This window comes from Mauremys mutica, chromosome 8 (genome assembly GCF_020497125.1).
Source record: "Mauremys mutica isolate MM-2020 ecotype Southern chromosome 8, ASM2049712v1, whole genome shotgun sequence".
Lineage (NCBI taxonomy): Eukaryota > Metazoa > Chordata > Testudines > Geoemydidae > Mauremys > Mauremys mutica.
In genome coordinates this window covers 93,274,854-93,341,446 of record NC_059079.1, presented here as the reverse complement: position 1 = coordinate 93,341,446, position 66,593 = coordinate 93,274,854, and the positions used below count along the sequence as shown (strand labels likewise).

General features: G+C 40.8%; 2 protein-coding genes across 15 annotated transcripts; one reads left to right on the top strand and one right to left on the bottom strand.

The window, feature by feature from the left end:
- The first annotated feature begins 5,901 nt into the window (after positions 1-5,901).
- On the top strand, positions 5,902-56,220 carry TCERG1 (transcription elongation regulator 1). Of its 14 annotated transcripts, none has more exons than XM_045027191.1 (24): positions 5,902-6,027; positions 8,184-8,409; positions 12,566-12,718; positions 13,010-13,141; positions 13,178-13,313; positions 15,442-15,684; positions 21,305-21,367; positions 22,525-22,761; positions 25,691-25,806; positions 26,709-26,738; positions 28,898-28,986; positions 34,014-34,174; positions 35,907-35,973; positions 37,104-37,239; positions 38,492-38,581; positions 39,819-39,937; positions 42,138-42,288; positions 46,989-47,153; positions 48,439-48,621; positions 49,754-49,933; positions 53,345-53,428; positions 53,701-53,801; positions 54,747-54,836; positions 55,032-56,220. In XM_045027191.1, the coding sequence occupies exons 1-24, from the start codon at positions 5,936-5,938 to the stop codon at positions 55,231-55,233; spliced, it is 3,246 nt and encodes a 1,081-aa protein (XP_044883126.1). In that variant the 5' UTR covers positions 5,902-5,935; the 3' UTR covers positions 55,234-56,220. The 14 variants fall into 14 exon arrangements, with proteins under 14 accessions (XP_044883126.1, XP_044883123.1, XP_044883124.1 ...); XM_045027188.1 differs by having other exon boundaries at positions 13,172-13,313; XM_045027189.1 differs by having other exon boundaries at positions 13,010-13,150; positions 13,181-13,313.
- A 3,052-nt stretch (positions 56,221-59,272) lies between these two features.
- Positions 59,273-61,636, bottom strand: GPR151 (G protein-coupled receptor 151). Its single transcript, XM_045028351.1, has one exon. It carries the CDS (start codon positions 61,412-61,414, stop codon positions 60,194-60,196), a length of 1,221 nt encoding a protein of 406 aa, XP_044884286.1. The 5' UTR covers positions 61,415-61,636; the 3' UTR covers positions 59,273-60,193.
- Positions 61,637-66,593: the final 4,957 nt, after the last annotated feature.

The window sequence follows — 66,593 nt, the reverse complement described above, 5'->3', positions numbered from 1 at the left end:
GCCAGAATTGGTTTCAATCAGAAAAGAGAAAGTAAACCATGTGACCTACGTCCGATCAAATCAGCTCGAACATCAAGTATCAAATACTCTCATTGAACCTCTTTTTCTAGAAGGATGATTCTTTGCCAATACTAAGCAAAAAATAATTCTGAGTGATGCACACACATTCCGGAAAATTGGGATCTCTTTTTAGACCATTAGTGAACAGAAAAATGATTCTCTCACTCTAATTTCCTTTCCCATTCCACAGATGAAAAAACTGAAGCAGAGAGAGTTGAGGATAGTTTTCCAAAGTCATACCATCAAGCAATGGCACAGCTGGGAACAGAGCCCAGACGTTTTGCTAGGACAGCTTGAAAGACTTAGAAGCCAGTGCCCGCTCAAAATCAAGGTGAGTTTCAGTGTCTTTTCACCAATAGCAGCCCTGGTTTGGGAAAAAATCCAGACTAGGCTGCCAGCCACAGCCATTCTCACAGGCACCTCCACCTCGGTCCCCTTCCGCCCCTCGTTCCATTTTATCTTGGGCACCATCATTCTGTGACTAGTTAACCCTCTCAGGTTTCAACTGGGAGTTCAAGGGTGCCAGCTAGCTGCTCTCCACTCCAGCGGGATTTTCAAGGGTGGAGCTGTTTGGGCCACTGCCTATAATTCATACAGGGTCTTCAGGGAATGGACGAACAATGAGATGACCCACTTAACAGCCAAAGAGAAAAATACTTTTACTCCAGATCCCCAGCAATTGGCCCAACTGAGCCAGTGATATAGATAATCCCATAATCCCTACCAAGCACAAGGGGAATTTCTTGAATACGTAGCCCTACCATGCACACCTATGGTGAGCCTGCTGCCACTTCAGCAGAGTGGGAAGGAGACAGCAGGTGCAACAGTTACCTTGTTCCAGTGCCATACTATCATGAAGGCATAGAGTGCCCCCTTAAGAATGGCTTGGAGAAGCAGTAACTCAGACCATATGATCCTTTCTTCCCCTGCAAAGAAGCAGCCATCTAGCACCCCCTGAAGACTCAGCATATGGTAGAAACGGTTATTGGGCCCCAGGAGGATGGCACAGAATAGGAGAGGCTCATCCCAAAGACAACGTGTGCTGGAGTAGAAAAGAGAAAACACTGGGGAAGGGGGCTTTCATGGAGGACTGCTCAAGAGCACCTGCACGGTTTGTACAGCACTAGTCCTGTTCCCTGCTTTACCACCAGATCTCACTCAGTAAGGCTGTTGTTCCATTGAAAGAATCTGGTGACATAAGAGCCTCTGCCCCAGGATGGAATGTTGCATCTTTGTTATTAAATGTTTTCCTTTGAGAAGTTGCCAGTTTAATCCATAGTTGTGTAAAGTCCATTAATTACTGCCTACCATGGCAATACCAACACCCAGCTACCAACAAAACCAACGATAATACTGTACGTCAATCAGAACCAGACTTTGCATATGATTGAGCCAATGATGATATCATCTGGATCTGAGTGTAGATTTCAAACCAACTCAAAGGTCAGAGCTGTTTGGATGAGCTGGATTTGGGATCAGGCACCTCTTTAGTATACTGATTTTTGTTCTATGGGAATTTTAAGAGAACATATCATAAGAACATAACACCTGATCTGGGCCATGTTTGTCAGTCAATACATACATATCTTGTACTTTCATATTTGTAATTAGTTTTCTAGCATCTGTGGTTGTCCAGAAAACCGTCTGAACCAGATGTGATGCCGTGCTGTCTGCCTGGGGGTATGGTAATAATGTAGGGACAGGCTGGAAAATATCTTTAATGGAAGGTCTTAATATTAATGGGCATCATGACGTGCACCTCACATGGGAATTGTGCGGCTTAATTAATTGAAAAGCTCTTTGGGAACTACAGATGAAGGGTGCCACATAAGTGAACCTATTTTAAGAACATGTTTATTATTCCTAACATGCATATAATAAATAAATACAATTAACCATAACCAGGAATCTGTGAAGTTTTGCTGCAGCTGAATGGAGTGAAATTTGATAGCTTTTCACACAGCTGTTCAAGGGGATCTCCTAGTGACTGAAAGGAGAATTACAAAAAAAAGTTTGTATGGAACCTTGTACATCCCTGTAACAAGACATCTTTGACTTCTGTAATCTGCATGAAAAAGAAAAACAAATAGGCCAGAATTGAAGGAGTCTAGTCTCAGAGCTCTCCCTTCCCCAAGGAATCTGCCCCCTCTATCACATTATTTCTTTAGAGCATCTCTCAGTTGTGGTTGCCATTGCAGCTTGTTTCTGATTGCAAAGAAAGGAAACAGGAAGTTTGGTGCAGTATGGAAAGGAAAATACAAACTTTTCCCCTACCAAAACTCAGCTGGTAAACAGCAAATGATGCGTTAATCCCCACATCCCAGAATTTTGGGGTAGTTGGAATGTAGGCTCTTTGGAACAGGGACCACCTGATTGTTCGGTGTTTGTACAGCACCTAGCACAATGGGATTCTTGACTGGGGCTCCCAGTTGCTATGGTGATACAAATAATAAGCCCCATCTTTGCAGCTCAGGTCAGCTCTAATTAAACATTTGTTTTACACGTTAAATGTATTGAAAGCTTTGAAAAACCTAATCTAAAAATCTCCTTGAAGGCTATTCTGAAAATCTTTGGGAAATAGTAATGGGGTTTTGGACTCTCTGTTCCCAAAATTGCAGGGAGCTAGTTGCCTGGAGAAGAAGGAGCAATGGGGTAGTGGAATTTTGATCTGAGGGAAGATGGGAGAAAAATGTTTCTTATAAATCAGCTTTTGCAGCAAAATATAGTAGACAACTGGAAGAGAGTTTGGTTCCATGTCAATCATCTCATACTCCAACTATGGGATCTCCAGTCATTTACAGAGCCATGAATTGGATCCTTTAGTACAGTCACTTGCTATGTATTCAAACTTGAGCTCATGCCCAATGCAAATACAGGATGGATGTTGTGACGTTTCACTCCATATTCTTTATGAAAATATGCTTACGATATGAATATGACATAACTGAGATATACTTTATGCAAGATGGCTCATGTGAGATATCATTGGGAAGGTTATGATTTATTGACTGTGATTATCCAATTTGTATGACTGTATCATTTCTGTATCTGCAGTTAGGAATATTAACTATGTATCTGTATTTCAAATGTAAAAAGCAACAAAGAGTCCTGTGGCACCTTATAGACTAACAGACATATTGGAGCATAAGCTTTCGTGGGTGAATACCCACTTCATCGGATGCATCCCACGAAAGCTTATTTCTTTAGTGAAACAAGCTTAGTTTGTGTGTTTGGTTTTATTTGTTTAGTAATCTACTTTGTTCTGTTTGTTCTGTACCCCTTTAACCACTTAAAATCTGCCTTTTATAGTTAATAAAATGTGTTTTGTTTCTTATTAAACTCAGTTTCTGTAATTTCTAACTGGGGGGAGGCAAGAAGTTGTGCATACCTTCCTACACCTTGAAGGAGGAGGCAGATTTCATAATATACCTTTGGGTCCGCACTCCAAGGGAGGTGGACACCTGAGTGCTGGGGCAAGTCCCTTAAGACGAGCCTTCCCAGAACTGATCTCTTGTTCCGTTCTGCAGCAAGACAGGTAAAAAGGGTCCCAGGCTGACATAATAGGTGGGCTCAGTGGTATCGCAGTACATCAGATGGCATCCTAAGGGGTCCAACCCATCACAGGGTGGTTGTGGGTGGTATTTGCAATGGCACATAATTTTTAATTTCCCATAGGCAACATTTCTTGTCAGCTGTCAGGGTTATTGTGTTCTTAGTAAGACCTATTATTAACTAGCTAGTTCTAGCTAGCATTTTACTGATCTGACTGTGTGTAGCTGAAGGCAATACATCCAGTTCATGTATAAATTTCAAATTGTTAGCTACACTCTTAGGAGAAAAGGCTGGGGATGTAACTGGAAAAGATGAGGCACAGGTAACTACAGTTCTCTTCTGCCTGTGTCTGGGATGCACATTAAAGATCCCATAGCACTTGCAGGGAGATAACCCCACTATTTTGGCAAACATTTCCTTTCTCAGCAGTAGGTTCTAATACTCAAAGCTGTAAACAGGGTATTACTTATGTGCATAACATATGCTGGTTGTCCCCCACACACTTATACTACCAGAAAACTATAGGAAGAGTTTTGAGATACCTCAGCTAACCCAATGGTGCACAGATAATTAAGGTCTAACCAAACATAGGGGATACACATGCTTCTGAAGCGAGGGCCTTAATTAATAAAGACTGTTTGTTTAAAAGAAGTGGTACTTTCTCATTCACTTGGATAGATAAGCCTGCATTTCAATATATTTATAATTTTTACTTGCTAGCTATACTTAGTGAATTGAGATGAGAATTTATACCTATAGGGCAATTTTTTAAAACGTGGATAGCATGGGTCATGGATCATGGATATCAAAACTGGTTTTGGACACAAAAATAAGTTGCAGTTACTCCACTTGTATGTACAGTTACCCATCTGTCATACAATGTAATTTTACAGAAACAATGTTTAGCCTTAGTTTGAAATTTACTGTGCAGATACTCTTCTCACATACACTGTGCTGGATGCTCTCCTATATATTCCATCTCTTTCACACACACACAAAATCAATTTCTGTATTTATTGTTGCTAGGCAGGTGGAGTTATTTTATCTTGATTTTATTTTTCAAGCACTCCAAACTGTACTTGCCAAAAGGCAGCTGGCCCCAAAGAGTGTGCAAATGAAATTAAACGTGACATGGTCAGTGGTGTTGGAACAATTCTTATAGTGGGGTGCTGAAAGCTATTGAACAAAAATGTAAATTCTGTATCTGATGGAAACCACTTCAAGGCAGGGGGTGCTGCTGCTGCACCCCCAATACTGCTAGTTCCTGGACATGGCAGTGTAGGAAGGGGAGAATGGAAGTGCCAATAAGGTTATGTCCCAAGCATACGTGGGGGTTTAAAGGTGGGATGGGGCTGTTACTTGTCCTCCCCCTCGCTTCTCAGGGCACTGCAGCAGAAGCATTGTGCCTCAACTACAGGAAATCTAGTCATACGAAATCAACTAAAAATATCCCTGTCCTTCTGCCATCCTCAGACAGGGAGGTGGTTGCCATAGGAGCCGGGGACACTCACTAAGTATGTGGGCGCTTTGCTTAGCCCAGCCAGGGGCCCCCCTCCAGCAGAGTGACCCCTGCTGTCAAGTGCTGCCAGCCCGTCACAGGCCAGCCCCAGCCCCTTGACCTCCCCGGGCAGCCAGCGGGCTGCTCTCCTTGCTGGGGCACCGGGAGGCAATGAGCAGGCGCAGCCACCCAGCCCGCCTCCGCCTCCGTCTCCGCCACCTGCCCGGCGTGGCCCTGCCAGTAACTCACGCGTCCAACCTGTAAATCAGACAATATGCTAATACGGCTCGCTGATTGGCTGGCAGTGTGCTAACTCTGTTCCCTGATTTGCTAGAATATCTTAACTTTGTTTCCTGCTTCGTTGGCACGCTCGCCACGGCCAGCGGGTCTCCGATTGGTTGGAGTTGGAGCCTATCACCTTTTATGATTGGTTGCATGCTACGTAATTTTATTTTTTGATTGGCCAGCACATAGCTCATTCTGATCGTTGATTGGCTAGTATCCTACTCGCCCTATCTTTGAATTGGTTGTATTTTTCTTTCCGTTTTTATGATTGGCTGACATCTTATTTGAGGTCAGTTCCGGTCTCCCCTCGGGTCACAGCTCACGTGACATGGGTCGCCTGGGCCACTAAGGGGAGCGGGACGGCTTCTCGCAGCCAATCACAGCTTGTCTTACTTCCCCCGTTCAAAGTCGGCGGGCGCGATGGCCAATGCTGGTTAGGTCCTGCCCATACGTCTAGTGAGCGACGGTCCTGGCAGCCAATGACGTGGGGCGCGGCCTGGCGGCGGAGGTGGCGGCTTCGGCGGGGCTGGTGAGGCGGCGATGGCGGACCGAGGAGGCGGCGGCGGCGCTGGGGCTGGCGGCGGCGAGGGAGACGCGGGGGCGGCGGCGGAGCGGTACAATAACGAGCTCAGGTAGCGCAGCCCGGCGGGGCTCCCGGGGCAGGGAAGAGCGGGGTTTCCCACGCCCCGCGCTGCGGCCTGGCCCTCGGGCCTCCCCCACCGACCCCCGCGGCCGCAGGCTCCTCCCCCAGGGCCTTGTGGTCCCGCGCACCCAGCCTTCCCTCCCGCTGGTTCCGCAGCGTCTCCCGCTTCTCCCCCACGGCGCGCCGGGCAATTCCCCGCGAGCCCTGGGTCCGGCAGCGCCTTCCCTCTCTGCCCCCCCTCCCCCCGGGCCCGCCAGCCCTCCGTGCCCGCCGCCCCGCCCGCGGATCCTCCCCTCCCGCCCCCTCCGGGCTTCCCCCCTTTGGTTCTGCGCCGCGCGGAGCCGGGCCCGGCGGCTCGTTTGAGCCCCCTGCAGCGCGCTGCCTGTAGGCTGAGCACACACCGCCGGCTCTGTGTCCCCTGGAGAGACGCACGGTGTCCGGGGCCTCCGGGGGCCAGTGCAGCGGGGGCTGTCCTGTTCGATTGTTCTCTGACTCGTGCTCTCCTTCCACGCGTCCCGAACGGCAGAGTTGCCCCCGTGTTAGTCATTGCATGAAAGCTAGAACGAAAGCTTTCCGCCCTTTGGGGGAGGAGTGGTGTCTTTGGGGGCGAAGGGGGGTGCATAACATCCAACACGCTGGTGAAATAAAAGTAACGCTCTCTGATGCCCGGTGCAACAGACAGGAACTAATGCCCACATGAGTGATAAAATAGCTTTCCTGGCCTTACTTAATTGGAACATGAAAACCTGCCATACATTCAGACCAAAGGTCCATCTAGCCCAGTATCCTGTCTTTTGACAGGGGCCAATGCCAGGTGCTTCAGAGGGAATGAACAGAACAAGTAATCATCAAATGATCCATCCCCTGTTGCCCATTCCCAGCTTCTGGCAAACAGAGGCTAGGGAAACAACATGGCTCCTGGGACCACATCACCTGGTGTTATGGCGATAGGTGTTCTAAAAACTATAGTTCTGTCTTAACAGTACAATTCATGGTCTTGCTGATAAAGCCCTGTGCAGTTTGGGACCTTGCTCTCTGACTGTCATTTGCCTTGTTTCTGTCTCATCACCGTTAAGATTAGCTGGGATGCTGTTATGTCAGTTCCTAGGATGATGTTTTCCAGGCCTGACAGAAGAGTCTTCTCAGTAAAGAGTGCCCCTATATTTAGAATTTGCTCCCTTTGGTGCTCCATCACTGTTAGAGGTTGGTGATCTTTGGGCCGTCATTCAAAGCACATTAATTTTGTTTTGCTCTTGGGCATTTCAGGGTTGGTAGCAATGGTCAGTTATGTACCACATAGTGGGTGGCCCCTACAATTTCCTTTTTTAAAACCTATGTAAAACAGCACCTGGTTTCTAAAACTGTAGGTGCTATATGAAACTTAAATCAGTAGACGTCTCTATAATCTGAGTGCTGAGTTGCATGTGTTTTGCCGTTCACCACCTTATAACCTTTGTTTTTTTCAATTTTGAGTCATCATGCCAACATTGGTATTGCACTGGCACTAAATGGTGGGCAAAATTGTTTTCCTGAGAGCATCAGAAGAGCGTTTGTTGGTTGCAAAGGTGAACGTTTTTTTCTATATATACACTTATTAAGCTGCCTGTGTAGTGGGCTGGGTGGCACATTGGGTTTAGTATATTAGCCTTTCATCATTGCAGATCAGAGTTCAAATCCTCCATTAGGTCATAAGTGAAAAGGATGCAGATGGTCTCATCCAAGTCCCTGGTGGACACTCATTCACATTAAGAAATAACTAAAAACCTTGGCACAATCGGCAGCCATTGCTCGAGAGGCCTAAGATGTGACTATAGATAGACACGGTGATTCAGGTCATGTTTGAAGTGTTTTGGCAGAGCTGTGTGAGGGAAGCTTGCACAGTGGCTGTCCGTACTAAGATGGTTCAATCTAAAGGTCACTCATTTTCATGAGTGAAAAAAATCACATTCAGACTTCTAATAAATTTAAATTGTGAGGGGGAGAAAAACCTATTAAAGTACTTGTACTTCTAATTTTATCTATTGAAACTTGACAAAATTTGTCAAGTTCTTCTGCTTTTACTAGTTTCACTTTTTGTAACACAAATTAATCTATTCTGCAACTAATCAGCAAACACAAATAGTTTTCTTCTGGCTTTACACACAGAATGGCTCAGCAGCAAGCACTGAGATTTCGTGGCCCAGCACCCCCACCAAACGCTGTCATGAGGGGTCCACCACCTCTCATGCGCCCACCTCCACCTTTCGGCATGATGAGAGGTCCACCTCCACCACCTCGTCCCCCCTTTGGACGTCCTCCATTTGATCCTAATATGCCTCCAATGCCACCTCCAGGAGGGATTCCTCCACCAATGGGGCCTCCACATCTACAGGTAAAGAGTGTATCGGTTTGGTTTTCTGTTTTTTATGTGGATGGATGTGGTAAGAAGTCAGCAGCATTCAGAAGTGATTACAGCAGGAAAAGAAAAAAGTAAATGTTAAAAAGGGATAAGATCAAAACCCAATTAGTTTTATCACACTGCATGTTCAAAAAATATCTATAATAGAAGATCCTTCACATGGTTCCTAAAGGCAAACATAATGGAATCATGTGCACAGTTAAGATGAGTTCAGTGACAAAAAACTCCAGTAGTGCAGAGGTAAAATTCTCTGGTAGTGCCTTGTGTCCTTCCAGATCATCAAGTTCAACTACACTCTAACATTTGAAAACCAGGTAATGAAGAGTAGAACTAACACACCTTTAAACCTCAGAAAACCATGAAAGTTAAGATACATGCCACCCCTTCAATATAACTGCTCCTTGGAGCTGGCCTTAGCCAGTTGAAATGGTTTAGTAAGGCGGTGCTATAATAAAACATGAAGAATAAAAAGAAGACTGTCCCATTGTGTTGTGATCAACAGTTTTTAATTCCAACATTTATCTGCATGCACTCCGGCTGCATTCCTTGAGTTAGATGTGGTTGTATTGAATGGTGGATTGATTAGTTGGAGCAGTTTGGAAGAGTTGTTACTGTAATATGAAAAGAGGTGCAAGGTGTGAGGGATCAAGCAAGCCTAATTTCAACATTGGTTCTGTAGAGGTGTGTCAGTAGTGGTGCACAGTGGTCTTGTCATGTGGATTGTCACCAGTCTAGAGAAAGGATTGTAATATTTAGCAAATTTGGGTTGCTTGCTTTGCAGTGGGCTCAGTCTGTGTAGTTAGCTCCTGTTTGCTATGCCTGACTTAAACCAGAGTTTTGTCTTAGCAAAGAGGTGTACTTGTCCTACAGTGCTTGTAGGTGCAGTTCCCTGAGTGTTCTGCAGCATCTCCAAGGATAGAATGCTTATATGTGTGTTATGGGTGTGTTGCGGTATTGCTCGGAGAGAATGGAATTAAGATTGTGCTGTGGTGATGGCATATACCTTAACTGTATATTTCCTGGTGTTTAGGAGAGTGAGCCTGGCACCTTTTCCCACTGCTGGAGGTAGCATGGGGAAGGTGGGAAGTTCTGGATTCTCAGGCTGGTGGAGGAGTCATGGGAAGGAATTGTAGGTGTATTTGTAAGGGATGGAGGAGGATTGTGCACAGATGATGCCACTTTTTTTCCCTCCAAGCATGTCACTGGAGGGGAAGGTGCCCAGCTGCCCACCATTTATGGTAATGTTCTGTTCGTGCTTCTGAGCTGCCAGAGAGCAAAGGTTTCAGAGGATGATCCCTTATTTGTTGAGGAATTCTAGAAAAAATACTATTTTTGAACCCCCCCCCTTTTTTTTTATCAAAGCTTTAAGTCATCCAACTGGGTTTTCAAAAACATCGTGTTTGATCTCTTACACAAATAAGGGTTGGTATCTAGGGTGTTCTGGCCACTCAGTAACTGTGCCAGAGCACAGCCCTGAGGGGCAGAGCCTTCATCCCACTCCCTCCCAACCCCCCATGGCACTACTCTGATTTATACACACATATTCCATATTCCCTTGCTCTCCACCAAAAAAGTTATAAGAATCAGAAGAAGTTATGATCAGCTCATGCTAGTGGAGCTGTGTATCAAGAACCCTTGACCAGATGACACAGGATATGCTTTCCTTTGATCACATTAAGTTCCATTGTTCAAGAAAGGGTGAAGGCCGAGTCATGATTACGTTACCCTAACCACTTACTGTCTTTCATCTTCACTCTCTTATTTTTAAGTTCTTGCCATTATTTTTAAAGTAAAAGCACAGTTTACATGTAGATTTCACAGCATTTTTAAAATATCACTTTTAAACCAGAAATTTGGACCTTGGGGTGGAATGTTCTAAAGAGCCCTGCAAAATGCAGGCAGAGAGCAAGGAACTTGCACAAAATGCATTTCCTGAAAACTGTCTAGGGTAGGCCTTAAACTCTCAGTGCCTGGGTGCAGCTAAGGTCCAGTGATGACAGCATGTTCTCTTGAGCTACCTGTTCACTCTCACAGCAGGCTGCCTGCAGACCTGTTTTTACAGAGTCCCATGTCTGGCAACATATATATGTTTAAATGCATCCATGATGCTTGTGCCAAACTAGAGTTACAAACGTTGCCCTCAATAACTTTTTCAGTATTACTTCCTTAAAGGGCTGGGGAGGGGGCACATGCTAAGATAAATCCTGAGTGACTAAGATCAGTTTGAGATGGATCAGAGCCATAGTTTGAGTCCAAGTTTGCACAAAAAAAGTAGACAAACCAGATGATTTTGTAAAATGCTGTGTTTTAGGGGGTCTGTATTTTGGGGAGCCCCTGGCTCAAATGACCCCAAATTTGAACTGCTTACACTGTCTAGCACAAGAAATTTCAAAACAATCAGAATATACATATGTTTTTTAGAATACTTAGAATAGTCAACCTTTAAACAGAAATGCTCAGTCTTACCAACAGGAGAGTTGTTGCTTTGCTATTAGGCTAAACAGTGATACTCAGACTGAGGCTCGCAAGCCATGAGTGATTCTTTAATGTGTCTCCTGCAGCTCTTTGCAACACATGATATTAAAGCACTGAGATTCAATTATTAACCAATCAGGATGCTTTTATAATGTTGTTAGCCAATTGTAATTGATAAAAATAATACCTGGTCAGTCATTTTTCTGTGAGAATAATATATAAACTAAATCAGGAGTTTTCAGACTTTTGTATTGGTGACCCCTTTCACAGAGCAAGCCTCTGCGTGTGACCCCCCCCATGCATTAAAAACACTTTTAAATATGTTTAACACCATTATAAATGCTGGAGGCAATGCAGGGTTTGGGGTGGAGGGTGACAGCTCACGATCCCCCTGTAATAACCTTGCGACCCCCCTGAGGGGTCCCGACCCCGTTTGAGAACCCCTGAACTAAATATTTCCCCTGCATTACTGTTTAAATATGAATGTATAGTAAATGAAGCAACAAATTCACACTACTGAGGCTCTTTTGGGTAATGTTGATCTCTAGTTTGGCTCCTGAACCACTGAGGTCTGAGTATCACTAGGTTAAAAGTTCACGTACTATGGGGGGCATGCATGAACTAAGAATTTAGAATTATATTGGGGTGTATCAAATTAGTATTAAGCATTTTAAAATTAAGATTTTTTTTTTTTGCTACTTTTGGACATTTAGTAATAACTACTTAAGTTGAACTGATCCTTTGCTGCATCATCTGTTAAGTGCTTTACAAAAAAAATTTACAGCTGATATCTCTACTGTGTTGAATTTGTACACTTCCCCTTAATGTCTTAATAGTAAAACATTAGCAGGTAGATAATTAAAAGGTATAATGGATTGTAATGAAATTGTCTGCTTCTGCAGTGGTACACCAGCTCATACCCCACTTTGTATATCTCATTGTATAATTGTCTTGTGGCTTTACATTGAATTCAAATGATTTCTAGCTATTGATGCCTGGAAGACAGTTTTTTCAGCATGTTCTCCCTCCTATTTTCTTTCTCTTGCATCTCCTGTAGGGATGTTTTATATTTCTCTCTTCAATGAGGGGGGAATCATTTATTCCACCCCATGCCTCTTCTCTTTATACAGCCACTTCTTTGCTGCTTTGCATTTAGTTTATACCTCAAGGCTTGAAGTATTTTTTAGAGCTGTTCTCTGTGCTATGGTTTGACTTGTCATAAGGTGTGGCCCTTGCCTTGGTATTGCTATTTGAGACCATGGCTACCCTATGGGCACTACAGTGGCATAGCTTCAGTGCTGTAGCACTGCCACTGTTAACCCTGTATTGCAGATGCAGACTGCAGCAATGGAAGGGGATTTTCTGTCACTGGAGGCATTCCACTTCTCTAAGCAACGGAGCTAGGTGGATGGAAGCGTTCTTCCACAAGGCTGAGGATTTTTCATACCCCCTGAGTATGCAATGGGAATCTAAATTTTAAGTGTAGATCAGGCCAGAGATTGCAACGTTGTTTCAGTGGACTGTATTAGAACAGCACTGAACACCGTTGCTACTGTTTTCTTGCTGAGGCTGTGCAGTCAAGTGATACTGAATATGAACACAAACTGTATATGGCAGTCCTGTGACATTGTTACTGTTATATGAATTTACACAGAGGCCACCATTCATGCCTCCTCCCATGGGTAGCATGCCACCGCCTCCTGGTATGATGTTTCCTCCGGGGATGCCACCTGTCACTGCCCCTGGAACTCCAACTATGCCACCCACTGAAGAGATATGGGTAGAAAACAAGACTCCAGATGGCAAGGTAAGACTGGAACCAAATACAGCAAGGAGCTGTCAGGAACAGTGAGTGACTGTTACCACACATGATCTTGTTTGCATTGGTGGTGGTGTTGTGTTGATCTTGGCCACCGAGGCTGCAGATTGAGTCTTTGTTTTTGTCATGCTGAATAGATAGGCAAAACAGAGCAATTTCCTTTTATTAATACATATTCATATAGATATTAATTTTTGCCCTTCTAATTTAAGAAAGGGGGACTAGGCCATTCATTGTGAAAACATACTATTGTTTGATAATGGCTTTTCTACTCTCTAGGTCTATTTCTATAATGCACGAACGCGTGAGTCTGCATGGACCAAGCCAGATGGGGTAAAGGTTATTCAGCAATCAGAACTGACACCAATGCTTGCTGCCCAGGCGCAGGCACAGGCACAAGCCCAGGCGCAGGCACAGGCACAAGCCCAAGCCCAAGCGCAGGCACAGGCACAAGCCCAAGGTGCCTCCACACCAGCAACCAGTAGTCCTGCATCTTCAGTGTCTCCATCAACATCATCAAGTACTCAGTCCTCCATGACCTCTACTACAACCACAGCCACTTCGATTTCACAGACCATTTCCAGTGAGTTACTGTGGGTTTCTTAGGCTTTGTGAGAGTGGGAAACAAATGCTACCTTAGAGGAAATACTGTAGTAAAGTCTTAATGTGACATGTGGCCCCTCTTCTTTGCCAGGTATTTGTTATTCTGCTGCTGTTACCCATATGTTCTCAAATAGCTATTAAGTGTCTGTTGGAAATGCTTTATTAAGAAAAGGGCAGACGTTATTTTGGAGGAAGGGGTTTTTCCACCAAGGTTTCCCATCTTACCTGTCTCCAGGATCCAACCTGCCCTTCTGGTTGAGGAGGTGGACATGTTAGTGCTGCCTCTGGAACAAGCAGAGTTGATTGTTGTAGAGCAGAACTTCTGCTTTTTCATTCTGCAGAGCATCCCAGTGCTTCAGTTCCTTTGTTCACATGTACTGAGCCACTACAATGTTTCCGGCTCACAACAGCCCAAGGGAATAAGGGACTGACCTTGTGGAATGTATATATTTAGATTGTAGCCATAGCAAATAATCTTACAGTTGACTCTTCATCTTGAGTCATATGTCATTATTTCACTAGATCTGGAAAGCTGGAAAGTGACTACCTAGCCTGTTCTCTTGATATATTTAAGTGTAGTGTGTAGGGCATTATTTTATAGGCTGTGTAGCCGTTTGTTAAATATGTAACATTGGACAAGAATCAGACAAATGTTTAGGTTCCATTCCATATCAGCTTGGAGATCCGTAGTTTACTCAGTGTAGTTTTCTCTGCTTTTGAGGCATATGTTTATACTGAGACCCCTTTTATGTAACTTAATAGAATAATGTAGAAGTTGACTTGACTCTTGGCTGCCAAAAATGTAATTTCCTGACACCGAGCACTAATGAATTTTGCCTTTGTTGTTAAGGAAGGTCTGTTAATGTTGATGCTTGTGGCCAGATGCTAAAGCTTGTGTTTTAAAAGATCAATTTTCTCAGCATTCAGAATCAGTCTGTAAAGTATTGGGGGTCAGAAGAACTGGGTTCTAATTCTGACTGTGCCGTTGATTTATTGTGTGACCGTGAGCAAATCATTTAATTGCTGCATGCCTCAGTTTCCCTCTCTTTAAAACAAGAATAATTCTCTCACCCTTTGAGAACTGCAGATGAATATTATTAAATATATACTAAATATTAAGTATCTTTATATTATTGAAAAAGTGAGTTAATCACTTTATTAAATACTGGAGAAAATAATTTCCTTGCAATCTGTTTTTATGACATCAATTTAATATCTAAACATAATCACTTAGTACAAGAAAAGTGATATTTCTCCATCATTGCACTGTATCATTTTGTAAATTTATAACATTGCTTTCCAGGGTAAAATAAATCAAAATGATGCGTAGTATAAGTTTAATTCTTGAAACGCATTGGCTGCCACTTTTCCTCCTTTTACCCCACACATTCATATGCAACATTAACATCCTGTTGAAGGATAATTCGAATCATCCTGCAAGAAATGTTGAACTGAATGTTGAATATTCATTTACCCACTAGGAGGCACTGAGGGCCACTAGAATTCTTCCAGCCCATGACTGAGAGCATTTTCCTAAACTTTTCCTTGATTATACAAATTTTGTGCAGATATTTCTCCACGCTTGAAGCACAGTTGCATGGCCACAATCTAAGAATATCACACTGTTGTCATGTACATGCACCTGCAGAATTGCTGCCTTTCTATTGTTTAAACAACAATATTCTTTGCGCATTAGTTCCTTCATTCAAGGTTTTGTACAACTTTCCCCTCCTAGTTGTCTCAATCTGAACCGAGGTTCAAATTTCACTTATCACCCAAACAGGTTATACTAGTTCTCTGGTAAACAAAGCAAAGAAACTTTTGCTACTGCCCTCGAGATTTGTTAGTTATATTATACAAACAAGGGGGCAAGGGAAATAAGAAATAGAAATTGACCTTTTTTTGGAATGATGTAATGTCACAGGGTGGAGGGAGGGATTTTTCTTTCCAGCAAGCGTCCTTTCCTTATGTGTGTGTCAGTAAGAGATGAAATACTGTATAGTATGTGTAGGGAAATATTAGTAAGTGCTCACGTATTTACAGTTCACACGTTGTATCATTTAAGAAAACTACAAGTTTTTTTCTTTTCTTTTCTTTTTTTTTATCAGCACCGACAACACAAGATCAGACCACAAGTTCAGGTGTTTCAGTTGCTACATCTTCAGTTAGTGTTTCAACCTCCACTCCTTCTGCTACACCTGTGCAGACTGTACCCCAGCAAGTCCCACAGACGTTGCCTCCTGCAGTTCCTCATGCAGTACCTCAGCCAACAGCAACAATTCCTGCTTTTCCACCTGTAATGGTACCTCCATTTCGTGTTCCCCTTCCTGGCATGCCTATTCCACTTCCAGGTAAATTGGTAGACTGTAGTTGTCTTGTCAACTATGTGTCCATGTTGTCAGTTTGTTTGCACTCATGTGTCTACTGTGTATGGAATTGCCTAAATCCTCTCCATTTAGAATGTTTTCTGAAATAATTCAGGTTTAGTGAACAGACTTTTTAAGTAATAGTCACTTGAAACTCTTTTTTTTACATATTTAATGTTCTGATACAATTATTATAAAGTAGTTATTTAAACATGTAAAATACTTGTTTTGGCTAATACAAATAAATTAGAATTAGCATGCACTGAAAATTGCATTTTATAAATGGATTTTTTTAAAGGGATCATGTCTATACTCCAGTCCCATACAAAGTAATGAAGAGCTGGCTTAATTCTCTAAGGGCTGGTCCACACTAAGAAGCGGGGTCGAACTAGGGTACGCAAATTCAGCTACGTGAATAGCGTAGCTGAATTCGAAGTACCCTAGTTCGAACTACTCACCCGTCCAGACGCCGTGGAATCGAAGTCCGCGGCTCCAAGGTCGACTCCGCCACCGCCTTTTGCAGTGGTGGAGTACCGGAGTCGACCGCGGCACTTCCGGAGTTCGAACTATCGCGTCCAGATTAGACGCGATAGTTCGAACTCCGAGAAGTCGAACTCACCGCGTCGACCCGGCTCGTAAGTGTAGACTAGCCCTAAGTGACTCTGAGACTGTTAATCAACTGTAAAAATAGTTTATTGCCAGGATGTTCTAGCACTACATTTTTTTTCATATGGCAGAATTCATGGTTGGTATGTAATCATTGCTGTCACTTCATTACTTGGATTTAGAGCTTCAGTCTTATGCACAAACATGCATTAGGAAATGAAATAAAACTAGAGAGGAGACTAAAAGTGAATTACATATTCTAGAGTCTCTCTGCTATCCGGGGACCGTCATGGCTACAACTACACTGCATACATATTCAGGAGCAGAAAGTATTACAATTCAGCACTGATATCAGGTGTTCCCAAGCCTGATCACTTGCAGCCACCAGGCATAGTGTCGGAAAATGAGCAAAAAGACATGTGCTGTAGGGGCTCATGTTGAAGCTTAGTCCACGTTCATAGATTCTAAGTGCAGAAGGGACCATTGTGATCTAGTGAGTCTGACTGCTTTATAACACATGCTATAGAACTTTCCCAAAATAATTCCTAGAGTATATCTTCTAGAAAAACATCCAGTCGTGACTTCAAAATTGTCCATGATGGAGAATCCACAACCCTTGGCAAATTGTTGCAATGGCTAATTACTGTCACGGTTAAAAATTTACACCTTATTTCCAGTCTGAATTTGTCTAGCTTCAACTTCCAGCCATTGGATTGTGTTATACTTATATCTACCAGATTGATGAGCCCATTATTAAATACTTGTTCCCTGTGTACATACTTATAGACTCTAATTAAGTCACCCCTTAATTTTCTCTTTCTTAAGCTTAAATAGTTTGAGCTCCTTGAGTCTGTCACTGCAGGGCATGTTTTCTAATCCTTTAATCATTCTCATAGCTCTTTTCTGAACCCTTTCCAGTTTATCAACATTCTTGAATTGTGAGCACTAGAACTGGACACAGTATTCCAACAACAGTCACTCAGTGTCAAATGAAGAGGTAAAATAACCTCTCTACTCCTACTCAAGATTCCCCTGTTTATGCATCCCAGGATCACATTAGCACTTTTGGCCACAGCATTACACTGGGAGCTAATGTTCAGCTGATTATCCACCATAACTGACCAATCTTTTTCAGAGTCGTGATTAGAAAAAATCAACTTTGTAGGAGTGATGCAACACCACAATTTTGTTTTAAAAAGGAAATTATAGGGAAGTCATCAGCTTAAACAAGACAAAATTATACCAGGTTGAGGACAGTACTCTGGTTGATACTGAATGCTAGGTAAGTAATTTAGAGGTCTGATTCTTTACTCCTGGGGGAATTCTGCGCCACTGCGCATGTGCAGAATTTCTCTCTCTTCTCCCCCCCCCCCCCCAAGTTTCTTTGCTTCCCTGCAGAAAACTGACTTTCTGATGGGGAAGCAAAGGGAAGCCACAAGAGCATTCATGGGGCCCTCTCCAGCAGTATGTTTTGTGTGTCCAGGACAGCTGGCAGAGAGAGAAATCACTGTGAGACAGGGGACAGGACTGAGGAAGACTGGCTGGTGGCTCTTGCCCCATGCCAGGCTCAGCGGTTTGACGGGACTTCCTCTTTCCCTGCACGCCATCTGGGGCCGGGTCAGACCCACAGCCAGATTTCTCCCCCAGCTGCAGGAAGCTCTGCAACCCCCCACCATACCCCCCTGGCTCCTTCACCCATCACTCCTCAGCTGCAGGGGGAGGGATCCCTGTACAGGGAGCTGCTCTCCCATCCGCCCAACCCCCATTTATCCAGACCTCCTCATACCCAGACCCTCCTGTTCAGCCTCACCCCCCGCACGCCAAACCCCCCTTGATGAACCCCACTCTCCTGTAGCCCCAACAAACCCCCCGCACCTGGATCCCCCACCCCACTGAGCCCCAACCATCTGCACCTGGATCCTCACCCCACTGAGCCCCACTCCCCTAGCATCTGGACCCCACCTCAGACCCCTTCACCCCTGCTGAGCCCCAACCACCTTCACCTGGACCCCCCTGCAGAGTCCCATTACTGTTACACCCACAACCCCCCGACAAGTCTCTGTGCATCCAGATTCCCCCGCACTCGGATCCCCCACTGAGCCACCCGCACCCAGATTGCCCCACACAACCCTCTCAACCCACACCTGGATCCCCCCACACTAAGCTCCTCCACACTTGGATCCTTCCTTGCTGAGCCTGCCTGCCCACACCTGGTGCACCTGGCATGGAAGGGCAGGGCCCTGGGGTGTTTCTGGAACAGGCCCGGTCCTTGCGCTCTGTCAGGGTTAGGTGCAGCCTCACCACTGAGTCTCTGTCCCAGGGGGTAGCAGCTCAGTGATCTCCCACCTCTGTGCAGCCCGTGTCTGTGCTCCCCAATGCCATGCTGGAGCCTCCACATTTATTTGACAGATAAAATGCACAGAATTTTTATTTTTTTTGGCACAGAATTTTTATTTTTTTTGGTGCAGAATACCCTCAGGAGTAGATTCTTACATATTTTGGGGAATTAAGGGAAAAGAATAACTAATTATTAAGTTTGAAAATGTGCAGCTTAAATCAGGATGAAGAAAGTTTGACTACTCTTAACTTCAATTCCTGCCTCCGCCAGCAAACGATCAGTGTAAGATGAAGGATCCAGTATTCTTCATGTAAAATGCATATTCAGCTATTCTTAAGTGTAAACTGGCAGGCAAAATTTGAATGATAAATACAATAAGGAAACAATTTCAATATCCAAGAAACTGCCCATGAACAATGGACACTTGTATATTTTGTAAGTTTCCAGTGCAGAAACTCCCACCCTGAACACTACACTGGAAAAGAAGAGAGAAGTGTAAACAAACAAAAAACCATGGTTATCTGATGGAACATTTTCCTCAAATTCTCTCAGAACATGAGTATAGTTTCTGAAGTTCTGGAAGACTTATACCTGACCCGTTTTCCCTGGGAAATAACACATTGGATAGAACTGGGAGGACTCCATGCCATTTTGAATATGTTTTCTTTGATTGTTCTAAATACACAATCTCTTTGATTACGGACCAAAATTATGTTTTGTTTTGTTTTTTAATTCAGCTAAATTTGGTTTGACTTGGTTGTACTTTTTTTGTGATGTTTCTAGAAAGCCTTGGAATATTCCCACCATAACTATAAAATGCCTGAAGAGATGAGTTTTTAAGAAACAAGCTAAAATGATCCCATTAAAATATTAGCAGAATTTGAAAAGACATATTGAGCATAAGTGTGTAGCTCTTTTGTGTTAGGCGGTGATGAGCATGAAGCCATCCAGAGAGATCACTTCATATGAAAAAAGAGTTGGGCAGTGCCATTGACAAGTGATCTTGACATTTAAAGTTCTGCAGCATATTGTGGCATGACACTAAATTAACTCTTCCATTGTGTTAATATCTTACGATACTAAATTTTAAAGTCGGTCTGCTTACTCTTAATTCATATGTGAAAAGCTATACATTTAAAAATGTGAAATTTGTCAGAGGAAACAGCTTTTTTTTTTTCCTGTAGTTGCTAAGAAGTCTGTCTGCGCTGCAGTAGAACCAATTTCAGTGATTGGACAGATGACATTATTTATCCTGATTTAGTTTTAGAACATACTGTAACTTCCTTAACAAAACAAATTTTTACATTCATTCAAAGGCTGTATCATAAAAAAACCCAACAAAACTAGACAAACACTTCATTCAGTACCATTTGATTCAATGCTTCGGTATCCTGATCCATCCATACTACATAGAGCTATTAAAAATTTTAATAAAAGAACTTAAAACTAAAGAGCACTGAGATTAGGTCTTTTCTAAAAGATTTTTTTTTAATAAATTGGCAGTATATTTAGTGTATTTTCTATATTAGATTTTTGATAAAATTTATTTTGGTTATAAATACAAGGGTTTAATTTCATTTTGTGTTGTGGGAATTCCCACCTCTTACCTCTTCCATATGGTGGGAATTGAAGCATTTTAGGGCCTGGGGGTATATTTCTGAGTTTTTCAGTTAGCAGTCTGAAAGTACTGGATTGATACTCAGAAATATTATACAGTCATGATCCCGTCCCCCTAAAATGAACTGTCTTCTGGAATCCCTTTTTTCCTCCCTTTTTATTCTCGCATCTTTCCTAGTGATTTTTCATCTCACTGAAGGGAATTAGATGTCACAGTTTCCATACCTTTCAGTATCATTTCTTCAGTGAGCTAGAAAGCAGTCCATGGTGCTACCTCTCCTAAAGGCTAAGTGTGCTGCCTTCACAGCATTCCTAACCCATGCTGCTCCACAGACTGACAAGAGCTAATACTTCCTACCACTGACCCACCAATGCAGCTTCTTTGTTTGTGTATATTTCTTCACCCCTTCACAGCCTTGTCTTTTTGCCTCTTCTCTTTCAGCTTCAATGCCTTTCCCTAATGACCATCACCTCCTCTTTCCTTTCTGGTTGAAATTGTGCTTTCACTGCTGCCGCTGCCACCATCACTCTCACCCTTGTCTTAATTGATTAAAATTGTACCTCCACTGTTGCTGGCGCCTTCTTTCCAGCTGGGGTAGGAGCAGAATGAAACTGACAGGGACTGCATGAGTTTCAGTAGCTGCTTCTATTGGCCTCTTCTGGGCAAATGCTATGAGCAAAACTACCCTCAACACATTGTCCCACAGAGAGGGGTGAGAGTCTACCCCACACTGAATTTAAACCCTTGAATCCTCTCTCAAATGTTTTTATAAAGTCCTAATATATGTTACACTTTAAACTGCTAGTTCAACGTAAAACAGTAAATGTTGCTGTAACTTAGAACTAGTTTTATAGTTGATCTGGCACCACTTTTCATAATATATTGGAACAAAGAAGAATTTACATTTTCCTGCCTGGGATCTGTCTTTTCTATTGGAAAATGGCATTTTAAATTGTAGCAGGAAAATTCGTATTATTCAGACTCCCAGTAATAGCCAACATACAATGGCAGCTTTCCAACATGCTTGCTTATCCATTTTACAGGTGTAGCAATGATGCAAATAGTCAGCTGCCCGTATGTAAAGACAGTCGCTACCACCAAGACGGGTAATTTTTAAAACCATCTTAGTTCATTTTGTCTGTAAGTTGGCATGGTAGTGAATGTTGTTGTTTATCTTTTATTTATTTATTTGCTTTCCCCAAATGAGTGGATCTATATATTTTTATTTAAAAAAAAAAGTCTAAATGAAAATATATTGGCCAGCAAATAACTTTCCTAATGAGTTGTTAGTGTTAGTCTATTTAGTACAAAAAAGCTACACAAACTCACATTATTTTAATCATTGATTTCTGCGATAAATGTGAACCTCCTCATGCCCATACTTCTTAGTTCTATTTTTTGTGTGTGGGATATTTGTGTGTTTTCTACTTCCATTTGTACAGTGACATGACTGCTTGCATGTTAGTATGTATGTGGTGTATGCGTGTCTTAGCATAAATCTTCATTTTAAGGTTGTACGTTGTTTGAAAATACGCCATTTTCAGGAACAAATGTGTTTTCATACAAAAACAGTTACTTGTTTCTTCAATAATGTACTGTTTTGGTTTGGTGTTTTTTTTTGTCTCAGGTTAAAAGACATTACAACTAGCACTTTATTATTAAACTGCTCTAAGTCATGGCCACATTGTGTTGGTCCTATTTTCTTTCTTGAAAGCAAATTTGCTTTCACTTTCCAAAAAACCTGGTATACCAGGCAAATGGTATAGTAATTTACTGTACTGGCTCTTCATCTCTGGGTACTTGCTTGCCATTTTGCCTTAGGACATGAGCAAAATGGATTTGGTAGTCTGTCTCAAGTACTCCACAGAACCATCATAGCATAGTTCAGTATTACTCTTTTAAAAGCATTAAGTCATCAGACTTCATCTTGAACTGAAATAGCAGGGATTTTGCTCTTGAAACACTGAAATTGAATGCCTAAAATGCTATGCAGAATTGGCTATTACTCTTTTGATCACTGCATTTTACATAATTGTCCTTTGCCCAGTTGAATAGAGACATTTGTGATTTAGAAACATGGTAGTACAATTAGTAACATCAGCTTCCAATTTTTGGGGAAAAAAACTTATTTTGAAGTAGTTTACGTTAAACTATATGCTTAGTTGATTATCGTAAAACAGTATTTTGGTGCTTTTTGTGTCACAAAATGATACTTCATTGTCACTCACTCTTTTGTTTTGTTTTTTACTGCTCCTTTATGTAGGTGTCTTGCCAGGAATGGCCCCTCCTATTGTACCTATGATCCATCCTCAGGTTGCTATTGCCGCTTCACCTGCAACTTTGGCTGGAGCAACAGCAGTCTCTGAATGGACAGAGTACAAAACAGCAGATGGGAAGACTTACTATTATAACAATAGGACTTTGGAATCAACATGGGAAAGACCCCAAGAACTAAAAGAGAAAGGTACAGCATTCGATTTTAGAGTCCAGCCACAACTAGGTATGATCACTTTTACGACTTAACATTATAAACATTGTTGGAAAATGTGAACGAGAATTACTTTAATCCTCTTCTCCCTTAATTAGGATTTCCAAAATGTGTTTCTAGTGCTAACTTTGAGTTGGGTATAGGTCTTAGAGTTAAAGCATATTTGTTTTCTGCTATCTTAATAGCTGTTCATTGCTGTCAAACCATGGAACACTTAGATGAACGATGCATTTATTTTCCAGTAGAAAGAAGTTGTATTCTCATACTAGAATGCTTGAAAAGATCTCTGTGAAAGGACAAAAAGTGGAAAGAATTTTTTAGTTTTTAAAATGTTTATATGTAATTTTACATCCTAGTGATAAACTCATTAAAGAATGGAAATTTGTGAAAGCACAAAGTTTAGAGTTTGGGATGGAGAGAAAGGGAGGGGATGAATAGGACAAAATTAAATGAGCAAAAAGAAAAGGATATATTCCATAACCCCAAATTCATTTAACCCAAATTACATCCATGAGGGAGTCCTCTTCTCCCCCCAACCCGGTGATCCAAATATAATGCCAAAAAGAAGACTAGAGAGTGAAAATCCCCTCAAACGTTCTGATTCTAGTATCTACAAAATTTTTGCTAGTCTTCACTGGTCTAGTCAGGCACAAGTAGTTCTTCCTTTTCCCTCTTGGTTGAATTTTTTTATATATACATACACACACCTGCTTAAAATAACTCTCAACCATGCTAATTAAGACTGCTGCCCATGACCTAGTTGACAATTCAGTTTTCACTAACTCAGCTTACTTCTCTTGAATTGAGAGGTCCTTAAGACAGAGAACGTCTGAATTAGGTTCCCTGAATAAAGCAGCATTTTCTAGATCCTCATAATATATAAAATGTATTTTAAAGGAAAGTAATAGGTGCAGAACAATGCTCAGAAGGCTGTCTCTTTGCAGTTGCATAGTTCAGTCTTTTTTAGGCAAGAGCTGTCCATTCCGGAAACTGGACTGCACCATTCACTTGAGTGTTCCATCCAAACTTAATGTATCAGATGTTCTCTAGTGGTTCGGGAACTCATGCAGAATGCTCGGTGTCCAAATGTGTGTCTGCTTAAAATTGCTTTCTTGTATTTCAACCTCTTCTGTAATGTTCTTTAAAGTTCCAAAGTGCATTTTAAAACTTTCATTCTCAATTTTTAATATCTCTTGAATCTTGATAAATGTGTAGTTTATTCTAGAGAAGTTCAACAAACTGCAGGTTTTTTTGGAGCAAAAGTAACTAGCTCACCCTAGTTTATTTTGTAGCTCTTAATGCATCCAAAGAAATTGCAGACTTGTCATCTCCCTTCCCAAACCCATGGACTCCCTAACCAAATTTTAACGTCATGGAAGGGAAGGAGATAGACAGCAGCTGATCTTGCAGGAGACTCCTTTCTGAGACCTATTGTCACCAGACATAGTATCAAAAGCAAACAAAAAACTAATCCAGAAAGTAAAGGCACCCGAGCAGTATATAAACAACAAGCTGTTTGTTAAAAAGGCAACAGTCTTTAACAAATAGCAAAGGAAGTCTGTGCCAGGATGGTGTGCTGCTGATAGCAACCCTTCTGCATCATATAAGACCCACTAAAGCAGCCTGCAGTGCAAGTCAAAGCATTCAAATAACTTCCTCTTCCCCCTCCCCAATATTTATTGATTGGATTTTAGGTGGAGAAACGTTGGGGTTAGAGAGAGAACTCTTTCTATTACACACAATATTATTTTATTAAAATTTAGTGCAACTTCAAGCATAATATTTGATGGTTAACATCCCTAGCTGACTATTCTTCCCAAGTGACTTGTTGCTATTGATGTAACCTCCTTGTCTTATTTTTGACTTCTAATATTTCCTACTGGCATTGGGGCTAAGTATAACAACAGACATGTAGGCTGCTAAAGGGCAGTTTTAATTACAATTGTGAAATCCTTGGGTGGAACCTGCTTTAAGAAATATGTAGAATCTGAGTTATAATTTATTCTGCTAAACAAGGAATGTGCATGAGCACTTCAGGAAACTGGACTGAATTTGGAGCTCTTGTCACAGGAACATACCCTGAAAATCATATCTCTCTCTACTGTATTTACATGCAGCACTTACAGTTGCTATAAAAGAAAAGTTGGGGGGGGGGTGAGAATATTCTTACAGGTTGTTTACTTTGTGTGTTTAGCATTACTTTGTATTTGGTCAGTTTCCCCTGTATTGTCTGTGAGGTTCCTGTTTGCTGAAAAGGCCAGAATTTTATTTTATTTTTTATTTTTTTAAATTCAGGGCATATGCCTTAAAGAGTATTCGATCAGAAACTTACATTTTTAGAAATGAGCCAGTTTCCAAAATTAAAGTTGACTGTGTCACTTGAATCCTGTTAGGACTGTTATATGGGTAGCAAAGTGTTAGTAAGAGGGATTCCATTTAAATTATTTTTTACAGTGAATGGCCGGGATGCCTGTTTTTTGGGTCAGATTCTCTCCCCATTCCAGTTCCTACACAACATCTAAACAACAGAGAGCAACCAGAATTTGACTTCAGCTGCGAAGTTGATAATTCTCTTCTGCCCTGGGGGCAGAGGGCATGGGGGGAGGAGAGGGAAGAATAGGGTCCACTACAGCAATTCATACACCAACTGCCATAAGTTAGGGAAGACTAACTTACATTGGGGCTGGGATACTGTGAGATTAGGAGCCCTAACTGCCTCCCCTTTTCCCCATGTTGAACAGATCCTGGCACAGGAGAGAATCTGGCCCTTTGAGGATGACACTTAATTCTCTGGAGAGAGAATAGTGCTAAATAAATAAATTAAATAAATAAAAGTACAACTTGAAAAACCACATTGATAAACTGAATCTGATGAGTTCAGTAAAAATTTTAAGTTACCGTAGGCAAACTTCAAAAAAAAATAAAATCCTTTTTCTTATAGAAAAAGTAGAAGAGAAGATTAAAGAACCTATTAAAGAACCTACAGAGGAGCCTTTGCCAATGGAAACAGAAGAAGAGGAACCCAAAGAAGAACCTATAAAATTGCTGATAAAAGAGGTAAAAGACCTTTCAACCAAATCATCTTTTTGTGTATATATGTGGATGCAGACATATTGATAAGAGATTATGGTTAGTAATTTGAGTTCTTAAATTATTGGGGGTGATTTGAAAACAGTATTTTTTTCTCATGACATTTAGTGATTTTTTTTTATTTAAAAAAAACTTTAAAAAGAAAAATATAGAGAGATGAATTAGGTTGTAAGTTAGTAAGAACTTGAAAATGAAAACAGTCTTACCTCTAAATACATTATGACTTATAAAAAGTCATTTCTCCCATTAAGCTCGAAGTATTCAGCAACTCAGTTTGCTCTGGATATCAGGATGTCTGAAATATTGAAAGAGAAGCATGTTTGCATATTTTCTTTATTTTTGTAATTTTGAGACAAAGGCAAAACTTCCTGTATACAATACAACCAATAAGTTTAGTTTGTCAGAAAGTCGTATCATAGAGAATCTCTGCAAAAGTAAAGTACATTTGTTTCCCTTAAATTACGGTAACCAAACTAAAACTTTTTCTTGTGTACAGTTTTTTTGTTATGTAAGTAAGATACAGTGTTTAAAAACACTAAGCTGCCCGACCAAAAATAACACTTTCTGTACTGTTTGCTTACTAATCTGCTCTGTATTTTTCTGGCAATAACATTAAAGCAAGTCATAATATACATACAGCAGTTTATAGTATTGGAAATGCTACACATCCAATTTGTCATGCTTATTTTTGAAGTAGTCATTAATACTTTTTTGCTAGCTTGTTTGCTTTTTCCTATTGTAAAGGCAATTATATTTTATGTTCAGCACTTTATGTAAGCCAAATCTTGTCTTTCAAGTCTTTCAGAATAGACAACATTTCTTGAAATTTCTCTTTGTGGTAGATATCTCACCATAATCTCTTCATTTAGGCCCTGATTCGGGGAAACGTCCCAATTCAGGCAAGTGTTTAAGTATATTTAAATTCTTTTGAAGTCAGTGTTAACATGTGGCTTAAGGGCTTTCCTGAATCTGGGTCTTGACTTAAATAGAAACTAAAGCCTGTAGCATAATAATCAAAACATTGTTACATTTGAGAAGACAGATGAAAACTAATAAGATACTAAGAAGGAGGGTTTTTTAAACCTACAAGGCACAAAAGAAAATCTAGCAATGTTATAGGCCCATTACTACATGGAGATGGTAAAATTGTTAATGATTCAGGATAGGCAGATGTGTTCAATAAATATTTCTGTTCTTTATTTTGAAAGTAGCAAGATGTAGTCATATCAATTGAGGGTGAAGTATTTTCCAGTCCATTAGTAATTGAAGAGGATGTTAGATGACTTATCTTAGGAATAAACATTCTTAAATCAGCAGGCCTGGATAATTTACTCCAAAGACTCGTAAAAGAGTTGGCTGGGGAGATCTCTCACCCGCTTGTGTTAATTATTAATAAATCTTGAAATACTGTGGAAATTCTAGTAGATTCTAAAAGAGTACTGCTGTTGTGCCATTATTCCAAAAGGGCAAGTGGAATGACCTGGGAAACAGGTCAGTTAGCCTGACATCAGTCCCAAGCAAAATAATGGAAAAACCGATAGGGAACACAATAAAGAATTAAAGGACAGGAATATAATTAATGCCAATCAAACCTGATTTCATTCTCTGAGTTATTACAAGTTTGATTGATAAACTTCAAAGAAGTAGTGTACTTATTTTTGTAAGATATTTGACTTAGTACTGCCTTATTGTAGCTGTTTTGGTCCCAGGACATTAGAGAGGCCTGAGGAACATGAAAGCTTCTCTCTTTCACCAAGATAAGTTAGTCCAGTAAAAGATATTGTTTCACCCACATTGTGTCTTTAGTACTGCATTACATTTATAATTAGCACAATATATCAATGGAGCATATTAAATGGATTAAGAACTAGCTGACAGATCTCAAAAAGTAGTCATCAGTGGGGAATCATCAGTCAATTGTGGTAATTCTAATAAGGTTCCAAAGTGCTTGGTACTTTGCCTGACACTACTTAGCATTTTAATCAGTGATCTGGAAGCAAATATAAAATCACTGCTGCTAAAATTTGCAGATGACACAGATAGGCAGAATAGTAGATAATGATCATATGGACCAATCTGAATGGGCCCAGGTCACCAAGAAATCCAAACAAAATATGTTTTAATACAGTCAAATGCAAACTTACTCATCTAGGAATAAGGACTTAGGCCATATCTACAGAACGGTGGACTATCCTTTGAAGGGGTGACTCTGAAAAGGATTTAAGGGTCATAGTGGACAATAACTCAGTGTAGCTAGCTCCCAGTGTGATGCTATGGCAAAAAGGGCTAATGCGATCCTTGATTGTATAGACAGGGGAGTAGGGAGATGATATTTATATCAACATATAGCATTATTGAGAATGATAGAGGATTACTGTTTATGATTCTGGTGTCCACATCTTAAAAAGGATATTGAAAAACTAGAGAGGATGCAGAACAGCCACAAAAATGATTCAAGGGCTGGAGAAAATGCCTTACAGTGAGAGACTTTAGAGCGCTATCCTTTTTAGCTTATTGAGATTAAGAGGTGACTTGGTTACTGTTTAAGTACCTTCACGGGAAGAAAGTACCAGGTACTAAAGTGCTCTTTAATCTAGCAGATAAAGAACTGGTGGCTGGAAGCTGCAGCCAGACAAATTGACATTTGAAATTAGGCACAAATTTTTAATAGTAAGAGTGATTAACCATTGGAACAAACTACCAAGGGAAATGGTGGATTCTCCATCTCTTGAAGTCTTCAAATCAAGACTGGATGTCTTTCTGTAAGACATGTTTTAGCAAAACAAAAGTTATATGTTAGTCAAAGACAAGTTATTGGGCTCAATATATGGGGAACTGGGTGAAAATTAGTGGCCTGTGAGAGAGAGAGAGAGGAGGTCAGACTAGGTGATCTAATAGATTCTTCCTGCCTTAAACTCTGTGAATGTAATTGAGGCTGTTGATTAACATTATTTTAAATAAATATGATTCCACATTACTGTCAATTGGATATAAATGAAATTAGCTGAACAGCGAACATGGCGGACTCTTACAACCTTTATTTTTTTTTCCCTTCTAGGAGCCAAAAGAGGAAGAAATGACTGAAGAAGAAAAAGCAGCTCAGAAAGCAAAACCAGTTGCAACTACTCCTATTCCTGGAACCCCATGGTATGTAGTTAACTCCCAGTGCACACCTTTGGTATTCCAGTTCCTTTCCCTGTAGTATGTTGCAGCAGACATCTTGTTGGTGAGGAGTGTTGCTCCATTGTTGGAACAGGAGACTGGGAGTCAGGACTCATGAATTCTTTCCTGGCTCTTTCACTGACCCGGTTTCCTAGAGCCAATTAGATAATTTGCTTTGCCTCTTAACTGTCTGTTAAATGGTCCAACACTGTACCTGCCTTACAAGGGGAATGGAGCTTAAGATTTGTAAAGTTGTTTGAAATCCTAAAATGAAATATACTTCAAACTTCAAAGTAATATTAACAGTATTATCGCAAGATCTGTAAATTGAGGGAAATGACACCGAATCTCTGGAAGCAAAAATAGGACTGTGAAGGACAAATCTCTGTAGATCTTAATGTTAATAGGAATTCTGGGAATATCATTTGACATTTGGATGTATATCTGTCAACCACATTGGAGCCCTTCAATTTGGAATTGTTGCTGGTCAGTGTGCTAATATGAAAGTAATCATGCTGTGAAATAGTAGATCATTGAACCTACTGCAAGAAAGAAAATCATGGGTACTTGGAAGGATCTGTCTGCCATTTACAAGAAATGTATACACAAGTATTCCAAAGGGGCTTCCTGATGTGATAAAAATATATGGTGGATATACACAATACAGATTAGAAAATATGGTGGGAAAACCTCTGTACCTCTGCTTGGTGGGTTTTTAATTTTTTTTAAAACATTTTCTTTTTCAAATGGTTGTCCACAGGATTCCATTTTTGGTCCACATGCACCCAGTGCATGGGAGATCAGATTCGTTGGTGGCTTTTGAGGCCGCACCTACCCCCCCAGGTGTCCAAGGAGATAAAGAGAAGAGTAGGCCCAAGCATGTCTCAGTTCCTTCTTATTGCCTGTGACAGCAAGAGAGAACTGTACGACTTTGTTGTAGACAGTTAGTGGTGAGTTAGTGTAGTTGTTACATTGTTAACTTTGTTTGACTATTATTGTTTTTGTATTTTTTACTAACTTTTTTCATTGATAGTAGGCTCAGAGCTACCAGGAGCTATTCCTTCAGAAACGACTTTTTGAGCAGGAGAAGGCATGGGTCTTAGAGGATATGTATACACTGAGGTGAGAGGGTCCCAGAGCTTGGGCTGCAGCCTGACTGGATGTCTACACTGCAAATAAACAGATTCTTAAGCTGAGCCCTGTGAGTCAGTCAGCTGCAGGTATCTAATTGCAGTGTAGGTATGCCCACTGGGTCAAGGCCCTCATTATCCTCCTCTTGTGTCCACCAGTGTTGTATCTATATGTACAGGCATCCTGGAGTATGCAACCATATTCCCACAAGACAACATCCTCTGTCCCCATTTCAAGGGGTTAGATCCTTTTCCCTTAAGAGAGAGGAAGATCAACAGGCAAAGGTGGAGGACCAGTTGATCTCGCAAACAATTTTGTCATCTTCCCCTGATGAGGCAGTCATCTACACCTTGTCCAACAGATAACTTTAAGGCATTTTGACATCTACTGAAAGGAGCAGTTCAACTGAAGTTCAGAACATTCTGCAGGAAAGTCTCAACAAGATTGACTTAAAAGCTAAATGGAAGAGGTTTCCTATTTGGACATCTCAGCATCAGTTATGTCTCCTTCAGCAACACACATTTCAGCAAAATTGGACTATTTACTATCTCTGAAACCATCTTGATTTTTTCAGGTAGTTCCATAAAGTGTTCATCTAGCAACAATATATGCACATCACCCTCCTATCTAGGACTGCACTGTATTTTCACACCCTAGAGTGGGTATATTTCTTAAGGGCCTTATTCATGTTTTTCACCCAGTTTGTGAGACATAAGTATAATACTAACAGTGTTGATGGGTCCCCCGTGTGAGCCAATTGCAACCTACTCCCTATACCACCTATCAGTGAAGCCTTCTTTTTTAGAAGATCTTACACTGACTCAAAGGGAGAGAAGATTCAGGCCTGCATGGAAGGTCCCCCTTATATAGTGTTTCATAAGGACAGGTTTACTTTCAGGCCTCATTCCAAATTCCTAGCCAGAGTTGCTTCAGTGTTCCATATGAACCAGTGTATTCTTCTCCTAGTCTTCTTCCCCAAGCCTCATCAACCCCAGGGGATGTCATATTCTTGATATAGTAAGGGCATTGCCCTATTATCTTAATAGGATGGAAACATTTAGGAACACACCTAGATTGTTCGTGACTTTGCTGATAGGTTTAAGGGCTAGGCAGTATACGCAACGAGATTATCAAAATGGGTCTCCAGCAGTTGTTTAAGAATTTCTTACAAGCTAGCCAAGTGAGATCCATCTAGCCACATGAGAGTTCATTTCACTAGAGCCCAGGCAACCTTTTCTGCCTGTCTGAAGAATGTACCTATTTCTGAAATGTATAGAGCAGCCGTGTGGAACTCAGTCCACGCATTTACAAGAAACTATTCTTTGGTAGATGGTTCCAAAAATAATGCCCATTTTGGTAGTGCTGTCCTACAGTCGTTCTTTAAGTAGGACTTCTAGTACCTACCTCCAAGCAAACAGACAACTGCTGGTTAGTCACCAAGAGTGGAACTGTGATTCTTTCGAGATGTGTTATCCACCTGGATTCCATGATTCACCCTCCTGACCCCGCTTCTACAGAGTACTACTCCTCTGGCATTCTGTATTGGCAAAGGAACTTAGAGTTGGTTGGGCCTGCGCCACCATTTATGTTCTCAAGTATGGGGATGTGAATCCATCTAGAGCTCGGATATGGCCTTAAAGGACACTGCTGGCAAAATAATCTGATCCCATGAGCATTGGGTGCACGTGCACCTAGAGTGGAATCCATCTGGATCAGTGGTTCTCAAACTTTTTTTTTGTGGACCACTTGAAAATTGCTGAGGGTCTCAGCGGACCACTTAATGAGCTTTCCAAATGTTGTTTGTACCGTTAGCTAACTGTTGTAAAACGCTTTGGGTAAAAGTGCTATATTAAAAAAAAAAAACCTTGATGATGATAAACTTTTTTTGTTCTACAAATAAAAGCACACAACTCACATTTTAATATCAGTAGTCTTACCTTTCTAATGCAATGCATGTGCCCTCTCTACCCTGCTGCTGAAGCCCCTGACCTGGGACTGGGAAAGAGGGGGTCTCTCCCTCTCTCCCCCTCCTCAGCAGCCCCCTAACTGGGGCTGGGAAGGAGCGGGGGGTCTCCCCTGCCATAGATTTGAGGCTGGGCAGGAGGGCCGTCTCTCTCCGGCAGCTGCAGCCCTGGGGCTGAGTAAAGTTGCCTCTTTCTCTGGCTGCTGCAGCCCTGCACATCCCAAATTCCCTCCACGCCCTCTTCTCACTCCACTGCCCCCTTTCACCTACACCATATTTCCCCCCCCCCAAGACCACCACCTCACCTTCCATGTGCGTCTTCTCCAGGGTCCAGGCACCTAATTAGTGAAGCCACACCTGCACGGCTCCACTAATTAGGTGGGTGGCCCTTCATTCTCTTGTGTGGGGCTGCCTAGGCGCGCACCTTAGAGGGAGCTATCCGCGGACCACCTGAATGGAGCTTGCGACCACTGGTGGTCCATGGACCACAGTTTAAGAACCTCTGATCTAGATAACCTCTTGAAGATCCACAGTTACTGTTAGTTAAGTAACCATTCTTTGTGTCTATATAAAGGAGCCTAATAATGATGTCATTTCTTTGCAAGTCCAGTTTAACCATTGATGTCTCTTTAATACCTGGGTCTTAGAACAATTAAAGTCAAGTCTCTATCTAAGGCTACCTCTGTAACCACTAACAGAGTAAAGCAGAAGTTTTAACTTCAGAGCATGGTCTGTAAATTTCAAACAGCGGTGTTAGGATTGACTTTTCCCATCTGATGACTTTTTATCAAGGTAGCAGAGATAGAAGGTTCCTTAGTACTAATATCTGATTCAGACTTCTAGAGCGAATACTTTTCTAGAGTGGTATTGGATTTTCTATGTCTTTTGGTAAAAATATTGGTAAAATTGTATTTTTGAGCTTTGAAGCCTATTACGTAAACTACCAGGGAAAAACCAGTTCTTCAGTTCTCTTCAGGGAAAATAGATATATCTTGTAGTTATGTGTTAAATATAACCTAGACATGACTATGACCTACATTCTGGTATCCTGTAGAGTAGTAGCAGGTGAGCTCAGCGGAACAGAAAAATCAATCACATGAATGGGAGCTAGACCAAAATAATACAAGGCACATTATTTCCTAAATGGAGATGTAGTTCAGGCTAGACTTTTACACATTTGGTGGAAACAACAAAAGCAGGTTAGTTAGAGGACAGATGAACTCAGAAGTGGCTCCCCTTCTCTCCAACAGATTGGAAGAGTTGAGTTCTGTGGGTGTGTGGGTTTTTTGAATGTCTTCTCCTGTGGATATTTCCTCATGCTTCTCTAATGCTGCATACAGTTTTAAGAAGCAGCAGCTGCAGAATGAAAATTGATTAGGATCCAGTCAGTTTTACTTCCCCCACAGGGTTCTGATCAGTAGCAGTGACACTTTAATATTTTCAGTTTTACTCTTTGCTGGTTGAGAAAGCAGTAGTATCAAATGCAGAATCACAGCTCTATTGCTGAGTGAGTAGGATGGTACTGTGTTGTTTCTCATTTGGGAGGTTAGCTTTGCAACATTATAAAGCTGGGTTTTTTAACAAAAGCTTATATTCCACAGAAACTGAAAGTTTTAGGCCACTTGCCAGAGAAAGTTTTCTACTGATGATTGGCGAGTGTGTGGGGTTTTTTTAACCTGTTGAACTGCAGTATCATTCATTTAGCATCTGTTCGTTTTCCTCTGTTTCTGTAAAGCAGATAGTGAATAGCTGGAAGAGATTAGAAATCTAAATTCTTTGCAGGTCATTAGAAGGCATTGTCTTTTTTTCTGAGTGACTTAATATTTTCAATTCTGATGGGTGATATAAAGCAAGCATATAAAATGAATATAGATAAAACTAAACTTGGTGCATGTGCATTCTGTTTCAAAATTCTTAGGTGTGTGGTATGGACTGGTGATGAGCGGGTTTTTTTCTACAACCCAACCACTCGTCTCTCTATGTGGGACCGGCCAGAGGACTTAATTGGAAGAGCTGATGTGGACAAAATTATTCAGGAACCTCCTCACAAAAAAGGAATGGAAGAAGGAAAGAAACAAAGTAAGAGGAAAATCATCATTATCAGTCCCCATTCTCCCCATCATTACCTTTATAGGATTAATAGAGAGGCAACGAACAACTTTTCGCCCAAGCTCCATTTTGTGCTTATTTTCAAAATGAGCATAAAAAATAAGTGATTGATAGAACTGCAAGCTGACTTTGAAAAATGAGGTGTAATTATGAAAACTGAGACAACTAAGTTAAAAAGCTGACTGGGATAATAAATTGCAGATATATAAAGTGCTTAAAAAAAAAAAAAGTCCAAGAGAATAAAGGGGATGTTAATGACAGGAGAAATGTTATGTTAGATAAAAAAAAATGTATGAAAACAGACTAAAGGAACAGACATTCTTTATTGAGAAGAAAGGGAGAAATGGTTAAAAAAAATTATAGGGAACAGGAATAGATTTTCAGGCCAACAAAAAGCAGACAAAGATCTAATCACAAAGATAAGACCGTAAAATACTGGAGCATTGAAAGAAGGGAATTAAATTAATGTTGACTGAAATAAAATTCTGCAGTGATCAGAAATTGTGTTAATTTCTGGGGGTTGGGCAGCATTATTTTCATTAAGAAGCTACTGGAGTAAGACTATTTTGGGCATAATTTGTAATAAATCATCCAAGAATGATAGACTTGAGCATTTAAGAGGAAAAGCCTTTTTTTGGGTGGGGAAATATAAGGGAGATGATTTAATTCTAAAGACAGTAGTGCAAAATATTACTTTGCAATTAGAAGATATAAATGGGCTCCATTAAGCATTTACAAAGGTACATTTTAGCCACAATTTTTTTTTTTGGAAATGTGAGTTAGATGTTTAATTCCTTTAAAATACAAAACTGACCACAAATCATGTAATGTAGTGTTTCTCAAGCTTTTTATGCAGGCAACCCATTTGGACTTAAAAGAAAAAAATCACTAACCCCCCTCCCCACTAGAAAAAAATTGCGACCTTCTACCTTCAGCCCCACTCGGGGCAGAGGGCTTGGGGCTTCAGCCAGGCTGGGGGCTTGGGGCTCCAGCACCCCTTGGGGAGTTCCTGCTTGCAGCTTTCTGCCCTGGTGAACCCAGTGAAGTGGAGTGGTGACCCACTGTTTGATAACTGCTAATGTTGTGTTTTCTTCCAACTTATACTAAATTGCGTCTCAGTCTTACAGTCAGATCCATGGGAGGGGAGAGGAAAGTGGGCCACCTACACAGTCCGCTGGGCTACGTGCTGGGTTTAGGGATGATAGTTTGATTACTTAATTGAATGAGCTCAGCAGTTTGAGTTTGTATATTTATGGTTCTGTTCTATTTTCTGCATGCAAGTGTATAAAACACAAATGAAAAGAGAGTTCTTAAATCTTGTTATGGGAAAAGGATTTTAAATGTAATTAGAGAGCAGATTTCATAAGAACTAATCCCTTCTGTTGAATGAATGGAAAATAGAATATGGAAGAGAATTGTTTTGTGGCTAATACAAAACCAGGGTGTTGACACTTGCTATAACAATCGATTTATAGGGACAATTAAAGATGGAGACTTAAGCATAATGCCATAGTGACAAAAATTGTCAAGCTCCGATGATATTTCTCTAAAACTGAATGAAGAATTGCATCTAATTTCCTTCAAAATAATGGGTTAAAATTGTGATCAGGCAGATTTATATGGTATGCAAGAGGCTTCAGGCATAAGTTGTGAACTTTTCTTTACTTCATCTAGAAGACTGTTAATGAAATTTATCTTACAGTTAAAGAAGATCATGAATCAGCAGAGGAAACAAATGATGATGAGCCTATTAAAACAAAGAAGCGAAAGTAAGTTAATCTTGAAAACACTTATATGGACTTAGTCTAGATATAGAAGGCTCTGTTCTGGTCTCAGCGGCACTCATGCAACCCTGTTGAAGGCAATGGCATTGCCTGGGTATAACTGAACAGGATTACTTTAGATTTCTGCTACCTTTCTTGCTAATGTTACTTAGTTTGAGGGTTTTAGAGCTGGATAGAATTCATGTTGAGAGAGAATTCCATCTTCTGTGGAAGTCATAAATAATAAATGTGTGTTTGTGATAGAAGCTATCTGTGATAGCCTGATCTCCCTCAGGAGCATTTTGAGCTGTCTTTACATTATACAGTTCTGTGGTATTAGCATATGCCACTCATTTGCCCAGCTTGTGTTCACTCTATTTGCACAAGTTTTTGTTGCCCAAAAAAGACAGTAGTATGGATTTTTGAGCTGGAGTTTTTCTATAAAAAGGCTGTTTTGACTGTGCTATAACATCAAGAGTGATTGTTTTTGCTTTGTTTGGCTTGCAGAAAATCAGGGCAAATGTTAGTGCTCCTAGAGCTATATGCCTTGTTACAAGTATAACTACTCCCATCTTGGTATTTTGTGTCATTTGATGTAATCATGAATTAGATCCTGGTTATCACTGTGAGAATTTAGAATAATACTTCTGGGAACCAAGAATGTCTCAGTAAATATCCCTAGAGGAGCAGTGTATTTTTTAAAAATGTCTTAACAAAGTGGATTATTTGGTGTGTTTTTTTTGGCAGTTCCCCCCCTTAAACTTAATTTGCTCTACATTATAAATGTTATAAACTTGCTCAATCATGTCCTTTTTAACTCAATAAACAGAGCCTGGTGTTTTTAACAGAGGTAGAATGTAAAATAGTATAAAACAAAAGATGGATTAAACCTACTTTTCTTTTTAGTGATTTTACATTTTCTTTTGATTCACTTGATAATACTTAAAGTCTGAATGCCTTGTTTGTGTTTATTCACTCTGATGTTTCAGTCTTTGACAAATGTCATGCAGTGGTTTGTACAAGCCTATATTGCTGGAATGATCTAAAATTTATGTTCTATTTGTGATGCAGTTAGATATCTTAACTGCAGTGTTAACATCACTTCTAAGAGGATACTGTATGTTTGATTTTTACAGGAAAGATGACAACAAAGACATTGATTCAGACAAGGAGGCTGCCATGGAAGCTGAAATTAAAGCTGCACGTGAGAGGGCCATTGTCCCGCTGGAGGCTCGAATGAAACAGTTCAAGGATATGCTGCTAGAGAGAGGGGTCAGAGGAACTATCCTTTTGACAATAAAGTAGAACCTTGTTAATTCTTACTTTGCTAATTTGCAAGTCTAATAATTCTCATACACACAAAAGCAGTCTCATCCCACTTCTGAGGAAAGATTGAACACGAGTTGGGGCTGTGATTACTAAAATCATCACAGTTATCCTAAATAATTAAAACTGAACTACGTTGTCAAAATAAGTGAACCAAATATTCTGTAATGCATTATCTTTTCCTTTCATATCTCCTGATTCTTTAAGCCACAATCAGTGTGAATTAGCACGATTTTATAATATATATTTAATTTTCCAATGTTAGTTTTCAAGTTTCAACAGAGTGCTGCTGATGTACCGGAAAGAGAAGGGGATAAATCCCTGTCCCGAAGACTTTTCTTTTAAAAAAGTATGTAGTATATTGACATGTCAAAACATAGGTAGGGAGGTGGAGATTTTTCAGAGGCACAGAGGTCATATCAGGCACCCAGTACCCATTGAAAATCAGTGGGAGTTGAGCACCTCATTCCTATTTGTTCTTTTAAAATCTTCCCATGATCACAACATGAAAGGAGAAAAACTTTCACCTCATCTTTCCTTGAACTATTCTGCTAACATTGAAAACTAGCCATTTCTTTTTTAATTAAACTGAGTTTGAGGCTTGTTCAATACCTGTTGACTTTTATAGATGCACTGGCTTCCTAGAATGGTAGCAATGTTTATATGCAAAAGAGAAGAGGTTCCAAATTTGAAGTGATGTCTGTACATCTTTTGTTTTGATCCACAGCAGTGCCATTTTAGGGTTATTCCAAAAAAGCTCAGTTGAGATCAGCTTACAGATAGGCATTTTTTCAATACAAAGATCCATTTGTGTATGAGAAACTTTCAATTTAAAAACTCAGAACATTTAGCAAAGGAACAGAGCAGTCATGGGAAATCAAAATGCAAAGCTTGAAGGTTCTCTTCTGATGTAGTGATTTTTAAATGCCACACAGTAGTGGTTATTTTAATGAGTAATTAGATGTGTGTTACTTCTGTGTAATTATGTAGACGTTTTCAGAGCCAATTAGTGTGGAAATTTGCCATGCTAACCTCCCACCGCTTGTCATCTATTAGTGATGAAAACTTCAGGATGGATTTCAGTTATGTCTTCTTTTTAACAGATGTCCTGTAGATTTCAAGCAAAATACACAACCTTTGTATCTTTGGGGGAACTTAATTACCAGGCAAAATCCAGTCTATTTTTTACTTTTTAAAGGTTTCTGCCTTTTCAACCTGGGAGAAGGAGCTGCACAAGATAGTTTTCGATCCTCGGTACTTGCTTCTCAATCCTAAAGAAAGGAAACAGGTAATAGAAAAGGTTAATTAACTTCAAGATATACATATCATTAAAAATAATCTTTGAGTGGAAGTATAGTCCTTTGGGGACCTGTACTGCAAATGGGGTTTTTTTGTTTGTTTGTTTTTTATGCTTTATTTTCAACAAAGAGAGCAGGAGCGGTTACTTCTCTGGTGGTAAGATTCATTTCTTGCTGCAATGATATAGACAGATAGATAGATAGCCAGGAGGCTGCCAAAAAACAGGTGCAGCAGAGAGCATCTTCATTGTCACACCAAAATATTAATAGAATGAATAACGAACACATTAAAAATCTGAGCAATGAAAAATTCAAGCACAGGCTTTATTATAAGGCAGACTCAGTTCAGGAATCCTTTCTCCAGATGAAGGAAGAAAAGTGAAAAAAAATTGAAAAGCTTGGGAGAGGAATAAGCCCCTTTTTCTTAACATATTACCCAGAAACGTTTCAACTTTATTTTTGTATTGGTATATTTAAATCCTCCAAGTAAGTCTCAGGTTAACAAACAAGTTATGGGAGGAAATGTTCATATGACGACAAATACTACTGTATTACACCGCTTCCCATACATGCAGTGGGAATGGATTCTGAGTGTATTACAGAAGTTATTCCAATCTCTACATTACTGTTGATATGCAAATATGTGAGTGTTGCATAAATGGATGGTCTCTGTTATAATGGTAATTTAATCCCTTAGTGTAAGTATTCAGGATTATGCAAGATGCCCATGCTAATATAAAATGTATCAGTTGTTAGGGGAAAGGAGAAGTTCTGTTCTCTTGTAAAGAGATATCTAACAAGGGTGGATTAATAATTCCTTCCAAAATAATGGGGGGTGTGTATAAATATATAAGAATGAATGAAAGGGAAATGGTATTGGTTATTTTGGATATTTGAGTACTGCCAGGGTACATCTACTAGCAGAACTGGGAAGGTATGGTAAAATGGCTTCATTTGGAATTGTTCTGCAATTGGAGAACTAAATGTTGGGCCCGGGCCCCAGGGGGTCATACAGAGACCACCCGTGAGTGTGAGATTTCTTCACTAATATGAGGTCAGATTTGCAGGTTTGCTAGGCCAAAGCAGGCATACCCTTCCACAGACTAGTTGGGCAAACTCTGCAAGTTGAAACACATGAAGTTTTCTTTCTCTTCACCTGCCTTTCCCTCATAGGGGATAATATGACTCCAAATTTGTACATCTTATGTCTTATTGGTATTTCTCTAGGTATTTGACCAGTATGTGAAGACCAGAGCAGAAGAAGAGCGTAAGGAAAAGAAAAACAAAATAATGCAGGCCAAGGAGGATTTCAAGAAAATGATGGAAGAAGCAAAGTTTAATCCAAGGTAGGTGGCTTATTTCACATTCACACGTGAAAGCTTTTGCCAGGTCAAAATACACTTTATTTTTCAGTGGGTAATTTAACCCCCCTTTTGCTCCTTTCAAAACTGTAAAAGAAGGGGGAAATGAACTCTAGGAAAATCTTGGGCCTGTTGAAATGTATTATTTTCTTCTGCATGATTATAGGCTCCCTAACCAACAGAGTGCTGGAATTTGGAGGTTTTGATGTTTGATATATTATAATTCACTGGTTCAGAATGTGAAAAAATCCCCAGCACATGGCTGGATGGTGAGAAAGGGCTCTTTTTTTTTTTTTTTTTCTATGAGTGTTCTCATGCAGCTCTTGTAGCCTTTGCGGATTGTACTGGCCTGTGAGAAGTTTTCCTTGTAACAGAAAATCACTGTGTACGTGTTTGGGTTGGTTTGTTTGTTTTTTACCTTCAATGAAAAAGTGTATATCGTGTATTTGTGGATGTGTAGATATCCTACACAGTATTACAGAAAATACTAATTCTGCAGTATAAAAATCACAATGAATCTATGCCATCCAGGGGTATCTATCACAGTAAGTGTTATGGTGTTTTTAGCATGGATACCAGATATTCTAGATTATGGTTCCAAGATGCCTGAATTGTTCATGTTCATAGTTCTCGCCCAAACAACTCATAACCATCCTTATGTCACTTAATAGCTTATAAGCATTATATTTTACATTAGTATTTCAGTGTCACTTCTAACCTGGATCAGACAGGAATTCTTTTATGTTAAAACAACGGTTCATTTGATTCACTTCAGCTTCATGGATTCAGCGACATACATTGAAATGTGCTGGAAGCCAGCATGTGCAGGCTTTAGGCTAACCAGCATAACTGACTTCACATCTGTAAAAACAATCATCAATCAGCAGTGTTTTTAGACATCCAGTAAGGGAAGTTGTCAGGAAGATTACATTTTTTGGCAGCTGTGGGATTTTGAGTATTTAAAATACATGAATGGGTGTGCTAAATATGTCCTTCAGAAGGATTGACTTTAGTACTTTGCAATCCAAGAAAAACTAAAACTCTTATCTCTGTGAGTGTTTATGTATACCAAGACAAAAGCTGTTTTCGCACAGAAAAAATATAAAAATGGGAGAGAAGAATATAATCTCCAGATGAGGGACTTCATGTTTTGTTTTACCCTATGCTTCATCTTCTAGTGTCAGTTGTTTGTCTAAGGCATTGCTGCACTTCCATGTGTGTCAACTACTTTAAAAAAATAATCTATCCCAGTCTAACATGCTCAAGTTTGTATTCCACTTTTTTTATACAGCTCATGTTCTTCAGTATAGCTGTACATTCACTTTCTAATCTTTTTGAACAAGCTATCAAATTTTCTTCTTTTTTTAATTTACCCTACAGCAACAGTAGGTGGGATTTTCCAAGTCTAATTATTTCCATGCTGTGATGAACACATTCGTATGATTATAAGTGTCTCACGTATTCTTGGGGCCAGATTTGCATCAGATCTTGGAAAAAGCACAGTAGTGTTTTTTTTCGAGGTAAGTGGCAGTACTATATTTACTGCACATCTGAGATTGGAATCTGGCCCTGATGGTGAGAGAACTGTAAAGAAAATGCTACACAGATAATGGGTGGAAAGCCCTGCACTACTGCACCTGCTCAATGTTAAAAATATCCCAACTCCTTGTGTCATAAGGTTAAACTATATAATGTTCATTGCAGGAAAATTAATTTATCCATTGTTCTACATTGACTAACACCAAATGTTGAATTTCCCAGTGTCACTCTTAGCACAGTTTGGCTGCAAGTGAGTGCATGTAAATTTTAAATCGCACAGCCGTGAATTATCTGGATAGGCTGCACTACAGTGTTAATCCCAAGAAGTTAAGGTGTTCTAGACAGTTGAATTAAGTACATTTATTTTCTTTGGTTGCATTGTAATCTTTTTTCCCTAAACCTGCACACTTGCACGGATAATTTCAGTATAAGTCTTGAGCAATATTCTTCTTTGTGTCTGCTTAACCCAACTCCTCTCTCTAGTTTTATTGATCAATTATCTGCATAGTGAGAAGAGAGGGTTTTGGGGTTTTTTTAAATTGTATTTTGGCACGTGATCTAGCAGAAGAGATGGTGTTTTTCTGCTGAACCTACTTCACAGCAAAGATAGCTCGAACAAATCAGTTCACTTGCCATTTTGTTACAGAGCTACTTTTAGTGAATTTGCAGCCAAGCATGCTAAAGACTCGAGATTCAAGGCAATTGAAAAGATGAAAGATCGAGAGGCCTTGTTTAACGAGTTTGTCACAGCAGCAAGAAAGAAGGAGAAAGAAGATTCGAAGACCAGAGGTGAGAAGGTAAGGTGGTTTTAGTTCCAGTGGCGTGAGTGGTGGGGGCTTGAATGGGATGGGACAAAGCCAGTACTTGGTTTCCAGTGTTCTTTCACTAAGATTTTTGTTCCCTAGCCTTACAGCTTTTAAAATACAAATATTTGACTACTCCTTGTTTTATGGCCTTTTAAATTAATCTTATTAATTTTGCAGGTATATCAACTTCTAGGCAATGCAAATACACCGATAATTCATTATATTTAAAATAAATAAATAAATAAACCCACAAGCCACATCATGCTGTTTTTAACTGGAATGATACTTGTCTTTTTTTTAAAAAAGGTGACATCCTGGAGGATGAAAAGGATGCTTGTCCTCTTTGGGTAGAAAATCCAGAACTGGCCATTACCTTCCTCTTCTCTCAGTGGTGGCAATAAGATTTCAGAATTCTTTGTAGACTAGTCCATTTAAATTTTAAAAAGCTGCTTTATCTCCTTTTCTACCTAAAAGGTAGCACTTTAGTGACTTTCTAATCTTTCTGAAAACATACCTTAAGTATAAATTACTGCTTATCAGAATTAAAGGTCGACTATTAAAGATTAATGAATTCCAAATGTCATTTGGCTGTGATGTCAATACTCAGGAGCAAGTGCTCACCACTGGGAAAACAGACTGCTACGGAGGTGGCATCAATAGTGTTACTATCAGAATATGCAGCCACTTTCCTAAATGTCCCTGTGTGTTGTGTGAATGGAGAAAAATAACCTCTGAAGCCTAATCATTTTTGACATTTAAAATCTCCAACATTTATTGTGTAAAACAGAGCTAGTGTAAATTCCACTTATTAGGAAGCAGTGGTGAGAGAGTAGCATGATACTTGTAGAAGATAAAATGCTGTGGCATACAAGAATTGGAATACTTTAATAATTGAAATAGCAATTTTGGATAAATATTTCCAAAGTCAAGAATTTGATTCTTCTAATTAAATGCATTATTGATTTTTAAATTACATTTATTCTATTGCTTTGATGTTTTCAATAAATGATTATGCTTTCAGAGAAAACGAATGAAATCTAATTGAAAACTATACCTAAACTTTTACATACTGTATTTGAACCACAAATGTGGAATTTTAAAACACTGTTTTTGCACCATAGCAATAGTCTAGTTGAAAGTTTAAAGAGATGTAAATGCTTTTAGTTTTAATATTGCATGATTATTCTGAATTAGACAAGTTAAAAGAAGAGAGACTGTATTTCTTTTTGTACTTAAAACTAATGTTCTTTCTCCAAAAGCCTTTTGTAACCATTTTATGTATTCTGTTTTATAACAAGTGGATAGACTTTACAGTTATGTGCTGTGCGGCCTGTCAATCAGTTCAGTCTGACAGCTGTCAATCACTGACACGCAAAGTATTATGGGATTCCCTAGTGAGGAAAGAATTGGTATCTCTGTGTGGTGACTTTAGCCTCCCGCAGTTCCGGTACTTTACATTTTTTTAGCTTTTTCCTTGTGAAGTGATGAGAGTTGTGCCCAGAATGTGTTGACTGAAAAAAAAAAAAAATCTAAATACACCTGCAGTATTTTCAGCCTTATTTTTGTTTGCTTTTAAAAAAAAATGTAAAATAAAATAAAATAAGGCAGCTAAATTGTAAAGTGAAGCTTTCTCAGCCAGTATTAAAAATCCAAAGATTTTTCTATAAAGAAGGTAAGCTCTTCACAGAAATCTTTAAAGTAAGAGTTTGAAATATTGTTTTGATTTCCTCAGTTGAGATTTATTATACTAAACAGTGCCATGGGAGCCTCTCTTTCAGATGGTCATATAGTCCTTTTTATCACTGTAATGAGTCAAATCTGGCCCACCTTTACTCATATGAGTAAGTGGAACTCTACAGGTACTATTCAAGTGAGTGAGGTTTGGCTCAGTGTGTGAATTTTCATGGTGAAGAAATGAAGGAATCAAGTGTAATATGGGCTGGTAACATGGAAGCTTTTCTGCAAGCTGTCATCATACTGACCCAGAACACTTCCTGTCTTCCTCTGGCCTCTCCTCAAAATAGACATTGCAAGAAAAGTAGCATAAAAGGCCAACAAACTCAATCTAAGCTGAAGTCTCAGCCATATGTATACTCACTTTGCCAAGATTATAAGGTTAGTGCATTAACTTTGTTCCCTCTAACCCTTATTAATAGCTTCCTACCTGCCATTCTGCTCTAGTTTAGGCATTGCACTCTGTTCTTTCTCAGTTCAGGACACTTACGTTGGCAATATCTTAAGCCCTTACATAGCAAGATGACAACATTTTGTCAGGTAATTGTTTTAATTAATGGCTTGTTAATATCCTGCCCCACCTATTGACTTGAGGTGGCCTGTCTTAGTGTACTGCCTTGTGCCATGTGCATATAACCAAGGATGTTTTTGGGTGCTGAAACAGTCTTCTACTGTCCTCTGTTACACGACTGAAAATGGCATTGCGTTTTCTGAGGAAGAAAGCTACTGGCTACATGATCACATTTACTACTAAACAGGCCAGTAGTAAAGTGACAGTCAGCTAAGACCATGTCTGTTCCTTCCTGGCTTAAGAAAAAGTACTAGGTTGTGAGATCATGCTGGCTTTAAAGGAGGAGAGGCGGGAAGACAGCTAACTGTTTCTGTAGTAACACAGAAAAATGTTGTTTTGGTTCTTGAGCTGGAGCTAGTGCCAATGTATTACTATTTGCAGTTGTGCTTTGGTTGTGCAGTGTTTTAGTCTCCTTTCTCCATGTAAGAGGAACCACTGCATATTGTGGACTCTCACCAGGCTCTGAGGATGGATTAATGAATAGCCAGTGACCAGTGTAAAAAGGAAGCAGAAATACTGTCTCTGTCTCTGTGTAGATATATATTACAAAAGAGCGTTCCTGTTTACACTTTGACCAATAAGATACCCTTACTTTTATAGATTTCTGTAGTAACATTAAAACGCCTTGTTTTACATTTTAAATGTAAGTTCCTAATGCTCATGGCTTAGAAAGCTTCGTATCTTGATACTGCTTGCATGTTTTATTTAAGATCAATTCTGGAACAATATACAGCATTTTATAAAATAAGTAAAAGGTTTTGCTTTGCATCTTGTTCAACACCCTAAGGTAGAGTTACAGTACTTCAGGTGAAGAGTTACAAACTTCTTCACTGTAACACTAAGGAGTTGTTTCCTAATCTCTATTGTACTTGTCTCCTGTCTTGAGACAGCACAGGAAAAGTCCATAAAGTTTCTTACAAACTTAAGCAATAAAAACACTGTCAAGAGCCAAGTTCATCAGTGGGGAAGCCTGCAGAATATTGGCTCTGATCTTCATTTTACCCTAATATGTGGTAATAACTATATATGTCATTTTAAGAGACCTAGAAGGTTTCAGTTAGCTGATAAGGCACACACTTTGATAGCCTTACATTAGTCTTCAACTCCCATTGTTAACCTCTGTATGTGGGAGCTGAGACTTTTGGGGGAATGCAGCCAAGCCAGCCCAAGCTAGGTAGTAGTAGTATACTGCAGCAAAGGAACTACTTATGGTCTTGTTCCTATGCCACCAGGGGTTGGTAGTGCTGTGAAGGCAGCATGCTTAACCCTGGGTAGAGAGTTCTTTGAGCTATTCAGTGGGCTCTAGCCCTTCAACAAGTGATGTCAACTGGCCTCTCAAGGGATGGCTTGTTCTCTTGATTGAGAAAGATGGTAGCTTAAATGCCAGGGCCTTGAGGGTTTGAAGTGGTCGGAATTAAAGAAAAAATCCTAAAATCCCAAAAGGGACATGGAGGAACATCCACCCCAGGGATAAAAATCTTTACTAACTGTACGGTAGCTGCCCTTCCAACTGCTGATGCGATGTTGTATCGCTAGTTTGGTTCTTCTGTCCTGAAGTCCAAAGTTAGCATCGGACCAGATCTATTAGTCCTCCATAATGTTCTAGCTATGTACAGTGTTGTGGGGTTTATTATATGTAACATGCCATTTCCATTTTTTAAAATAAGTAGCTACAAATATTTGTTTATGCTTGAATAATATATTTTAAATTTAACTGCTGAATTACAGCATTTGGGCACCACTTTTGAATATATCTGTCTTCTTAAGACTATAGACTTAATCATTATATACTTAAGTTCTGTATATCTTTGTTCAGTTAAAAAAGGTTTAATGAAATGTAACAAATCCCACTATTGATCTTAAACAGGAGGTCTTTGTACTGTTTGCTGGTTAATCGCAGATACAGTATATACCTCCATCCACTGTATACTTGAGGCATGAACCCATGGGTATTTGTTTTACCTAATTAGGGCTCTGCTTAAAATCTAACTAGCTTCTATGTGAGGGATGCCCTGAAATACTGGTTTGTGCAGTACAGAAGTTGGAGGGATTATATTTTAAAAGTTCAACAAGAAAGCTTAAATTAGAGTAGAGCAAGAAAACTAAGTGTGCGGATGAATATTTCTTTGATATACAGCTCATCTTAGACTTTGATAGTCTTCCTAGTGTTTCAGTTTTAATATATTTCACAAAAATTATACCCAAAGTGGAAGTGGATTTTAGAGATAATTAACCCTAAAATTCAATATACTTTTAGAGATTTTGATGTTCTAGTATGTAAAATTCATATAGTTCGCTTCGTTGAGGTAAGTCTGCCTCTTTCTATTAGCAAACATTCAGGAATCCTGTTACTCATTAATTGTTTTTTCTTCTATCTAAAATATAGATTAAAATGGACTTCTTTGAACTACTGTCTAATCACCACTTGGACAGTCAGTCTCGCTGGAGCAAAGTGAAGGACAAAGTAGAGACTGATCCCCGTTACAAAGCAGTGGATAGCTCTTCACAGAGGGAAGACCTTTTTAAACAATACATTGAAAAAATAGCTAAGGTATGTGTGTAATAGTTAGGTGCTGCATACTACTTTCACTGTTACCTACACTGTTGTTAATATATTTAAGCAGTTTGAGAGACTTGTAATGCTGTCACTTTTGTAGTGATACACATGGAATGCAACCAGACCAGCAGAAGTTTCCTTCTTTCATGTGGTTTCCTTTCAACTGAACTCCAGTTGTCTCATATAGAGTGCCTCCATCGCTTCTTCCACTTCTGTTTCATGTTCCTACCTGCCTATTCAAGGAGCTAATGCCATGAATGAGAAGTTAAAAATAGTCTAACTAGCATTAATTTCCACAGCAGTTTGCAGTTGAGTTTGTCGCTACAGGGGGGAGCATGCTTTGTAGAGTGGCTGCTCTCTGATCTGTTTCCTTCCCCAACTCCCATCCAGTGAAGATCCAAACCTGCAATGGTCACTTAATAGCACTTAGTTATTATATAGAGGTTTTAATCCGTAGATCTCAAAACACTTTATAAAGGAAGGATTATCTCCATTTTACATAAAGAGCAAAAAGGTGAAGTGACTTGTTCAAGGTGTCACAGCAGTCCAGTGCACAGTCCATCAGACAACATCACTTTCCCCTCTTTTTCAGTTGTATTAGTTTTGAATATTTATTTTTACAAGATGATATTTTTGGGGGCTCAAAAGCAGTATACAGTTCAGCTCACTCCTTTGCTTTCATGTGCTTGAATGGAGGAGGGGAACATCTGTCCCAAATAGGTGGGATGGACACAAGATTTATCTGTCATACTTGAACTGAATAGCCTCATCATTCAGACAATCATTTTGAGGTTTGATTTCTCCTCCGTGGGATGGGTTGAGGCATGTCTCTTTAAGGCTGTTACAATAGCCAAATACAAATGGTTGAATTGTCTTTGACATTTTAAAGCACAGCATTTTTAATACTGCTGTTGAGCTTTTCCTCCACTTTAAGTTCACAAGATAAAATCTTTAGCAAGAATAGTTTTTAGCGTTGCCAGCCAGCACCCTGTCTACACTATGACTCTCAACATTGCTAACATTGCCGGTAAGTCAGTGTTAGCAACAGAAGGAATTCTTTCAAAAATGCCCTAAGTGCAGACAAACCTTGGTAGTTCAGAAGTGGTGTATTTCATTTTTACCTATTTCATAAATGACAGTCTGTTTAATGATACTCATCCTCTTGTTTCCATTAACTGTTAAATCTTTAAATTGTTTGACTGGCTAATCAAAATATGAAAGATGCTACCTCTTTATATGTTGTTAATGGGGAAATATTATGCTCTTGCTTCTGATTCAGAATTTAGACTCTGAAAAGGAAAAGGAGTTGGAAAGGCAGGCTCGCATTGAGGCAAGTTTGCGTGAACGAGAAAGGGAGGTTCAGAAAGCTCGTTCTGAGCAGACCAAGGAAATCGATAGAGAACGTGAACAGCACAAACGAGAAGAGGCTATCCAGAATTTCAAAGCACTTCTATCTGATATGGTGAGGCTTGTACATTTCTCTCTCTCATTTGATTAGTGTAGGACTTTATCTTTGCCAGAACAGTTCATCTAATTGTTACGCTAATATAGAAATAAGTTCCCTGATTACACAGCAGCACATTAGCACTTGTAGTGGTAAAACTTCTGTTTCCATGATGCATTTATTTTTTCAGGATTTTTGTCTTGCTGGGAAAAAATGCTTCAGCCTTACAGTTGGTGTCTCAGGTTTCATCCAACAAGTGCATTCTTACAATATTACCAAAAAAGGCAATTAAAATTGTAAATACTTTGTACTAGAAACTCTAATGCATATGTTGGAAATGGAGATTTATTGATTCAAGAACATTTTCCTCACCTCGTTTGTCTGCCCGACTCATGCCCCCAACATAGCATCTGACCCAGCGCTTTTCACTTCTCAGTTAGAGAGCAGTTTATTGCACTAGTTGATCCAACCCTTGAAACAGCACTTCCTAAGAGGGCAGGCTTGGTGAGATGAGAATCTCATGGTATGTGAGGGGAATCTCTTGCCTGCTGATCTAAGATGTGCGCATACCTGAAAGGTGGGTGGTGGTTGAGCACAGATTCCAGTCCTGTTTTTTTGTTTGTTTGTTTGGGGTTTTTTTTGGGGGGGGGGGGATATATAAATTAGGTTTCTGTTGACCCAGTATCTTTGCTAGTGACATAATGCAGGTAATATAGATTTGGCAGGAGCTCCTTGGAGGTTGTTTCTGGTTCCAGAGAGTAAACATTGCACTTATTAAAGTGCCCAGTGGCTGGTAGGAATTGATTATGATGCATCTCAGAGGCTGCTCTTCTAGATCATATATGGTTAATACAGTATATTATTCAGAGTGGAGGATCCTGATTTTTCTATACAGAATGGCAGAGCAGTCCAGATAGGATGTATCTATCTCCATCTGAACTGATGCACAGTGAGACTCTGCAGCATGAGGCTGGCATTTGACAGTAGCTAATTGCATGAAAGCTGTCATTGTCTCTTACCCCTCTTACCAAATGCAGTTTTAATTCAGATAAAAGTTGATGATGAAGTATAAGCTAAGTGTTTGAAGCATTGTCTGATAATAAAACAGAGAAAGAACATAGTTTTTGTAAAATGTAAATTTTTGTATCAGGTGAGATCTTCAGATGTGTCATGGTCCGATACTCGGAGGACACTCCGAAAAGATCATCGGTGGGAATCTGGCTCTCTGCTAGAAAGAGAAGAGAAAGAGAAGCTTTTTAATGAACACATTGAAGCACTTACCAAAAAGAAGAGGGAGCATTTTAGGCAACTTCTGGATGAAACTTCAGCGGTAAGAGACTTGTGCATGAATGCCCAGTACAGCTGATGAAAACGAGTGTCTAGAAATGGAAATGACCACTTATGAGGTGGAAGAAAAACTTCAAAGCGTTTCTATCTGATATGGTGCTTCTCTCTGATAAGAGCTTAATGCCCTCAAATCGGGGGCACCATGAGATTGCTAGTCAAGTAGCAAGAATTTGTAATAAATCCATGGGGAGGGGGAGTACCATAATACTGGAGAATAGTGTATTTTAAAGAGGAAAGAAAGGAATCTGGGCAATTACAGGCCTGTTAGTCTGCCCTCCGTAGTATAGAAGGTTTTAGAGCAAATTGTGAAGAGAAGAGTAATTAAATTTATAGAGGTAAATGGTAACTGGGATGTAATGCAATATTGGTTTACCAAAGGTACGGCATACCAGCCTAACTAGATTTCCTTCTTCTGAGAGAATAACTGATTTTGTAGATAAGGGAAGCGCATCTGATCTGATATACATGGACTTCAGTAAAGCATTTGGCACGGTACCTTATGGGAAATTATTAGTTAAATTAGGGAAGATGCAGATCAGTACAAGTATTGTAAGAAGACTAAGGAATTTGGCTAAAAGGAGAAGGCGGTGGCAACGAATTGTGCTGTAAGGTGAATGATCAGATTGGAGGAAAACTTCCAGTGGATTTCCTCAAGGATCGGTCTTGGGACCGGTTTTATTCAATATTTTTATTAATGACCTTGGCACAGGAAGTAGGAGTGCTAATGAAACTTGCCAATGATACAAAGTTGGGAGTCAATTGCCGACACAGAGGAGGGCTGGAATATTATACAGGAAAATCTGGATGACTTTGAAAACTAGAGTGACAAATGGGATGAAATTCAGTAGTACAAAATGCAAGCTCTAATAATAAGAGTTTCTACTACACGCTGGGGGCTGATTATTTGGAAGTGACAGTGGAGGAGAAACGTGGTGTGTGGGTCGATCACAGACTATGAGACACACATATGATGTGGCTTCGAAAAAGGCAAATGCGATCCTAGGGTGTATTGGGCCAGGCATTTGAAGATAGCGAAGTATTAATGCCATTATACAAGGCCCTGGTCAGACCTTATTTGGTCACCCATGTTCAAGAAAGATTAATTTCAACTAGAACAGGTGCAGAGAAGTGCTGCTAGGATGATCAAGGGAATGGAGGGCCTGTCTGAGGAAATTGGCAGAGCTTGGCTTATTTAGTCTTGCAAAAAGAAGGCTGAGGGGGGGATATGATTGTTCTCTGTAAATACATTAGGGGGATAAATACCAAGGAGAGTGAAGAGCTGTTAAAGCTAAAGGACAATGTTGACACAAGAACAAATGGATATAAACTGGCTGTGAACAAATTCAGGCTGGAAATTAGAAGGTTTTTGACAATCCAAACGGTGAGGTTCTGGAACAGCCTCCCAATAGGAGTGGTAGGGACAAACAACTTACCGTATATACTCGATCATAAGTTGGGTTGTTTATAAGCCAACGCGCCAGACCAGGCGGCATGGCCGCAGCATATTCCAGTGAGATGGGCTGGATTGCATGGCTGCAGCATGCTCTGGCGGACCGGGTGGTGTGGCCACAGCCTGCTCTGGGGAGTGGGGCCGAGCGGCATGGCTGCAGCCTGCCAGCCCCGGAGCTGCAGCTGCTTCGGAGGCTGGGGGGAGAGCAGCATGGCCAGTAGCAGAGAGACTCTTGCCCTGCCTCTACCATTCTGGCTGTGCTGCTTCTCCTTTCTCCCTCTGTTGGGGGGAGGGGCTGTGTCCCACCTTTCCCTCTCTATATCTGTTCATAAGCCGACCCCCTTCTCTGCTACTTCCCATTTTTACTAAAAAAAATTTCTTATGAATGAGTATATATGGTAATAAGTTTTGAGAGAGAGCTGGACAAATTTATGAGTGCAGTTGTATAACAGGGTTGCTCGTGATGATACATTGGTATGTTCCCAAAGCTCATGTTTCAGGGTTTCAGCTGGCCATTGGCAAGGATCCGGAAGGGATTTTTTTGTCCCCCGGTGTGTTCTGGGAGGGGTTTTTTATCTCCTTTCGCTGAAGCAGCAGGAATGATCACGGCTGGAGATGGAATATTGGACAGGATGGGCCAGGGCTCTGAGGTGGCACCAAGCATTCTGTCTCTCAGGTGCTTGGCTGGTTGGTTCTTGCTCACGTGCTCAGGGTCTAACTGGTCATCATGTGTGGGGTTGGGAAGGAATTTCCCCCCAGGTCACACTAGCAGTGACCTTGAGGGGGTTTTGCTTTCTTCTGCAGTGTGTGGATACAGGATCCATGCCAGGATTATCTGGATAATATCTCATTTAATTATTTCTTTGCTATTGTGGGGTCCTTGTGCACTGGTCAGTCACAATGTATTAGAGGTCAGACTAGATGATCTAGTGGTCCCTTGTGGCCTTAAACTCTATGACTGACTTGCATCCTCTAGCTTTACCTTCTGTAATTAAAGTTCTCAATAATAATTCTTCCCTGGGCTTTTTCTCCCACACCAACTTTCCTTACTTCCCTGAAAAAGGGAATGCTGGAAAGAATAATCTTTTTCTCACCTAACCAGTTATACCACAGTAACCACCTTGAATGTTGTGGTCCATTTTCACATTCAGTCTTTTCACACTCTTGAACCTGGTTTCGTCTTTGTAGTCAGTGATCGTCATTCATTTTCCGTTGGCTTTTCCACATCTCTGCAATGTTGCATTATTTGACACCTTCTATTATGACACAGTCCCTTAGTATCTTGGGCATTTTAATCTTCTGTCTTTGTTCCTACCTACCCAATAACTTGTCTTAATGAATAGCGGTGGGCAAGCCTCTGGGATGCTATCCTTCACCTTGTCTTTTTTATCTTAACTGCAAAATTCATTCTTAACTTTCAGTTCCATACCGATACTATTTACACCTCTCTCTCTCCTTTCTTTCTTTGTTGTTTTGTGACTTCCTGCCTCTCTCTTATCTCATTCTGGCTTCATCATAACTTTCTTCAAATCTTTGGAGGCAGTCTTATTAAATATTGGTTAGACGAGTATCTAATATTCTAATCACTTTTTATATGGTAGACTGAAATTAAAATGATGAATATCTCACTTTGAGCTGGGGCTTCTATACATAGCTGTTTTTACGCATACAAACATGCTGTTGAAATTATTCAAATATGCATTAGGAAGAACTGTTTGAATTTAAACTATAAGAAACTGATATAATTTTGTGAGGACTTTTTCCTCTTAAAATCCACCAGTTTACAGAAAACAAGAGTTCAAAAAGGAAAATTGTTACTATGTCCTTAATTTGCCCCCTTATGCATGAGGATTTCAGGGCTCTCGGGAAAGTGATCATATGTACTGTATGCTTAAACTCTAAATATAATTTGCAATATTGAACTGTTTTTGCCTCTTTTGAAAGATTACTTTAACATCAACATGGAAAGAAGTGAAAAAAATCATTAAAGAAGATCCCAGGTGCATTAAGTTCTCTTCCAGTGACAGGGTAAGAAATAGTCTTGCTCCATTGCTGCTAGCCTTCCCACGCTATCCAAAGCAAAAACGAGTGAATGCTTGTTGAAATGGATTCCCTTTCACGTAAATATAACTATATCACTGTGTTAATCAGATATTTGCTTTTTTAAAAATCTTAAACACTTTTCTGTAGTGATCTTTAAACTAATTATAATAAAATTATTTCTTACACACTGTAAATTAATATGAAGTACTTTATAATATGTCACATTTTCTATGGTATTGCTCTTTTTCTTCATGCAGAAAAAACAAAGAGAGTTTGAAGAGTACATCAGAGACAAATACATTACTGCCAAAGCTGACTTCAGGACGCTATTGAAAGAGACCAAATTTATAACGTACAGGTGTGTGTCATAGTGTCTTAGAAGAGCAAAGACTTTTCTTTACTGTACCTTAAGTGTGTTGATGAACTGAATTTCACTTTCTCCTCCCATTTAACATTTATAGACCAGTGTCTGAGGAGCTTTAGTGCAAAAATTGAAGATTACTAGGCTGCCTATGAAGTTGCATAGTAGTGAGGTCCATCGCTATATGTTGGCTTCTGCACTGATTACTATCAAGTGTTGTCAACTGTTCTATAGCAGGGGCTTTTTGGATTTTTGTTTTGCTTGAGAGCACTGTTTTGGGTATTTTGAATACATTGTCAAGTGATTCCGCTCATTCTGTAGTGAAGCCAAATTACCGTTTAATTAGGATCCTTGGTTCAGGCCTAAAAATTAGGGCTGAATACTCTGCTTATTATCCAGTGATGTTAGTGGGAGTTTGGAGACAAGTCAGAGGGTGAAACCCTATCCCCATTAAAATAAAAACAAATCTCCCATTGACTTCAGTGGGCTTTGAGTATTAGCTTTACAAGTAAGTTAATTGTTAAAGTTAGTCTGGTCTGGAGCCTACTGCAAATTGTTACGGTCCTAGGCAGATTCCCATTCCAGAAGCAAAAGAGCTCGAGGTAGAAGGGTGCTGACTAGTTTTATTAGATCCTAATCAGATTCTTGTTTCCTTTTGCAGCCAGTGCTGTGTATAAAGTATTGGAGCTCTATGTCAGTTGCTGCTGTTCTCAGTGGGCTGAATTGCAGTCTGAAATTGATGCGGTAGCCAGATGCATCAATCAAACTGGGCTGCAACTGGGAGTTTAACGTCCATGTTTTAATAGTTTGCTGCTTCTCGAGTGCTTAATTTCAATTGTGATTATTTTTTTCTTATTTTTACATTTTTTGTGGTTCATTTAATGCTGATAAATGGTTCTGGCGGCCATTAAGACTGAAGTCTTCTGTTTATCCACAGAACAGATACAGCACAGGCAGTGGCAGTGCAAGATTTTTTACACACGCATTCCTGCCAATGTGCCTCACCCCTGACCTGATGGGGCATCTGTATAGGTGAGAGGATAGCTCAGTCTCTATGCCCTTTCAGCGCTTGGCCTATCTACTGACACTGTCAAGAGAGGTTCTAATGGTGCGGGTAGTTTTTGTAATTTGGACATTTATCACCAGTAACTGGACTAAGATTCCCAATGCATTTTATGTAGGCTCCCAGACAGCTGCCCAGATGGTAACTGTTATACTTCATTTCAGATCCAAAAAGTTGATCCAAGAATCCGACCAGCACCTGAAAGATGTAGAAAAGATTTTACAGAATGACAAGCGTTATCTGGTACTTGACTGTGTGCCAGAGGAGAGGCGCAAGCTCATCGTATCCTATGTAGATGACCTAGACCGTCGAGGTCCCCCTCCACCTCCCACAGCTTCAGAGCCTACAAGACGAACAACAAAATAATTATAAAATATTCTCACAATGGGGTGTCTGTTAATTCAAAAGCTTGCATGAGCCATCTGTCCGGTTTTTACATCTACGTTACCGTGAACCTATTGAAAACGACCTGAGGAGCAGAAGAAGCAGCAGCATTTGTGAACATAAAATGGTCTCTGTGCAAAGAGAACACTTAAGATATTTATGCTTTTCTTTGTGTGGCATGACTGACAAAAATCCCAACCATGCAGGCTGTGTCTAGTAATTTTAGATCTCAGAACAATGGAATATCTGTATATGAGGTGTGGATGTCAGTGATATTTGGAGGCATTCTTTTCAGCAGTGTTATATATGCAAGTCTTAAGAATGATTGACATTTGTGGTTTGAACTAAACTACACAAGTACCACAAATTTCCTCCTAATGGTTACCCAAGTTCAGCTGTTTTAACAGACAAAACACTGTCTCAAATTAAACTATTGAGTGCTGAAGGCAACAGTTAAAAAAAAAAAAATTCTTAAATCTGAAAACAAAGGGTCTGATTCTCTATTTGCTTTCACCCTTGTAAATCAGAATTAAGTCTATTAAAGTCTATAGAGTGACAGTGATGTGAGTGAAGAATTAGGCCCCCAGAGACCAAATTAAACACCATTCTGAATTTGTTCACGAGACTGCTTTATTTCTCCCCCCTCTCCCCACCCACTTTGAAGTACAGGCAAAATCAGGTTTCTTTTGCCCAAGTGAATATTTGTCTGATGATTTTTTGCTCAAAATTGGAAACACAGTAAATAACAATGGTTCCCAGAACAGGACGGTTGTATAAACATATTTTTATTTACCATAAAGTGATCTTTACTGACTTCTGGATTAGACCATGAATTTCCCTTCTGGGTAATTCTTGTAAACTATACTCCTGTTATGAATGTTAAACTTGTGTTTCTAAAGTTTAATTTTGAAATGTTGGGATTGTTTAGTTTATGTATTTGAACTACAATAAACCAACCCTTTTTATATATGGATTGAACATGCTTAATAAGTTTGTTAAATCTCAAAGATGTCTCTTTAACAACAACAAAAAATCCAAACTAACACTAGCTATCCTGAAACAGACCATTTGCCTAGTGAGACAAAATGAGTTAGTGATAAATCACTTAGACAAATGTAAGTTTGATACTAGAACATTGTATTCATGTGCAAATACAATACAGAATTTGAAAAACACAAATTTTGAGATTTTTGCTGTTTGCTTAGTCCCTCGATCCTTTTAGTGTTCATTGTACTTGAGATGTTGAAAGAGAGCAAGTATTCCTTCAGTACTTAATCTATGTGTCTGTGTGTGGTGGGGGGGAAGGGGAGTACTACCTTTCTGATATGACACAGCTCTCTTCCATTTGGATCGTCCTTCCTTTCTCCCCCCAAAAAAATTTTGGAATGAGATTAATCAATTTGTCATGAATTTTTGTTTGACTGCTGTTATGTGAGACTGCTGGTGCTCCAGGTCCCAAAAAATCAAGTGGCTAACTCCTTGCCAGCTGGGGAGTCTTGTTCACTAGAATATCATCTCAGCTTTCTGTAGTTTAACAAAGTTGTATTACCCATGAAGTTTAGATAAAGGCGAAAATTCTCCTCTTACATATTAACATGTATTTTACAGTAGTACTAATAGGCCCTACCATGTTAGGCACTTCTCACACACAAGCTGACATGATCTGGATTCTCTTGAGTTCTTGGAATTTAGATCACAGCCAGATCTAAGAAAATTTTGCCCAAATTAACACTGCAAAAATGTGTTTAAGAAGCAAACATTTAATCAGTTTTTCTATAAATGCACTAGCAATAAAACCTAAAAATCAAAAGCATAGAAAAGTGACATTCTCCCCAGCTCCTCAAGACACACACAAACTATAGTGGGTCATAGGTAAGATCCTGTAAAATTTGACATCAAGCTACAACTGTAAGCACAGTGCTAATAGTCCACCCCCACTATACTTATAAAATAAAATCTCTGTATTAGGTGTGTAAACCGGCATGTCTGGACAAAACCATCTGGGCCTTCCCGTCCCCTCTAACATCTCACTAAATGAGCAATGTATCATGTGCTGATGATTGACATCTCTAGCTCTATTGGACTAGGTAGGGACAGTGCCTGTTCCAGGGTAAAGGGCTCTCTGACTAAGAATGACCTGCTTCTAGTCTACTCCCATGCAAATATGGAATTTAGTGGTAATGTGAATGTCAGATCTGCCAGAATGAAGCATGGGGAGTGAGGCGGCCTCTCAGGGTATGTCTACACAGCAAAGAAAAACCCATTGCTGGACTATGCCAGCCGACTTGGGCTGCAGAGCTATTTCACTGCCATGTAGACTTCTGGGCCCAGGCTGGAGACGGGGCACTTGGACTATTCCAACCCCAGTTTCCAGAGGCTGGGTTCCAGCCCAAGCACAGATTTCTACACAGCAACAAAATAGCCCCGCAGCCCGAGCCTGAATCAGCTGGCATGGGCCAGCTGTAGATTTTTCTTTGCTGTGTTGGCATCTCAGGGTATGTCTGGTATCCAAATCATGACAGACTTTATAGATCAGTACCCTGAATTGCACTCAATCCAACTGAAAGCCAGTGCCTGCTTGGGCATAATGGTGCCTTGTATTCCATGTGTGAAGCTAGTAAGAAAGCAGGCCCGCCAGATTGTGCGCTAGCTGAAATTTGAATGGACTTCAAGTGTAGCCCCAGTGTGGAAGTGGTAAAGTAGTCTAAACTGAAGGTACATGGCTAGGATAACTAGTGGATTGGAACAGTTGTGACCTACCCTTGCACAAATGAAACGCTGTCAACCATTGCTGCAGTCTTGAGACTTAAACTCACTGGAAAGTTAATCAGAAAAAAAAAAGGATTGAGCTCAAACTCTGCCTGACAACAACACATTTGTCTCAAATTCAGAGATTCTAAGGCAAGACAAGATCATCTAGTCTGACCTGTATAGCACAGACCACAGAACTTCCCCAAATTCCCAGATCAGATCTTGTAAAGAAACATCCAGTCTTGATCTAAGGCCTGGTCTACACGGGGGGAAATCGATCTAAGATACGCAGCTTCAGCTACGAGAATAGAATCACTTTGCGTCCTTGCGGCACTGGATTGATGGCAGCTGCTCCCCCGTCAACTTTGCTTCCGCCTCTCGCTGAGCTGCAGTTCAGCAGTCAACGGGAATCAATTTATCCTGTCTACATGCAATAAATCAATCCCCGATAGATTGATTGCTACCTGCCAGATTGGCAGGTAGTGTAGACATACCCTTAAAAATGGTCAGTGATGGAAAATCCACCATGACCCTTGGTTAAATTGTGCCAATGTTTAATTATTCTCACAGTTGAAAGCTCACACCTTATTTCCAGTCTGAATTTGTCTATCTTCAACTTTCCAGCCATTGGATTGTGTTATACTGTTGTCTGCTAGATTGAAAATTTATTAAATATTTGTTCCCCATGTAGGTATTTATAGACTGTAATGAAGTTACCCCTTATCTTTCTCTTTGTTAAGCTATACAACCACAGTCATGTTAAGGTTTGCACTGGTCTGTGATACATAATGGGCATTGTCTGGTGCTGAGAAATTCTGAGGCTGCTCCAATGAGTAGGATAGCTCCCATTTCCGAATACTTGGGGTAATTCACAAGGTAGGGCCAATGGCTAAATTCACTAGAGCTGGAGAGGTCTGAGGGCAGCATTTAGCAATAGTGAGAAATTCTTTCAACTCTACATTTTGTAATGTACACATAGGAACCAATCACCCTGTTAAGATAGAATTAATAGAATAGCATTGTTCTTGAATTTGACTATCTTGATGACCATTATCAGCACAGCTTTATAAAACTGTCCCTTCACTGCTACTTAACTAGAAGAAATGTCTTCTTTGAATTTTCAGGGGGCTGAAGATAATGATTTTTGGATCTAAGTAAGGCAAACCAACTTCACTTTATTTATTCACAGTTGAAAACAAACTGACATTGACAACTCTTATGCTTTAAGTGCTTTACAAAATGGGCATGAAACATTTTCATTGAAGGGAGAAACCATGTCTAGCTTAAAACAAGGTGCCTAAATATACCTTCATCTCTATAATGTACATTCAGAAAGAAGGGATTTTTTTTGGTTCTGAAAGACAACTCTGGCCTGTTAGCAAACCTCACCTACCTTTTCAGACCTCACTGCATGTTTGAAGTTATCTCATAAAAAATATTTCTGAAAATATTTCAGCTGCAGCAGTCAAATTCTGCATTGTCACTCCATGCAACTATATTGAATTCCACAGAAGTCATTGCAGCACTTAAACCAGAAAATTCAAAAAGGGAAATAATCTGCACTGTATGTATTTTGTAAATACTAATGTTTTACCTTTCTGACATTTAGACAGATGCTGAAATTCAGCTCACCAGTTTGTCCTTGCTTGTTAAGAAGAACTACTTCCTTAGGTTTGTGTCAGTTCTCCTTATTTCTGGTCTCTGAATTCAGCGACTCTCAAACACCTTAAAAAAAAACAACTCCAGTTTGGCTACTGATGTGCAAAACATCAGTATTTCAGAGAAGACACTTTACCAAAATCTTTGAGTCAGGATTTGAACTATAAATGCATTGCCCTCATATACATATACACACACACATACACACACCACAATATTGTGGGTGAGTTGATACCTTTTACAGGATCAACTTCTGTTGGTGAAAGAGACAAGCTTTGGAGTTTACACAGAGCTCTTCAAGTCTGCAATATCCAGGGACCAACAGGGCTACAATAATACTGCAAGTATGAATATTGTAACAGATTAGGAAACCAAACATTTAATGAGCACAGGAAATGGTAAGAATTTCATCAAAGTAACATTATTTGCATGTCTTCTGTATCCGCTTAAGCACACTGGTAAGTAACAAAACTATACTGACAAGACCCTTCCTCTGGTTAAAACTTTTGTAGCTTTCTAATCTCTGACCACCTTATTGATCACAGCCTGCTGTCTCTTGCTCTTCGTGCTCCCAAGGAATAGGGTCATTGTCTTGAGCATCGGGGGCTGCTTCTCGGTCATGCCAGAATTGCTCTACGTCTGGAAAGACGGGCATCTCCTTTTCCAGGCTTTCTAAGGCCTGAGGGGCAGCTGGGAGTTCTCTCTCTTGCTCAGCAATCACTGGCTCTGGAGAAGGGACCGAATCGGGGAGAACCTCAGAGTTAGCAGCTGGGATTTCCTGGTTGTCTGTGGCAGGGAGAGCCTTTTTCAGGGTCAGCCTTTTCCACAAGCCCTTGAAGCCCTCTCTGAATTCCTCAGACATCACCAGGAAGATGAGAGGGTTGGCTGAAGAGATGGTGAACATAAGGGCTTGGGTCAGAGCCAGGAAGCCTTCGGGGGGAGAAGGCCCTGCTGGCTTTAGGTGCCAAACCCACAGCCAGGATATCCATTCCGGCAGCCACATCACGGCCAAGGTGACAGTGACGCTCAGCAGCATGATTGTAAGGCGCCTGGATCTGATCTGGTTCCTCAGGTTCTGGGTCTTGGTCCCCCTGCGCTGGCACCTGCCATAAGCGCGCCAGAAATAAAGGAAGGCGCAGAGCAGGGGCGCGCAGAACACGAGCAGGGGGTAGAGCTTGACAAAGGCAGCCATGAACTCCCGGGCGGGGGCTGGCACGGCCACGAGGCAGGCGGGCGAGCCCGCCGCGAGCTCCCGAAGGGCGCTGAAGAGCCAGAGCGGCAGGGAGCTCACCAGGGCCACCAGCCACGTGGCCAGCAGCACCGCGCAGATCGTGCGGGTCTCAATACTCACTTGCTTGGCCGGGTTGCTGGCGTACATGAAGCAAGCCTTGGCCACCACGGCGGTCGTCAGGCTCTTGGCGGCCATGCACGTGTGGAGGAACCCGTCGGAGGTTTTGCAGACGAACCAGCCCAGGGTCCAGGCGCCGCGGGAGTAAGCGGCTGCCCGCAGGGGCGCGGCGAAGAGCAGGAGGAGCAGATCCGCCAGGCTGAGGTTGAGGATCAGGGAGTGGATCAGGGAGGGTTTCCCGCGCCTGGCGTTGTAGAGCAGGATGCCGATGACACACGCGTTCCCCGCCAAGCCCGCCAGGCAGATGACGCCCAGCAAAGCGGGGATCACCGCCTTCCACTCCCGCGAGTCGTGGGGCTGAGAGCCGCCCGCGAAATGCACCTGCGGAGCCAGGGAGCTGTTCATGGTGCTGCAGCCGGGGGCCGGGAGCTTCTCCCGCGGGAGTCACGCCGGGGACCAGCCGGGCGCCAAGCGGGCTCGCGCCCCTGCTGCCCGCCCAGTCTCTCACCCGCCTGACGTGACTTGGCAGGCGCGGGAGCGCAGCGCGTACAGGAAGCCGAGGCCGGCCCGCCGGGCCCAGCGCTATATACCTGCCGCGGCCGGGCCTGACACGCCCCGGCGGGAGCGCATTGGCCGCGGCTCAGTAGCGCCTGGACTCCCGCCGGGCAGCCCCGCGGCGCCACTGAAGCGCCGCCCCGCCCCAGAAGGCGGGAACCGGGCTGCCGGGGAGCCCCTCGGCGGGCGGGACTGGCGCTGGCTGTGCCCCTGGGCTAGCGGAGCGGGCGCGGAGGGAGCCCGCAGCTCAGCCTGGCAGCCCCACGATCCCCGCCCCAGACCTGGCCCCGGAGGGCGTTTGAACTCAGTCCCCGGCTGGCGGAGCTCCCGCAGTCCGGCCGGCCGCGGGGCTGGGCCACGGCAAGGCTCGCTGCAGCCGCGAGGGACGGGCTAGAAATGAGCGGAGCGTTGTCGCCTTGCAGCGGCCCCCGGCTAAGCCTCCCGCCCCCCCTCCAGCTCAGGCTGCTGCCAGAGAAGAGTTAACATGTGACTAGCAGTTCGGTAACACAAGCCGCGCGAGGCACATATCGCGCATCGGGAAACTGAGTCCTCCTCAGTGGTGCCGCCGAGAGGCGACGTCCGGCTAGTTGAAGTGCTCCAGGGTGGGGGCAGCCGGGGGCAGGCAGTGTTAGCCTTGCTGTAACCAGCGCTCCGCGTTTACACTGCCCCGTTCCAGCCTCCCCGTAATAACCTCCAGCAGCGAGGTATGTAGCGAACTGACTCGAATTGAGCCGCGGCTGTACAGCTCCAAGAAGGACGCTTTCTCAGGTACATTGCTATGAAGCGTGACAAGAAAGTGGCTACACCTGCACAGGGAAGAGTCTCAATGCTTTAGCAAACCAGCCCCATTTCATTTCCATGTATTGGTCTGAGTCAATAAATACTAGCTACACATTATTACCTGTCATACAGTCTAAAGGCACCTAAAGCACATTCACCAGTCCCCAAAACAGGGGATGCTATTGACACTCCCCTGCTTGTCCTTGTTAGATGCTGATTGATTAGTCCATTATTATTTACAGTTTGGTTTACCTTTTAGACTGTTGATCAGATTGGTTCCTCTCACAGGTAACTGAGCAGCTCTTTGGGCCCCAGCATGCTCCTGTTGAGTTCAGTGGCACAGACTACAGCCCAATATGATTATAAAATAATGTTTACATCAGATACAGCTGAGGTAATTAGCTTCAGTACAATGGCCTTATCCTCCTTAATTACTTCCTTTACTTCTTACTAGTCCAACAGACCTGCCGGTTCTCTCACAGGCTTCCTGCTACTGCTATACTTTAGATAATATCTTATTTGTTGGTGGGTGCTTCACTGTTTGCTCTTCAGATTCCGCCTCCCTGTGCTATTTCCATCTTGCCTTTTAAATATCATAGTTTATGCTTCATTCCATTGGCTTCACTAGGAATTCCATTTACTGAAGGACTGGGTGGTAACCTCTTGTTCATGTGACTCTATTAAGGTTGCTTGAGTAGCCTCCAGGCTGAGTGTAAGGATTTTAACCTCCTTACTTTTGAATGTAGGGTCCTTATGACTGGCATCGTCCCTCACTCTTCCAAGCTTCCGCTTTTTAAAAATCACCCTTTCGAAAGGTTAGTGTCAAGGTGCTAGTTTGGTTGCTATTATTTAGTGTCTCAACCCTTGCTACCTCTTCAATCAGCTTCTGGGTAACGTAGCTCTAAGTTGATATTAGCCTCGTCACTGTGTGCTCTAGTTAGAGACAATCATTTAAGGTACTGAGAAATGGCTCCCCTAACCTATGACATTGACCAAGCAGTTGAAGCCATCCATTTTATTAGCACATTGATAGTGCACCTAATTTTATGTAACGCATTAGTCTTTCTGCCCAGTTTTCTTTTCCAGGGCTGTGGACATGGGCACTGTAAAAAATGTAAAGCAATAAACACACACACACTGTCATCAGTGGGCAGAGGCAACTGCCTCCGCTCTTCAGCTACCAATGTAGTTCTCCTGACTGCAGCACCAGTAAACAGGAAAAAATCTCCCTGCAAAGGTATGCCCTGAGGTTGCCTAACCTGAGCTCTGACGGCCCATGAGTAGGAGTAAATTTCATAGTTATGATGCTTTTACTTGTTTTAGCAAGTCCCCATGAGTTGTTCAGCCCTAAACACTGACAGCATCCCAACAGTACCAACAGGGCATCAGTAAGAGGCAAATTCTAACACAGCCATGTTCAGTGATTTTCAAACTTTTGTACTGGTGATCCCTTTCACATAGCAAGCCTCTGAGTGTGACACCCCCCCCCCGTTATGAATTAAAACCAATTTTTAATAGAGTTAACACCATTATAACTGCTCAAGGCAAAGCAGGGTAGGGATAAAAGCTGATAGGGATAGATCAGTGGTTTGTGTATTGGCCTGCTAAAACTAGGGCTGCAAGTTCAATTCTTGAGGGGCCCACTTAGGGATGTGGGGCAAAAATCAGTACTTGGTCCTGCTAGTGAAGGCAGGGGGCTGGACTCGATGACCTTTTGGGGTCCCTTCCAGTTCTATGAGATAGGATAGGTATATCTTGTGACCCCCAGTTTGAGAACCCCTGTCTTAGACTATTTAAGGTTTTATATATTGTATCTAGCAAATTGAACTGCATTCTCTGTTCTAATGATATTCCTGCTTGGGTAGGATTCTTGCCTACATCAGAAGCTGGTTGTAAATCTTAATTAATGCCTGTAAATCACTTCAGAATCCTCAAATGAAAGGCTTACATGCAAAGGAAAAAGTCTTATTTTTCTTAATTGCATCATTACTGTATCTTCACTGGCTTTTGAATTGGTGCAGATCTTAATTCTATTTCTTCTAAATTGTTTTCAGCTGTCTCAAGCCCCAGCTAACTTTCCCACGGAGCCAAGCAACTGGCAAATTTTCTGCCAGTGGTGAGTGTAAATTTGCATTTGCTTTACTTGTGCTACATTTTTTCTACCCATTCGGCGTGCTTTATCAAGGGCATAAAGTCTGATGGAACATTGTCTAACAGTGAGATAGCAGCAAAGAGTCCTGTAGCACCTTATAGACTAACAGACGTTTTGGAGCATGAGCTTTCGTGGGTGAATACCCACTTCGTCGGATGCATGCACTGTTACTTAACAGTGAGATGTGCATGGTATAAATGAAATAATAAAGATACATAGCTCTTATAGAGCATTTTTCACAAGCAGATCTCAAAGCACTTTACGAAGGTCCCTACTCTGATGAGTTTACAATTGATACTAGACTTTATAGAGAAAGGGATGACAATAAACAGTGGTGAAGGGCACATGGGAGGATGAAGGTCACAACAATGAAAGATCATGAAATATGCTTGAAGTTAGTTTCATGTCAGATCCCAGATAAGAAAAAAAAAAAGCTTAGCTGTCTAACTCTATGATCTAGCAGAAGTCTCTTAATTTTTTTATGCCTCAGTTTTCCCAACATAAAAGAGGAATAATACATACATGCCAGATTTTTTTTGAAAGACAAGGTAGAGGAAGCAGTATCTTTTCTGGGATCAATTTCTGTTGGTGAGAGATAGAGGCTTTTCCAATTAAATATATTACCTCACACACCTTGTCTCTCTGATATCTTGGGACAGACACAGCTACAACAAAAATGCAGATTTTTTTGAAGAACGTTGAAACCCTTGGATGAAAGGCACTTGTGTTATAAATACAAAGTATTATTGCTCTTATTATAACAATTTTTTTTAATTCTGGCATACCAGTTTGTCACTTAGCTGTTTCTGAATTTTAAAGGGTGGGTTTCACAAAACAAAACAAAGAGCTCAGGAAAATAAACATTCCATTGCTGGTTTTTTTGTTGTTGTTGTGGTTGCAGTTTTGGAGTCATTTCAATTTGGCTCTGAATTAAACTTAATTATTAAATAGGAAAATAAAGGTACAGAAAATAAAACTTTGATCAACACTGTCCCCATTAAATTAATAGGTTTGGAAGTTGTTGCCTTAATGCTGCTGAGGTGTGTTCATAGTCACCCCTCAGCCTTTCCTGGTTACACCCAGAGATGGATTCTTTTTGTTTGTGATCCAGACAAAAGCTAAAGTGAATTGTCTGTTTATTATTCAGTTTCTGCTGTCCAGCTGGAATTACAGATGAGCCACTTCTTTAGGTGACAATGGAAATTATTCTTATTGCAATGTATTATTATTTGTAGAATTAAGTTCTTACTACAAAGTCTAGGTAGCACTAGCTGCTACTCATTCCTGTATGTCCTTGCTAGAGTTGATGATTGATCTCCTGTGATGAAGGCAACACGAACTTGTGAAGGCAGTGTGGTCTGGCAGATAGAGCACAGGTCCCTGGGTTGTGGTCTCAGCTCTGCTACTGACGTACTGCATGATCTTAGGCAAGCCAATTAGGGCTAGATCCACAAAGGGACTTGGGTGCCGCAGTGCTTAGCATTGCTATATCTAACTCTTGGGCACCGTGCCAGGCAATGGAATTCACAGTCCTTAGTTAGGTGCCCAAACTCCCCATGCATCTATGAGAGAGTTAAGTGACTAAGCAAAGGACTTACAGAAGCCAGCAAGCTGAGTGGGGGAGCCACTCCTGGAGTTAGGACTAACACAATTATGCCAGCAAAAAACTTTTAAATGTCAGCCAGGCCTGAGACTCCCAAGAATCAAATAGCTAGCAGATGGTAAGGCTTCTAATTGATATACATTATTTTAGATGCAAAAAGTTGATCCACAAATCCATCCGGCATCTGAAAGAAACAGAAAAGATTTTATAGAATGACAAATGTCATCTTAAGAGCCAAGTAAATGATTCTCAATCATTTGTTCAACAATTTTGGCCTTTTTTTCCTCTGTGCAATTTGTTGATGAACAGAGTGCAAATTCCTTCAACAAACAGTTCTTGCCCTGCATATTGTTTCCATTAAATATTGTCAATGTCATAACTGCGAACACAATTCGTAATTCACAGTATAACTGATGCTACCAATTTATATAATTTAAAACTAACTTCACTAACCACAGCCCTGATCCTGTAACTGGATCAGCATGGGCAGAACT

Excerpts from the sequence above, each read along its gene's own strand:
- TCERG1 (XM_045027187.1), top strand. The coding sequence starts at position 5,936 with ATGGCGGACCGAGGAGGCGGCGGCGGCGCTGGGGCTGGCGGCGGCGAG. Across the intron at positions 13,314-15,441 it reads GATTTCACAGACCATTTCCA|CACCGACAACACAAGATCAG; the intron begins GTGAGTTACTGT and ends TTTTTTTATCAG. Across the intron at positions 39,938-42,137 it reads GAAGCAAAGTTTAATCCAAG|AGCTACTTTTAGTGAATTTG; the intron begins GTAGGTGGCTTA and ends ATTTTGTTACAG.
- GPR151 (XM_045028351.1), bottom strand. The coding sequence starts at position 61,414 with ATGAACAGCTCCCTGGCTCCGCAGGTGCATTTCGCGGGCGGCTCTCAG.